Here is a 60,948-nt window from a genome sequence, read left to right on the forward strand (position 1 = left end):
ATTGTGATAAGCTGCTGTTGTTATCTTTGAAATATGGGAGTTTGTTAAAATGATAAATCATTAAATAACACTAACTTTATTTCACATACACACACATAGACACACCCACACAGAGAGACACTTTGACACAGACACACACACACAGAGACAGACATACATAGGTAGACCGCAGGTTTTACATGTATTTTCTGAATTGTGATAAGTGCTGCTGTGTTTATCTTTGAAATATCGGAGCTTGTTAAAATGATAAATCATTGAATAACATTATAACTTTATTTCCCCTTTTTAATAAATACTTTTGTAATTAAAGTATCTGTAGTCTGTGATTATTTGTGCATAAGTGTGTGATTGCAGCTGGATTATGATTGCCTGTGCTCGAACTTAGAAGCCTTCACTGTTTATTAAGTAATCGTTAATATTAAAATATTGACATTATTAATTTGACATTTATCATTATGAGACTGATAATTATAGCTTGACATCGTTGGTCCCTGGAAACCAGGGTGGTGCCCCCCTTTCTCAATTATTAATATAGATAGTATTATTCTTAAATTGATAATTTTATTGTTTTTGACTAATTATTTTCATTATTCTTGGTTGATAACCTTATCATTGTTAATTGATAGCTTGTACTTTCTAGTTGATAATTCCTATTTTCTCATTAGTGGTTTTATTGTTATTTGATTACTGATCATCTTCAATTAATAATTTAATTATTTTTGATAGATAATTTTTATTATTTTAATAATCATATTTCATGATTATTAATAATTAGCCAACGTCAAGTCTACTCCTATTGCACAACACAGTATAGATATTCTTGGAGATTGATGGAGAAATTGGAGCAAATGAAGAAAAAGTAACAAGAAAAGTCCACATGAAGCTTCTCCAGCTGAACCACTTCTCTGCCATTTTTTAATGGCCTTACTGGCTGCATGGCTCTACAGATGGTCATATCTGTGGGCTCGGCCACCATGTTGGTGTACACTGAATTGATCTCAAGAACTATGTGATGAAGAGCCATGTCACCTAGTACATCCATTTAATGGTGTATCACAATAGATATCCTTGAACTCCTACAGTGCTGTCAAGTAAAATATAAAAAAGAAAATTCAATTTCCTTATTATTAGAAAATATTGACATGCTAATATCTTAATCTAAGATGGTGGCCGTGGTATACATTTTACCTGCTTGGAATCACCCTGTTAACATTAAGTTGGAAGAGCCACAGTGTATGAAAACAGCCACTGTATGTAAACCTTTGAGTCAACACTATGCTAGCTCTCAAACATAAAAGCTGCAGCATCTGAATAATCTGAGATAACTGGTTATGACAAAAGAGATTTTACTTTGTGCTGGACCAGAAGAAGGGATGACTCAAGCACTCTTCCACTCTGGGTCTGTTCTTTGGTTCTTTATCGATCATCCTCTCGATGAGATCCTTTGCCACCACATCTCGAACGTGGTCCAACTTATACTTCCCCTTTTTAATTTTTGACATAAGCTTATAGCGATCACCTCCAAAAGGATGGTGTCCACCAGAGAGGATGAAATAAATCAGCATTCCTGCCACCTGAAAAGTCAGCAATGCAGTTTAATCAACAAAATATTTAGTTTTTACTGAATCATAAAGATAATACATGCAACACAAATACTAACCTGTATATCTGTGCTCGATTTGTAACGTATGTCACCATCTTCCTCTAAAGTCTCAGTGGCCATCCAGCCTTCTGTTCCTGCACTGCGTGTGTGATACGTACTTTGGTCTTTGGGCAAACGTCTGCTTATGCCAAAATCAGCTAATCTTGCCGTTCCATTGACATCTGTGAGATAAATGAAGTAGATTGATGCAGTGAAAATAAATCTGTTGTACCACATGAATTCAAATATGTAGTAAATTTAGTTTTTTATGCTGCGTTGGCACATTGATGATGTTTTTAACACATGATGGATGGTGGCATAGACATAGAAGGTCCTGAAGAAGATGTCAACATGGAAAGACAAGATCCAATTAGCTTTTGACCGTGAGGGCCGACGCCGGTGTCTCTAAATAAAAGCAGGCGGTTTACGCAGTTGAATTTATACATTATGTTCTACATCCTGATGCTCTATCCTGATGCCAACCATCACCTGACTGCTACGGACATTTTTCTTTTGTTTGACCTGATGTCAGAATAATCTCCTGTCTGTGTGTGAAAGGCAAAGTCTGTAGAGTGTCAGGACTCAGTTGTGGTGACATTGTCCAGAGTTCATGTTTGAAAACAGCTTCAGTGAATTACATTGTTCAAGATATTTTTTTCTTTACTTACCGATCAAAACATTTTGTGGTTTGAGATCTCGGTGGAGAATTTGTGGCTCTTTACAATGAAGTGCCATTAAACTGTCAAGGACGTCTTTGACAAGATCCAAAGTTCTCATCTTCTGCAAAGTCAACATATCTCACAACACAGCTATTGTACAGTTTTGGATGTCGCAAAAGTACTTCCTCATTCTTCAGCACTTGGTAGTTGGTTTTAGACATTCTCTTAATTGCAATTTCATGGCCATCACTTTCTCTCAGTCCCAAGAAGACTTCAGTTCCATCGCTTCCTTTCGCTATGCGAAAGTCAACATCATTGATGTAAGCAATGCTTCCAATTCTGATGACTTTACTTTCATCAGTCTTTAAGCAGTGTACAAGCCTCTCTAATTTTTCCCTCCACCTCTTGCTAATTGGTAGCCATTTGTGTTTTCCTGATGCTTCAGCTGGAACTGCTGGATCAGTTGAAGCAATGCAAACTTCATCAGTTGGGTCTTGGGTCTTTTCTGGCTTCTTCTTTTTCTTTTTCTTCTTCTTTTTCCTTGCCCCTTCACACTCCTCGTTGAGTTTGCTCAAATGATCTTTCAGTCGTCTGAGCACTTCTTTCAGCTTGTCATTCATTTTCATATCTGCAGATGCCAGTATGTCCTCTGGCACTGACGTTATCCCAGCTGATGTAAAGATGCTAAAGGCATGTTCAACAGACAGCAAGTTTCCAACTATGCCATATGTGTAGACTCGGATGTCAAAGGAGTATTGATCGTTGACAAAAGGAGCAACTGTCCTGCACAACTTCTCAATAAAACTGTGATGACAGCCATTTTTGACTTGTGTTTTCTGTGTTATCACATATAGTGTTGACTGAACAGCTTCTAACAGCTTAATATCATGTCTCTCTTTGTAGCCAAGTCTTTCCAATAGTTGTGGGATGATAACCAATGCTTGCTCAACTGGTATCTGCTCCATTGTGCAAAAAACTGCATGTAAACTCTTTATCGAACAATGTACATATTCCTGAGGAATTTTTGGAAGGCGACTCACTGCCCCTGTAATGAAGGAGTTCAAATTTCCAGTTTCTTTCAGCCATTTGATGCTTTCTCTGCGGTATTTGTCTTCATCTTTCCCAGTAACAGTAAAGAGAATTTCAATTATGGTCAGATGAGTCTGAGGATCAACCCTTAGCATACGACTGTCAAAAGTTCTAAACACTTCTTCTGGTTCTTGTTCGTCTTGCACAGCAAAATCCAGTTCCAAAAAATCCCTTAACTTGGAGCATAGTTCATCTCCACTGGAAGCCAACCTGAAAATTGTCTGAGCTATTTTATTATTAAAAGAATGATATTCAGGTTTAGTCACAGGTATCAAGTCTACCAGTGCACCAGCAGAGAGGAGCTCTTTCATGACATCATCCCTTTCAAAAATGCTGGCTATTTGCACAGGTGTGAATGGCTGTAGAGACTGTCCGTCTGGATCGGCGCCTGCATCAAGTAACATCCTTGCATAAATTGCCGGTGCGTTGTACAGTCCAACGTAATGCAAAGGTGTCAAGAACTTTTGGGAAAGGGCATTTGGATCACCCTTCTCCTTTAGAAGGTAAATGCCAATATCCCTCTTTTGATATACAACAGCAGCAATCAGTGGGGTTATAAAATCTTCCAACTCAGTGCAGGGGAACTGTCCATTGATGTCATAGTCCCTCAGTAATTTTTTTAGACTCTTGAGGTCGTCTTGAATTACACACTGTATTACAGGATGTGTCGATGTTGGAGAGAATAGCAGTTTAATCTCTGGTAGAAAATCCATTCCTCTGCTTCAGATTACCTGTGGGCAGACAGACATCAATATTATGTGATGCCTTTGTAAACTTTTGAGTTAAGCAGCCAAAAGGCTACTCTGGATATTTTAGCACAGTGTCTACATGAGTATTTCAAATTGAATCCACAACAAAGTGGAATGAACACTACATTACTTATTTTCATCGGCATAATTTTCAGTGCTTCTGAACACTTAAATCAAGTTTCCATTTCCCACCACTGTATTAAGATGGATTACCTCCCCAAGGAGGATATGTTTTCGTTACTGGGTTAGTTGGTCAGCAGGATTATGCACAAACTACTTAGCGGTTTTTCACGACATTTGGTGGAAAACCAAAAAAACAATTAAACTCAGGCACAGATTTCTTTAACATTGCACGACATAAGTTTTTTGACATTTTCACCAATTTCCCAGGATCTTGATGAAAAACCGAATCCGGTCTAGTTCGGGGACTGATATCAAGGACCGTGTGCAGCTCGGTGCAGTTTGACTGAATTTAAGGAGACAGTTTGGCCTTGGCTTAGGTACACATTATATTGAGAGACATTATAGTTCAAAACTGAGAACAAATACATCAGAAAGTGGCTACATGGATACTTGGATGCAAGCCGTTCCGTCAGTTTAACAAACCACTCAATACATGTAAACATATGTAGTACGATTTTGATACTACATAAATCAATAGGTTTTGTTCTTCATCTTAATATATAGTCTATGTTTTACCTGAAACCTAGGGGTGTGTGATATATATCGTCTAGGATAATGTCTTAATTGTTGTTTGAACGATGTGCGAGCTCACGTTATCGAGATAATGATGATGATCCAGGCTCTAGATCAGAGGTTCACAAAGTGTGGTGGTGCGCGAGCTGCCTCTAGGGGGAGCGCGAGAGGAAAATGTCTCTCTCTCTCTCTCTCTCTCTCTCTCTCTCTCTCTCTCTCTCTCTCTCTCTCTCTCTCTCTCTCTCTCTCTCTCTCTCTCTCTCTCTCTCTCTCTCTCTCTCTCTCTCTCTCTCTCTCTCAAACATACACATACTCACAAACAAACATTGTGATATTAAATTGAGGGAACAGATTATTAAACTGAGGGAACGGACCTTTTTTTGATTCCTTTTTGTATGTATTTATTGTGAATCAGGAAGTTACAGATAATAGTGAGCTCCGTACATGTGTTCAAACGGGGCTTTGCTTGTTATCGACAGAACGGAAGTTCCACGTCATCATACCGAGTCCTGGTGTTTAGTTTATAATCCGACTTGTATTGGAGGAAATGCAGTTGATCTACCAGCAGAGGAATGGAGGGGAAGTTTACTCACTGTGATGAAGTGAAGTGTCTCCTGAAGAAAGAAGTATCGAAATTTAACAAACTGTGTGTTTCCTGTATTCCTGTCTCTCTTTCTCTGTCTCATTCATGCTCCTCCGATTTATAGAAACAATCCAAGTGACAACCTACATGGACTTCACCCACTCTTTTATAGTTTTACTGTGTTGGTTTTCGTTGAAGTCACTCTGCACCTTGATCTCTGAGTGTCCTGTCACTGAAGTCTGAATGAAGGAATGATGAAAATGTTGATAAGCTTATTGAAGTGCAGACCCAGACATGAGTTTAACAAGCAGCAAGCTTTACTGCCCTTAGTTCTGTATTTCAGGTTACACACAGGTTGCAGCGTGTAGAATTTAGTGACATAAAGTGGTGAAGTCTCATCCTCCCCTTCCAAACATGAAACACAACCTGTGGTCACCTTCAGTTTTCATACAAACTCAAAGGGTGTTTAGTTTGTCCATTCTGAGCCACTACAAGAATCATGGCCGCCCCCTGATGTAAATATACATTATTTCAATATAAAGGGCAAATTCTAAGGTAAATGAAACAACAACTGGTATAATTTAGAAGAAACACACTTGTGAAAACATAACTAGGATTATTTTATTTATTTTTTATTACAAGGTTAGCAATCCAACAACTGGTGCTATTTTTTACAAACTTGTAAGTAGGTGGACTTTTCCTGACATCCCATAAACACAAAACTTTGCCACTTTAAGTACCTCTGAGCTAAAATTGTATCTAACTGGGGATTTTTTATTCATATACATGTGTCTAAGAAAGCATTAAACTATATCCGGTCCTGAATAATTCACCCCAAAAACCGCTTATTTTTCTAACTGTATGCAATATCATCTCTAGCACCCAGTAACCTTTACCACTAAACAACACTCTAACAACTGTGATCTCAGCTATGATAATTAAAGGTTTGTGCTTTCATTACATTCCCTGTGTGAAAAAAGCAAAGGGGTGTGATACTGTATCTTGGCCAGCGGGAGGCACTGTGGGTCCATGAAACCCAGAAGGCACATCCTGTACATTACCATTGGAACATGAAGTAGGTGGCAACCAAACCTGTTCCATCCTCAAATGTCCCAAATAGGAATAAAACAATATTTGTAACATGATCTTTCTCTGAGGTTCTGTTTATTTCTTTATGGGTATAAAACCATTAACAAAGGGGATTGTACAAATCTATACATCCAAATGGATACATTTTCTACCCTCATGAATGTCAACTGGATTTTCAGGTGGAGCTGCTTTCTACATTTACCAACCCCTCTTCTCCTTTTAAAACCTCAGATCTCTGAAAGTCTAAATGAATATAAAATACAGTGCAGTCCGAATGGCACATGGTCAAACACACACTTCTGCAAAAGGCCCAACAGTCCCATTCAATTCAGCACTAAATATGTCATGTTTGCTTGTAAAAAGGTCTAAAACAATAGGATAGATGAATACAAACAGCTGTTTTCCTAAACCGACATTCAAATTCAACTCGAAACAATGTAATTTACACAGTGTAAAAACTTCCTCAAAATCATAGACAAAATACAAAAGTGAAAATAAAGTCCCTTGAAATCAATTTACTTTACTTAACTCATCCTATTGTTTAAAACTTCATGTATAAAACTCAACGTGTAAGAATGTAATTCAAGGAGTCTGCATTATATAGTGAAATAGTATCACTACTCTCAAACTACAGTAATAAAAAAATAATTTGAATAATAATATCAAAAAATATATTGTCCTGTATTATACATTATAAAGTACTGAATCAGAGGAAAACAGCACCATGTGAATTTTGGAGTTTAATACAAAGCTCAGGACCTTGGTACCCAGCACAGGATTGTTGTATTAACTGTTAATACAATTTTTTTAAGGAATAAAGGAGGCAGTGATTAACGTTTATTTAAACTGCCTGTTCAAATAGTCTCTATGAATGGTGCAGTTTCATCATCAATGCAGAGTCTACCCTGGTTAGTTCTACTGGACTAGATACGGCTGATGTTGCTTTTGGCATCTGCAGTTGGCTCAGTGAAAGTGTTTCCAGATTCTTGAACTGCAAGGCCAACGTGCTCTTCATCGGTTACAGGTTCCACTTCATGTCTGTTGGCGCCTACTGTCTTTTCTGGTTTGAACATTTCCTTCAGGGGATTCTCTAAATTCCACCCTTGCCTTATGGTGAATTTATAAACACATCCAAAGAGATGAGGAAACAGTGATATCAGATCAACGTTGGCTGCATCATCGGGACTGCAAACAGAGAAGTGGAATAATATTACCAAGAAAATCCTGAATGTACAGTAGACCAGTAACTTCTGAACCTTTGGCTTGTGGACTCTTAAAAAGTATCACTTTTGCACAATTTCACAAACTTCCCAGGGAATATGAAAACAATCGGTCATATTGAGGGGACTGATGGGCCCGTACACAAAATAATCCAGTAACTACAAAACAAAAGAGATAAGAAGATATTTGTAGGTAATTATTTCTCGCAATAATTCATATAACAGTAGCAACAAACCAATATATGTGCAGACATATAGTCAACAACTACGTGCAATGTTAAAGTTAAAGTTAGGTCAACTAATACCAAGAAATTAATAAAAACAGTGGGAAAAAAATCATTGAAAAAAATCCCGTCAATAAAAACTTTTTTCCTTGAGCTTAAATGTATCACTGAATAAATACTTGTTTGGAAGCTTGAAATCCTAAAATGTTTCCAATTACATATTTGTCAAAATCATAATCTCATGAACATATTTTACTCCTTTGTAAATTCACCTTAAAAGTGGAGGTGAATGGAGTTGTGCTGCTCAGGGAGGGGACTGGCAACTTGTTAGAAATCTCAATATCACTGTTTTGAGTTTATTCCTCTGTTTAACTTACTAGTGCTCCTGGAGGTTTCGCATGAAGCGGAGTAATCCCAGTATGTTTTCTGGGTATGGTTTCTTCTTGTCATCCATCTTTTGCACCAAGTCGGGTGAAAACTACAGTGGCAAACAATTAATATTCACAGTTATAAAAGGTGACAAAGAGACTTTGTTAGAACAAAGTGGTGGGGTTTCAAAAGATGGATTTTAAAGTTGCAAACACCTCAGTTTTCCACTCATTGTAGAGAACACCCTCAGCACATTCATCCAGCATCGAAATCAACTCCTGGTTAACAGTATGTCGGATTGCCACCTCCTTCTTGTTTCCAACCTCCTTCAAGTATTGCACTTTCCTGAGAAAAAAAAGAAGATTGCACATTAAGGCTGCATGCTTTAAAGTTTACACAATACTACAAAGCATAAACCTTTACATTGCATGACATTGATTAAAAATGGTAGTATAGATATCCGTGGAGATTGACGGAGAAATTGGAGCAAATGAAGAAAAAGTAACAACAAAAGTCCACAGCAGCTTCTCCAGGTGAACCACTTCACTGACATTTTTTAATGGCCTTACTGGCTGCATGGCTCCACAGATGGTAATATCTGTAGGCTCGTCCACCATGTTGGTGTAGACTGAATTGATCTCAAAAACGATATGATGAACAGCCATGTCACTCAGTACATACATTAAATGGGGTATCCCAATAAATATCCTTGAACTCCGACAGTGATGTCAAGTCAAATATTATATTTTCAATATTCTGATTTAGCCTATGGCCAAACAAGTTGGTCAAAGACATTCACATAATTTTCAGGAAAGATGATGTATTCAATTACCTTATTATTAGCTTATATCTTAAACTAAGATTTCGACCATGCTAGAGATTTTACCTGCTTGGAATCACCATGTTTACATTAAGCTGGAAGAGCCAGTGTCTGAAAACAGCCACTGTATGTAAACCTCAATAGTCAATAGAGTCAATACTATGCTAGCTTTCAAACATAAAAGCTGCAGCTTCTGAATAATCTGACAAAACTGGCTATGACAAAAGACATTTTACTTTTTGCTGGTCCAGAAGAAGGGATGACTCAAGCACTCTTCCACTCTGGGTCTGTTCTTTGGTTCTTTATCGATCATCTTCTCAATGAGATCCTTTGCCACCACATCTTGAACGTGGTCCAACTTATACTTCCCCTTTTTAATGTTTGACATAAGCTTATAGCGATCACCACCAAAAGGATGGTGTCCACCGGAGAGGATGAAATAAGTCAGCATTCCTGCCACCTGAAAAGTCAGCAATGCAGTTTAATCAACAAAATATTTAGTTTTCACTGAATCATAAAGATAAAAAACTGCAACACAAATACTAACCTGTATATCTGTGCTCGATTTGTATCGTATGTCACCATCTTCTTTTAAAGTCTCTGTGGCCATCCAGCTTTCTGTTCCTGCACTGCGTGTGTGATAAGTAGTTTGGTCTTTGGGCAAACGTCTGCTTATGCCAAAATCAGCTAATCTTGCCTTTCCGTTCACATCTGTGAGATAAGTGGAGTAGATTGATGCAGTGAAAATAAATCTGTTGTACCACATGAATTCAAATATTCAGTAAATTTAGTTTTTTATGCTGCGTTGGCACATTGATGATGTTTTTAACACATGATGGATGGTGGCATTAGACATAGAAGGTCCTGAAGAAGATGTCAACATGGAAAGACAAGATCCAATTAGCTTTTGACCGTGAGGGCCGACGCCGGTGTCTCTAAATAAAGCAGGCGATTTACGCAGTTGAATTTATACATTATGTTCTACATCCTGACGCTCTATCCTGATGCCAACCATCAACTGACTGCTACGGACAATTTCCTTTTGTCTGACCTGATGTCAGAATAATCTCCTGTCTGTGTGTGAAAGGCAAAGTCTGTAGAGTGTCAGGACTAAGTTGTGGTGACATTGTCCAGAGTTCATGTTTGAAAACAGCTTCAGTTAATTACACTGTTCTATATATTTTTTTCTTTACTTACCGATCAAAACATTTTGTGGTTTGAGATCTCGGTGGAGAATTTGTGGCTCTTTACAATGAAGTGCCCTTAGACTGTCAAGGACGTCTTTGACAAGATCCTCTGGGCGAAGACTTCCATCCTTGCTTCTGATATATTCTTCCAGGGTGTATTCACAAAGTTGAAGACAAAGATATCCAAAGTTCTCATCTTCTGCAAAGTCAACATATCTCACAACACAGCTATTGTACAGTTTTGGATGTCGCAGAAGTACTTCCTCATTCTTCAGCACTTGGTAGTTGGTTTTAGACATTCTCTTAATTGCAATTTCATGGCCGTCACTTTCTCTCAGTCCCAAGAAGACTTCAGTTCCATCGCTTCCTTTCGCTATGCGAAACTCAACATTATTGATGTAAGCGATGCTTCCAATTCTGATGACTTTACTTTCATCAGTCTTTAAGCAGTGTACAAGCCTCTCTAATTTTTCCCTCCACCTCTTGCTAATTTGTAACCAGTTGTGTGTTCCCGATGCTTTAGCTGAAACTGCTGGATCAGTGGAAGCAATGCAAACTCCATCATTTGGGTCTTGGGTCTTTTCTAGCTTCTTCTTTTTCTTTTTCTTTTTCTTCTTCTTTTTCCTTTCCCCTTCACACTCCCCGTTTAGTTTGCTCAAATGATCTTTCAGTCGTCTGAGCACTTCTTTCAGCTTGTCATTCATTTTCATATCTGCAGATTCCAGTACGTCCTCTGGCACTGACGTGATCCCCGCTGATGTAAAGATGCTAACGGCATGTTCAACAGACAGCAAGTTTCCAACTATGCCATATGTGTAGACTCGGATGTCAGAGGAGTATTGATCCTTGACAAAAGGAGCAACTGTTTCGCACAAATTTTCAATAAAAGGTGGATGCCAGACATTTGTGACTTGTGTTTTCTGTGTTATCACATATAGTGTTGACTGAACAGCTTCTAACAGCTTAATATCAGGTCTCTCTTTGTAGCAAAGTCTTTCCAATAGTTCAGGGATGATAACCAGTGCTTGCTTAACTGGTATCTGCTCCATTGTGCAAAAGATTGCATGTAAACTCTTTATCGAGCAATGTACATATTCGTGATGAATTTTTGGAAGGCGACTCACTGCCCCTGTAATGAAGGAGTTCAAATTTCCAGTTTCTTTCAGCCATTTTATGCTTCCTCTGCGGTATTTGTCTTCATTTTTCCCAGTAACAGTAAAGAGAACTTCAATCATGGTCAGATGAGTCTGAGGATCAACCAATAGCATACGACTGTCAAAAGTTCTAAACACTTCTTCTGGTTTTTGTCCACCTAGCAGAGCAATTTCCAGTTCCACAAAATCCCTTAATTTGATGCATAGTTCATCTCCACTGGAAGCCAACCTAAAAATAGTCTGAGCTATTTTATGGTTTAAAGAATCATCTTCAGGTTGAGTCGCAGGTATCAATTCTACCAGTGCACCAGCAGAGAGGAGCTCTTTCATGACATCATCCCTGTCCAAAAAGCCGGCTGTTTGCAGAGGTGTGAATTGCTGTGGAAACAGTCCTTTTGGATCGGCGCCTGCATCAAGTAACATCCTTGCAAAAATTGCCGGTGCATTGTGCCATCCAACGTAATGCAAAGGTGTCAAGAACTTTTGGGAACAAGCATTTGGATCGGCATTCTCCTTTAGAAGGTAAATGCCAATATCCCTCTTTTGATATACAACAGCGCCAATCAGTGGTGTTATAAAATCACCCAACTCAGTGCAGGGGAACTGTTCATTAATGTCCTTGTCCCTCAGTAATGTTTGGAGATTCTTGAGGTCGTCTTGAATTACACACTGTATTACAGGATGTTTTGACGTTGGAGGGAATTGCAGTTTAATCTCTGGTAGACCATCCATTTCTCTGCTTCAGATTACCTGTGGGCAGACAAACATCATCATTATTAATACATGTGATGCCTTTGTAAACTTATGAGTTGAGCAGTCAAGAGGCTACTCTGGATATTTTAGCACAGTGGCTACGTGAGTATTTCAAATTGATTCCACAGCAAAGTGGAATGAACACTACTTTACCAATTTTCATCTGCATCATTTTCAGTGCTTTTGGACATTTAAATTAAGTTTTCCGTTTCCCACCAATGTATTAAGGGATTAGTTCCCCAAAAAAGGTTATGATTTGGTTGCTGGGTCAGTTGATCAGTAGGATTATGCAAAATATAGTTAACGGTTTCCCACGAAATTTGGTGGTAAAGAAAAAAAAATGTTTTTACCTGAAATGTAGGGGTGTGTGATTTATACATTGTCTAAGATAATGTCTTAATGGTTTTTTTAACGACGTGCGAGCTCACGTTATCGAGATAATGATGATCCATGCGCCAAGCGTTCACGCTCTGCATGTACAATATATTTGGCAGATCAGATGGAGCCCTGCTGCTCTAGATGATAAATGAAAGACATTCAGATCATTGACGGGTTTTTCCGTCAGTGAACATTGTATGAAGAAGATAATAAGAAAGTAGAGAAAAAAGTTACAGTTACAGTTTGAAGTTGATTTGTTTGTCGCCTGTTATCAACACTGATCATCACATAATAATCGATCCTTTTATTAATGAGTTAAATCTTTATTCAGAGCTGTGCATTTATAAGCCGCTCGCTCTTTTCCTCTCTCTCTTTCTCTCTCTCTCACACACACACACCTACACACATACTAACAAACAAAAAGTGTGATTGAGCACATGAATAAACTCAGTCTGGTGTCGCAGTTAAGGACTTCATTAGCTAAACCGAGGCCACAGATTATTAAACTGAGGGAACAGACTTTTTTTTCTTCACCTGATAGCAGTGGGGCTCTGTATATTTGTTATATTTGGAAGATACACATTATCATACCGAGTCCTGGTGTTTACTTTATAATCCGAGTTGTAATGAAGGAAATGCAGTTGATCTACCAGCAGAGGAATGGAGGGGAAGTTTACTCACAGTGATGAAGTGAAGTGTCTCCTGTAGAAAGAAGAATCGAGACTTAACACGTTGTGCGTTTCCTGTCTTCCTGTTCCTCTTTCTTGCTCCTCCCAAACAATCCAAGAGACAACCTACCTGGACGTCACCCATTGGTTTGGGATCAACCGTCATGAAGCCGAGAGTTTCGAATTTGTTTTTTATGTAAAGTCTATGCAACAGTCTTGATGATGGGACTGGGAGATTCCGCCCACTCTTTTAAAGTTTGACTGTGTTGGTTTTCGATGAAGTCACTCCACACCTTGATCTCTGAGTTTCCTGTCACTGAAGTCTGAATGAAGGAATGATGAAAATGCTGATAAGCTTATTTGAGTGAAGATCCAGTCATGAGTTTAACAAAAAGCAATCTTTACTGCCCTCAGTTCTGTATTTCAGGTAACACACAGGTTGCAGTGTGTAGAATTTAGTGACATAAAGTGGTGAAGTGTCATGTTGCAGCTGAATACCCCTCACTTCATCCTCCCCTTCCAAACATGAACCACAACCTGTGGTAACCTTCAGTTTTCATAAAAACTCAAAGGGTGTTTAGTTTGTCCATTCTGGGCTACTACAAGAAACATGGCGGCCGATCCCCCCCCCACGCCCCCGATGTAAATAGAAAGTATTTCAATATAAAGGGCACATTCTAGGATAAAATACAACAACAATTTGTATAATTAAGAAGAAACACACTCGTTAAAACATCACTACGATTATTTTATATCAAATTGCTGTCATCAGATCCCTTTCACCTAAATCTTACACACTGTACCTTTAATCAGTAGCTGTTGAGGCTTGTATGTAGCCTGACAGGTTGCCCTACCTTAATCGGTAGCTGTTGAGGCCTGTATGTGTCTGCCTCACCCACACTTTCGACAGAGCTTTGTCTATCACACACCATTGATACACCGTCTAACTCTCTCTACCACCTCAGCCAAAGTTGAAAGAAACCTTTGCCCTAAAACACATCTGTTTCTTTGGGTTGCTGCATATTAGCTGATTAAAAGTGTTAAATACTTCCCTGCAAGTGCTGATCAATGCGCGAAAGAACACACCCCACAATCATATATTTACACATTTATTTTCATACACAACTGATAAACTTCCAGTATATTTTGAGAATAACATTCAATATTTTTAAAACTAAATAATAAAAAACGAAACTGCATGTTGTAAAGCCTGCATATTCCCCAATGTAAATTGCAATATCATTCACTTAATAAGGAGATGTACTCTTTGAATTCTGATTTTGTTAGGTTCATCTTAAAAGAATTTGGCAAACACCCTTTTTTGAATGTCATGCTCTTGCAAGCTGTGGTAACATTTCATTTTGTTTTCTTTAAAGTAAGTGCAAAGATCTGTTGGGATTTCTGGCTGACAGACAGGTAGTGGCATTGCTGTCCTTGTTTATGTACATTTCGTTGCTTGTGAGTCAACATTTTCAAAGAACAGAAAGACGGACAGAAAAAGTCTCCCAACTCAAGTGGATATATTTACATAGATTTAGTTTTCTTTCATTTTTGGACAATTATTTGTCCTCTTCTGAATGTATTTATTTGTTTGAGTCCACTGACTTCAGCAATGTGGAGTATTTTATTAGTGATTGCCCAAAACAAAGGTTACAAAGTTAGCAGTCCAACAACTGGTGCTATTTTTACAAACTTGTAAGTAGGTGGAATTTCCCTGACATCACCTAAACACATCTCATGTCTACTTTGCAACTTTAAGTACCTCTGAGCTAAAATTCTATCTAACTGGGGATTTTCTATTCATATATGTGTGCATTTTAACTTCTGGGGTATCATTCTACTGGACCACTTGGATTCAGGCAAAGTATCTTCTTTAATAAGCTTCTCTGCTAGACTACTATTGTATCTGCTGTCTTAGATTAACTAGATTGATATTTTGAACTGTTTTGGTCTTACCTTGAATGGTATGAGATTGGAGCTTGTTTGTTTATTGATTGTTTGTCTATTGATTTTTGCTTACTGTTTTCAGTGTCACTCAAGTGACTGAGAGCTAAGACAACACCAGCTAAGGGTAAAGTGCTTGATTTCTATTCCTATTCTGTGAAAAGAGGAAGTGATTTTGATTTTTATTCCTATTCTGTTAAAAGAGGGACTTTTAAACTTTAGCTGTAAACACACTTGGTCCAGAAACAGTTTCTGGCAAAACTGTCACTGATTAAAAGCACAGGTTCCTATTGTGTTTGAGATTGCCCTATTAGCAACAGGTGGCTGAGATTGTCTCCTGAGCAGGGGGAGTGATCAGCACAGCTGTAGCCACTCATCGTCAACTCTGGTTTAAACCAGCAAATGTTTGGAGCGTCAGCGAAAAGACTCATCGTATGAAGACTCGGAGGATAAAGACAAAGGAGTCTTTCGTTGGAGTCACAGGGGGAGGCTGAGTATAAAACTGCATTTTTATTTTGAATATGTGTAAACTTTCCGTGCGAATTTCTACTCGTAGATACTATAGGCCTTGCACTCGGTCACACAGACACCGTAACCTTTCCTCTCTTATCTATCCCACCCGTTCCACACATACCCAACACCTTGTCACCGGGGGCCTGTGGAACTGCCAGTCAGCTACCCGCAAGGCAGACTTCATCTCGGGCTTTGCTACACAGCAATCGCTTGACTTCCTTGCTCTCACTGAGACTTGGATCACACCGGACAACACCTCCACCCCAGCTGCTCTCTCCTCTGCCTTCTCCTTCACCCACACACCCAGACCCACTGGTAGGGGTGGTGGCACAGGTTTACTCATTTCCCGCAAATGGACCTCTTCTCTCTACTCGCTTCCACTTTTTACCCCAACGTCTTTTGAATTTCATGCTGTGACAGTTACTCATCCGGTACAATTAACTATTGTTGTTCTCTACCGTCCACCAGGTTCTTTGGGAGATTTCTTGGAGGAATTAGACATTCTCCTTTCAAACTTCCCAGAAAACGGCCCTGCACTTATCCTCCTGGGTGACTTTAACATCCAGACAGACAAGTCATCTGATCTTTTTCTTTTACTTTTAATGTCTTCTTTTGCTCTCTCACTCAGTCCTTCCCCTCCTACTCACAAAGCCGGTAACCACCTTGACTATATCTTCACCAGGAAATGCTCAACATCTAACCTCACTGTAACTCCACTTCAGGTCTCCGACCACTTCTTTATCTCCTACTCTCTCCCACTGTCTCAAAACAACAACCCTACCACATCAACAGAGTCTGTACCTGTCCGTCGCAACATTCGTTCCCTCTCTCCTGCCTCTCTAGCATCCTGTGTTTTGTCAGCTCTCCCTTCCACTGACTCCTTCTCACTCATGCATCCTAACTCTGCCACAGACATTCTCCTTTCTACTCTGTCCTCCTCTCTTGACTCTCTCTGCCCTCTTATGTCACGACAGGTCCGCCAGTCCTCCCCAGCTCTGTGGTTGACTGACTTGGTGCGTGCTGACAGTGCCACTATGCGAGCATCAGAAAGGAAATGGCGGAAATCTAAACACCTGGACGACCTGCTCGCCTATCAGTCTCTTCTCTCCTCTTTTTCTGCCTCTATCTCCACAGCCAAAAGTACTTTCTACCAAACTACTATTCAATCCTCATTTTCTAACCCCAAAAAACTCTTCTCCATCTTTTCCAACCTCCTCGACCCCCCCAGTCCCCCTCCTCCCTCCTCCCTTCTACCAAGCCACTTTGTCAACTACTTTTCAAAAAAGATTGATGACATACGATCTTCTTTTTCTGATCCTCCTTCTAGAACCACACTTCCATCAACTTCATCTTCATCCCCTTCGCTCTCCTCTTTCACCCCTCTGTCTCCCAATCAAGTTCTGACCTTAGTAACCTCTGCCCGCCCGACCACCTGCCCCCTTGACCCCATCCCTTCTCACATTCTCCAGTCTATTGCTCTTGACCTTCTTCCTTTTCTTACTCATCTTATCAACACTTCCCTCTCAAATGGCTGTTTCCCTAATTCTCTGAAGGAGGAAAGAGTAAATCCTCTCCTGAAGAAACCCACCCTCGACCCGTCTGCAGTAAATAACTACAGACCTGTCTCTCTTCTTCCCTTTGTTTCCAAAACTCTCGAGCGAGCGATCTTTAATCAACTCTCCTCCTATCTGAACCACAATAATCTTCTTGACCCTCGCCAGTCTGGTTTCATGGCAGGTCACTCAACTGAGACTGCCCTCCTTGCTGTCTCTGAGCAGCTTCACACTGCTAGAGCAGATTCTCTCTCCTCTGTCCTTATCCTTCTAGACCTCTCTGCTGCATTTGACACAGTGAACCACCAGATCCTGATCTCATCCCTTCAGGACCTGGGTATCTCAGGCTCTGCTCTCTCCCTGCTCTCTTCCTACCTCAATGAACGCACTTATCGGGTAACTTGGAGAGGATCTGTTTCTGAACCTTGTCCTCTCACTACTGGGGTCCCTCAAGGTTCGGTCCTGGGTCCTCTCCTCTTTTCTTTGTACACCAACACTCTCGGCTCTGTCATTCACTCACATGGCTTTTCCTACCATAGCTATGCTGATGACACCCAACTAATCCTGTCTTTTCCCCAATCAGAAACACAGGTAGCAGCACGAATCTCTGCCTGTCTGACTGACATCTCTCAGTGGATGACCGCTCACCACCTGAAGATTAACCTTGACAAGACTGAACTACTTTTCCTTCCAGGGACAAACTCTCCCACCCATGACCTGACTATTAACTTTGACAACTCCGTGCTGACCCCCAATCTGACTGCTAGGAACCTGGGTGTGACACTCGACTGCCAACTCTCCCTTTCTGCCAACATTACTGCAACAACGCGGTCCTGTAGATTCATGCTTTACAACATCCGGAGAATACGCCCCCTTCTCACTCAGAAGGCGGTGCAGGTTCTGGTCCAGGCCCTGGTCATCTCACGCCTCGACTACTGTAACTCCCTCCTGGCAGGTCTACCTGCTACTGCCATCCGACCTTTGCAGCTCATCCAGAATGCAGCAGCTCGACTGGTTTTTAACCAACCTAAATTCACTCGCACTACTCCGCTCCTCCGCTCCCTACACTGGCTACCAGTGGCTGCCCGCATCCGGTTCAAAACACTAGTACTCGCATACCATGCTGTAAACAGATCAGGTCCAGTTTACATCCAGGACATGGTCAAACACTACACACCAGCACGTTCACTCCGCTCTGCTTCAGCTAAACGACTCGTTGCTCCTTCACTGCGAGCTAAACACTCATCAAAATCACGACTGTTTGCTGTCCTAGCTCCTAAATGGTGGAATGAGCTCCCACTCGACATCCGGACATCTGAAAGTTTACACATCTTTCGCCGAAAACTAAAAACACACCTCTTCCGACTGTACCTTGAATAAAAAAAAAAAAAAACACTAACCACTTTTGAAACTAACACTTTGGTAGCACTAAAATGGCACTTACTTATAGCACTTTGTAGTTTTGCTTTATTTCGAAGAAATTTTACTGTCTTGATTCTTGTTGTTCTTGGTTTGTACCCTCAGGGTTGAATGCACTTATTGTAAGTCGCTTTGGATAAAAGCGTCAGCTAAATGAAATGTAATAATGTAATAATATACATTTGTCTAAGAAGGCATTAAACTATATCCAGTCCTGAATAATTCACCCCCAAAACACCACTTATTTATCTTACTGTTTGCAATATCATCTCTAGCACCCAGTTACATTTCCACTTAACTACACTCTAACAACTGTGATCTCAGCTATGATAATTAAAGGTCTGTGCTTTCATAACATTCCCTATATGAAAAAAGCAAAGGGGTGTGATACTTAATTACAGCCAGCGGGAGGCGCTGTGGGTCCATGAAACTCAGAAGGCAACATCCTGTCCATTACCACTGGAACATGAGGTAGGTGGCAACCAAACCTGTTCCATCCTCAAATGTCCCAAATGGGAATAAAACAATATTTATAACATGATATCTCTATGAGGTTCTGGTTCTTTCTTTATGGTTATAAAACCATTAACACAGGGTATTGCACAAATCTATACATCCAAATGGATACATTTTCTACCCTCAGGAATGTCAGCTGAATTTTCAGTGGGAGCTGCTTTTAACATTCACCAACCCCTCTTCTCTTTTTAAAAACTCAGATCTCTGAACGTCTGAATGAAAATAAAATACGGTGCAGTCCCAATGGCACATGGTCAAGCACATACTTCTGCAAAAGGCCCAACAGTCCCATTCAATTCAGCACTAAATATGTCAGGTTTTTTTGTATTAAGGTCTAAAACAATAGGATCGATAAATACAAACAGCTCTTACCCTAAACCGACATTTAAATTCAACTCGAAACAACGTCATTTTTTTTTAGCCTAAATGTCCTCTGTTATCCTCTTCAGGAGCCGAGTTCCCCTTTGCACTCACACAAGCTCTCTCACAAGGGTCCACGCAGGGTGGGCAGTAGCATCACATGAACACATCAAAACAAGATAAAACATTTCTCACTATCATATTTTTACATGTTTGATATATCAAGTTTAACATTTCAAGCTAAAAGGACTCAAAACATATTTGAAATGTATATTTTTCAAGGTTTTTTTCAAGAAATATAGATTTAGTACTCTATGACAAATTATTGTTGATTGTTCTGATCACATTACTTCGCTATAATCCTCAACTTTGTAAAATAAGAATTGACTGTGGCCAGAAAAAATTGAATAGTTCCTTTTAAGTCTCAAGGTCAAGTGTAAAAACTTCATCAAAATCATAGACAAAATACAAAAGTGAAAAGAAAGTCCCTTTAAATCAATTTACTTTACTTAACTCATCCTATTGATTAAAACTTGATGTATATAACTCAACGTGTATGAATGCAATTCAAGGAGTCTGCAGTCTTTAGTAAAATATTATCAATACTCTCATACTACAGTAATAAAAAAATAATTTGTATAATAATATCAAATCAATATATTGTCCTATATTATACATTATAAAGTACTCAATCATCATAATATAGTGAAAGAGGAATATTTTGATGACCAGCCTTGGACTTCTGAATCTGAGGAAAACAGCCCCATGTTACTTTTGGAATTTAATACAAAGCCCGGGACCTAGGTACCCAGCACAGGATTGTTGTATAAACTGTTATCACAAATCTATTAACAAATATAGGACGCAGTGATGAATATAGTTTTAGCCATTTTTTACTTGACTGGATTTGTTTGAGTGCTTTAATTAAACTCAAATTAAAATGCAGCCAAAAGAAATTAACATTTATTTAAACGACCTGTTCAAATAGTCTCTATGAATGGTGCGGTTTCATCATCAATGCAGAGTCTACTCAGGTTAGTTCTACTGGACTAGATACGGCTGATGCTGCTTTTGGCATCTGCAGTTGGCTCAGTGAAAGTGTGTCCAGATTCTTGAACTGCAAGGCCAACGTGTTCTTCATCGTTTACGGGTTCCACTTCATGTCTGCTGGCGCCTACTGTCTTTTCTGGTTCGAACATTTCCTTCAGGGGATTCTCTAAATTCCACCCTTTCCTTTCGGCGAGTTTATAAACGCATCCAAAGAGATGAGGAAACAGTGATGTCAGATCAACGCTGGCTGCATCATCGGGACTGCAAACAGAGAAGTGGAATAATATAACCATGAAAATCCTGAATGTACAGTAGACCAGTAACTTCTGAACCTTTTGCTTGTGGCCTCTTAAAAAGTATAACTTTTGCACAATTTCACAAACTTCCCAGGGAATATGACAACAATCTGTCATATTGAGGGGACTGATGGGACTGAACTCAAAATGATCCAGTAACTCAAAAAAATAAGATATACGAAGATATTTGGGGATAATTATTTCTCGTAATACTTCATATAACAGTGGCAACAAACCAATATTTGTGCAGACATAAAGTCAACAACTACTTGCACTGTAAAGTTCAAGTTAGTTCAACTTCTACCAATAAATAAATAAAACAGTGGAGAATTTGTTTTGAGTAAATGTAGTCAATTAAAAATATTTTTCCATTAACTTAAATGTATCACTGAATATATACCTGTTTGGATGATTGAAATCCTAGAATGTTTCCAAAAGTTAATTTGTCAAAATCAGAATCTCATGTACATATTTTCTCTTAAAAGTAGGGATGGGTATCGTTTGGTTTTTATCCGATACCGGTTCCTAACCGATACTTTTAAAACGATACCGGTGCCTAAACGGTGCCTGAACCGATACTTTTTTCAAAAAAGTGCACAAAACGATGACTAAGAAAGGCTTTTTTTATTGCCAAATATATTAACTGTTTAAAGTAGATTATAAATATAAATAAATACAAAACCCTTTTTAACTTAAAACTATGAATAACATACGAACTGTTAACAAAAGTTTACACTATACTTAAATAAATAAAAATAAATACAAAACACACACACTCTGACTCGTGACTCTGACTTCGGTGCCTGAGCCAAATGAAGACTGAGGGTCGCTTTTCCATCACTCGGAGACCCCCCCCCCCCCCCGTGTCTCCGCGGCGGGGGCTGTCGCAGGCAGGCTTCGGCCCCCCGCCTTCGTGCCCCTAACATGCGGTCGCTTTTATGAAACATTTCTCGGCGTGGTCTTCGTTCCTCCCGCCCCGAGCCTTTCCAAGCCGACCCGGAGCAGGTCACGACGCAACGCCACGGAGGAAATGCGCCCGGCGGGGGGGGCAGCCAGCGCCGGGGAGAGGTCTCACGAGGAGCCCCCCCCCCCCCCACACACACACACCTGCACGGAAGCCCTGACGCACGCGGGGCGCGGGCAGCGCGGACACAAGAGTTTTTCCACCGGGGGCCCGACGGGAGCCGCCGCTTCCCGTGAAGGAAGGAGCGGAAGTGTGAGGAGGCGGGACGAGCGGAGACCTCAGGCTTCGATTGGCTCAGGCACCGAAATGAGGCACCGAAATCTCCGTTGCATTTTGGTCCGGGTAGGTACCGGTTGTATTGGAACTGGTTCCATATTGGAACCGGTTCTCGGTACCCAACCCTACTTAAAAGTGGAGGTGAATGGAGTTGTGGTGTTCAGGGACAGGACAGAAAACTTGTAAGAAATCTCAATATCACTGTTTTGAGTTTATTCCTTTTAACTTACTAGTGCTCCTGGAGGTTTCGCATGAAGCGGAGTAATCCCAGTATGTTTTCAGGGTATGGTTTCTTTTTGTCATCCACCTTCTGCACCAAGTCGGGGGAAAACTACAGTGGCAAACAATTAATATTCACAGTTATACAAGGGGACGAAGAGACTTTATCAGAACAAAAGTGGGGTTTCAAAATAGGCATTTTTAAGTTTGCAATCACCTTAGTTTTCCACTGATTATAGAGAACACCCTCAGCACATTCGTCCAGCATCGAAATCAACTCCTGGTTAACATTTTGTCGGCTTGCCACCTCCTTCTTGTTTCCAACCTCCTTCAAGTATTGTACTTTCCTGAGAAAAAAACAGAAGATTGCACATAAAGGCTACATGCTTTAAAGTTTACACAATACTACAAAGCATAAACCTTTTCATTGCATGACATTGATTACAAATGGTAGTATAGATATCCATGGAGATTGACGGAGAAATTGGAGAAAATAAAGAAAAAGTAACAACAAAAGTCCACAGCAGCTTCTCCAGGTGAACCACTTCACTGACATTTTTTAATGGCCTTACTGGCTGCATGGCTCCACAGATGGCAATACCTGTGGGCTCGGCCACCATGTTGGTGTAGACTGAATTGATCTAAAGAACTATGTGATGAAGAGCCATGTCACTTAGTTCATACATTAAATGTTGTATTGTGGCGTGCACTCATGGGTGTGTCCTCTCACCCAGTGGGTCGATGGGAAATGTAAAGGTTGAAGCTATATATACTTCCCGTATGGGGAACATGTGCCTGTTCTTCCTGACTACTGAATAAACAACAGTAAGCAGTACCTGCGTCTCTGCCTTTCCTTGTCCTGCCACATTGGTGACCCCGTTTTTTGAACATGTTCAAGGTGAAGGAGGATAGTGTCCCTTCCTCATCGGGGGAAGACGTTTTTTCTTCCCCGGCTCCCGTGGACCGTGTCTCCACGACGACCATGGCGCAGCAGCTTCCAGGATCGACCAGCTCCGCGGAGCACGTTAAACTGCCGGAGTTTTGGCAGAACGACCCCGCGCCGTGGTTTCAGCACATCGAGGCTCTCTTCCATCTGCGAGGAGTAACGGCAGACGACTCCAGGTATTTTTTGGTGGTCGCGGCTTTGGACCAGCAATCCATCCGGCGCGTGATGCAGCTCCTGCGAGCCCCGCCGCTGCGGGGAAAGTACGCCGCCATCAAGCAGCTTCTCCTCCGGCGCTACAGCTTGTCAGCCGCGGAGAGAGCGGACAAGCTACTGTCGCTTCCCGGTTTGGGTGATGGTTCGGCAGTGGACCGGATGGATGAGATGCTGTCGTTGCTGGGCTCCGAGGATGAGGGTTTCCTGTTCCCGCACATCTTTCTGCGCCAGCTCCCGCTGCAGGTGCGCGCAGCCCTCGCCAACTCTTCCTGTTTGGCGGCCGGCGACTTCCGTGGATTGGCTGAGGAGGCGGACCGGATCCTGCTGTCTTCGAGGAACGTCTCCGTGCAGAGTGTGGCCGTGGAGTCCTCGCAGTCGACGTTGGAGAACGAGGTTCCGGCAGTGACGGCTGCAGTCTCCACCCGCACACAGCACGGCCAGCTGTGTTTCTTCCATCAGCGCTTCGGCAGCAAGGCGCGCCGCTGCGTTCCTCCGTGCGCGTTCCAGGCACCGGGAAACGGAAGAGCCGGCGCTCGGTAGCAGCCGTGGGCGCTGGTGATCAAGAGGAGCTGCTGTTCGTTCATGACTCCATATCAGGTAATCAGTTCCTGGTGGACTCCGGCTCGCATAAGAGCCTTCTCCCTCCTGCAGCTACGGACCGCTACGGCCCGTGGCAGCGGCTAACGGCTCGGCTATAGAGACGTTTGGTACCAAGTCTGTGACTGTGTGTTTCAATGGACGCAAATTTCTGTGTGATTTTGTTGTAGCCTCCATTACGGTTCCTATTATCGGAGCAGATTTTCTGTGCACTAATGGGTTGTTAGTGGATGTAACTAATTGCAGGCTCATTGATGCTGTGTCTTTTGCGTCTTTTCCGTGTCAGTCAGGGGGACCCGGGCCGTTAACACACGCTAATTTCGCGGCGTCAAAGGATGTCTTCCAGCGCTTACTGGCGGAATTTCCTTCGCTGACAACGCCCGCATTTTCTGCCGCAGTTACTAAACACGGCGTGGAACATTTCATTCCCACTGCGGGTACGCCCGTTTTCGCACGTTCGCGTCGCCTCGACACTGTGAAGTTAGCCACCGCGAAGGAGGAGTTTGCTACCATGGAGCGTTTGGGGATCGTTAGGCGGTCCAACAGCCCGTGGGCTTCACCGCTCCACATGGTGCCCAAGGCGGACGGTTCTTGGCGGCCGTGCGGCGACTTCCGCCGTTTAAATAACATTACGGCCCATGACCGTTACCCAATTCCGCATGTTCAGGATTTTTCGATTCGTCTGGCGGGCATGACAATTTTTTCTAAAATCGATTTGGTGCGAGGTTATCATCAGGTGCCTGTGCGGGCAGAGGACGTGCCCAAGACTGCTGTCATTACGCCGTTTGGGCTTTTCGAGTTCCTGCGGATGCCGTTCGGCCTTAAAGGCGCAGCGCAGACGTTTCAGCGATTGATGGACTCGGTGCTACGTGACCTCGCGTTTGTTTTCGTCTATTTGGACGACATCTTGGTGGCCAGCCCGTCGGCTGATGAACATTTGTCGCACCTTAGGCAGGTTTTCCAGCGCCTTGATGGGCATGGTCTCATTGTCAACACAGCCAAGTGCCAGTTTGGGCTGTCTGTCATAGACTTTTTGGGCCATCGCATTTCGTCGCAGGGTGCGGTTCCTTTGCCCTCGAAGGTGCATGCAGTTGCGGATTTTCCCCGTCCGGTCTCGGTCAGGTCGCTACAGGAGTTTTTGGGCATGGTAAACTTTTACAATCGTTTCTTGCCTCGTGCGGCCCAACTCCTGCAGCCATTGTATGGTGCTTTGAAGCTTAAGAAAGCCAAGGACCAGGTTGATTGGACCCCTGTGAGGATCCAGGCTTTTGAGGGGGCTAAGGCTGCCCTGGCTAACGCGGCGCTTCTGGCGCACCCCGAGTCTCGGGCGCCCATCGCCCTCACGACCGATGCTTCAGATGTGGCTGTTGGTGCAGTTGTTGAACAGCGTGTTGCGGGTGCGTGGCAGCCCCTTGCATTTTTTAGCCGCGGTTTGCGAGACAGTGAGCGAAAATACAGTGTGTTTGACCGGGAACTGTTAGCGTTGTACCTGGCTACGCGTCATTTCCGTTTCCTGCTGGAAGGCCGCCCTTTCACAGCCTATGTTGACCACAAATCATTGATGTTTGCTATGGCAAAGGTGACAGAGCCATGGTCTGCTCGCCAGCAGCGCCATCTAGCGGCGATCTCCGAATTCACAACGGACATCCAACATGTGGCGGGTAAGGCGAACCCGGTTGCAGACTGCCTGTCGCGGGTGCTGGTGTGCCCTGTGCATCTTGGGGTTGATTTTTCCGCACTGGCTGCCGATCAACCTGGGGACCCGGGTATCGTTGCACTGAGAGCTGCGAGTACCGGTCTGGAGCTGGAGGAGGCAGTTGTGCAAAATGGTGGGCCTGCCCTCCTTTGCGACGTCTCCACGGGCCGCCCCCGCCCGGTGGTGCCGGTTGCTTGGCGCCGTCGGGTCTTTGATATGGTGCACTCTCTTTCTCATCCGGGTGTCCGGGCGTCGGTGAAGTTGGTGTCTTCGAAGTTTGTGTGGCCTGGCCTTCGCAAAGAGGTCAAGGAGTGGGCGGCCACATGTGTGGCGTGTCAGCGAGCTAAAGTTCACCAGCACACTAGGGCGCCCCTCGAGCCATTTTTGATTCCAGCCAGGCGTTTTGATCATGTGCATATCGACCTTGTGGGGCCTCTTCCCCCTTCCCAGGGTTTTACACATCTCCTTACCATGGTAGATCGGACCACTAGGTGGCCAGAGGCGGTTCCTCTGTCTTCCACGACATCTGCGGACGTGGCACGCGCTTTTCTTTCAGCTTGGGTCTCACGTTTTGGTGCACCGTCTGATATCACCTCTGACAGAGGCCCGCAGTTCATTTCGGAGCTCTGGTCAGCGCTAGCAAAGTCTTTGGGCACACAGGTTCACCGTACCACTGCCTACCACCCCCAGACTAACGGTTTGTGTGAACGTTTTCACCGGTCGCTTAAGGCGTCATTGCGGGCTGCGCTCTCAGATGCAAACTGGTTGGATCGGTTGCCGTGGGTGATGCTCGGGTTGCGCTCGGCTCCTAAGGCTGACCTGGATGCCTCGCCTGCAGAGTTGGTGCTCGGTCAGCCGCTCCGCTTCCCAGGAGAGTTTCTGCCTCAGAGCTCGGCCCCCTTTCCGCGTCCTGCGTCACAGTCCGCTTGTGCACCGGTGCCCGTGCATCATTTTTCTCCTCGGTCTTTCGTGCCAACGGATCTCGCGACCGCTCGGTTTGTTTTCGTGCGTCACGATGCTCACCGGTTTCCCCTCCAGCCCCCGTATGACGGCCCGTTTAGGGTGTTAGAGGCGGGTTCTAAAAGTTTCATTCTGGACGTGGGCGGGCGCAGGGAGCGTGTTTCGTTAGACAGACTTAAGCCAGCTCATCTGTTGGCCGGCGAAGAGGTGCTACCGGCCCGGGTTCCCCGTCGTGGTCGCCCCCCTTCTAAGACCCCTGTGTTGTTTTCTCCAGTTGTGCCTCCTGATCCTGTGTCTGTTGTAAATGATGTCCCTTCTGCTTGTTTCACCCCTGCGTTTGCGGACGGGGATCGGCGTAGCCGTTATGGTCGCCTCGTTAAACCCCCTGAGAGGTACTGACTTTTGTCCCATTTTGTATTTTTCCCTCTGGGTGTTCGGGGGGGGGGCTGTGTGGCGTGCACTCATGGGTGTGTCCTCTCACCCAGTGGGTCGATGGGAAATGTAAAGGTTGAAGCTATATATACTTCCCGTATGGGGAACATGTGCCTGTTCTTCCTGACTACTGAATAAACAACAGTAAGCAGTACCTGCGTCTCTGCCTTTCCTTGTCCTGCCACAGTATCAGAATAAATATCGACAGTGCTGTCAGTCAAATAATACATTTGTCCAATACTCTGATTTAGCCTATGGCCAAACATGTCGGTCATAGACATTCACATAATTTTTGGAAGATAGTTTGTATTCAATTTCCTTATTATTAGAAGATATTGACATGCTCATATCTTAATCTAAAATGGCGTCCATGGTTAAGATTTTACCTGCTTGGAATCACCATGTTAACATTAAGCTGGAAGAGTCACAGTGTCTGAAAACAGCCACTGTATGTAAACCTTTGAGTCAACACTATGCTAGCTCTCAAACATAAAGCTGCAGCATCTGAATGAATCTGAGCAACTAGCTATGACAAAAGAGAATTACTTCTTGCTGGACCAGAAGAAGGGATGACTCAAGCACTCTTCCACTCTGGGTCTGTTCTTTGGTTCTTTATCGATCATCCTCTTGATGAGATCCTTTGCCACCACATCTTGAACGTGGTCCAACTTATACTTCCCCTTTTTAATGTTTGACATGAGCTTATAGCGATCATCACCAAAAGGATGGTGTCCACCGGAGAGGATGAAATAAATCAGCATTCCTGCCACCTGAAAAGTCAGCAACGCAGTTTTGTCAACAAAATATTTCGTTTTCACTTAATCCTGAAGTGAATACATGCATCACAAAACACTAACCTGTATATCTGTGCTCCATTTGTATCGTATGTCACCATCTTCTAAAGTCTCTGTGGCCTTCCAGCCTTCTGTTCCTGCACTGCGTGTGTGACAAGTAGTTTGGTTTTTTGGCAAACGTCTGCTTATGCCAAAATCAGCTAATCTAGCCCTTCCGGTCACATCTGTGAGATGAATGGAGTAGATTGATGCAGTGAAAATGAATCTGTTGTACCACAAAAATTCAAATATTTCAGTAAATGTTTGAAAACAGCTTCAGTGAATTACATTGATATATATTTTTTTCTTTACTTACCGATCAAAACATTTTGTGGTTTGAGATCACGGTGGAGAATTTGTGGCTCTTTACAATGAAGTGCCTTTAAACTGTCAAGGACGTCATAGACAAGTTTCTCTGGGCACAGACTGACATCATTGTTTCTGATATATTCTTCCAGGGTGTATTCACAAAGTTGAAGACAAAGATATCCAAAGTTCTCATCTTCTGCAAAGTCAATATATTTCACAACACAGCTATCGTACAGCTTTGGATGTCGCAGAAGTACTTCCTCATTCTTCAGCACTTGGTAGTTGGTTTGAGACATTCTCTTAATTGCAATTTCTTGGCCGTCACTTTCTCTCAGCCCCAAGAAGACTTCAGTTCCATCGCTCCCATTCGCTATGCGAAACTCAACATTATTGATGTAAGCAATGCTTCCAATTCTGGTGACTTTACTTTCATCAGTCGTTAAGCAGTGTACAAGCCTCTCTAATTTTTCACTCCACCTCTTGCTAATTGGTATCCAGTTGTGTGTTCCTGATGCTTTAGCTGGAACTGCTGGATCAGTTGAAGCAATGCAAACTTCATCATTTGGGTCTTGGGTCTTTTCTGGCTTCTTCTTTTTCTTTTTCTTCTTCTTTTTCCTTGCTTCTTCACACTCCTCGTTTGGTTTGCTCAAATGATCTTTCAGTCGTCTGAGCACTTCTTTCAGCTCGGCATTCATTGTCATATCTGCAGATGCCAGTATCTCCTCTGGCACTGACGTTATCCCAGCTGATGTAAAGATGCTAACGGCATTTTCAACAGACAGCAAGTTTCCAACTATGCCATATGTGTAGACTCGGGTGTCAGAGGAGTATTGCTCGTTGACAAAAGGAGCAACAGTTCCGCACAACTTCTCAATAAAACAGGGATGCCAGCCATTTGTGACTTGTGTTTTCTGTGTTATCACATATAGTGTTGACTGAACAGCTTCTAACAGCTTAACATCAGGTCTCTCTTTGGAGCCAAGTCTTTCCAATAGTTGTGGGATGATAACCAGTGCTGGCTTAACTGGGATCTGCTCCATTGTGCAAAAGACTGCGTGTAAACTCTTTATCGAACAATGTACATGTTTGTGATGCATTTTTGGAAGGCGATTCACTGCCTCTGTAATGAAGGAGTTCAAATTTTCAGTTTCTTTCAGCCATTTGATGCTTTCTCTGCGGCATTTGTCTTCACCTTTCCCAGTAACCATAAAGAGCTTTTCAATTATGGTCAGATGAGTTTGAGGATCAACCAATAGCATACGGCTCTCAAAAGTTCTAAACACTTCTTCTGGTTCTTGTCCGTCTAGCACAGCAATGTCCAGTTCCACAAAATCCCTTAAGTTGGAGTATCGTTCATCTCCACTGGAAGACAACTTAAAAATTGTCTCAGCTATTTTAAGGTTGAAAGAATGATCTTCAGGTTTAGTCGCATGTATCAAGTCTACCACTGTACCAGCAGAGAGGAGCTCTTTCATGACCTCATCACTGCCAAAAATGCCAGCTATTTGCAGAGGTGTGAATGGCTGTAGAAACTGTCCGTTTCGTTCAGCGCCTGCATCAAGTAACATCCTTGCAAAAATTGCCGGTGCCTTGTGCCATCCAACGTAATGCAAAGGTGTCAACAACTTTTTGGAACAAGCATTTGGATGGCCCTTCTCCTTTAGAAGGTAAATGAAAATATCCCTCTTTTGATATACAACAGCAGCAATCAGTGGTGTTATAAAATCTTCCAACTCAGTGCAGGGAAACTGTCCATTAATGTCATTGTCCCTCAGTAATTTTTTGAGACTCTTGAGGTCGTCTTGAATTACACACTGTATTACAGGATGTGTTGACGTTGGAGGGATGTGCAGTCTAAAATTTATTGGACCATCCATTTCTCTGCTTCAGATTACCTGTGGGCCGACAAACATCATCATTATTAAATACATGTGAAGCCTTTGTAAACTTTTGTTTAGGTTCAAATTGAATCCACAACAAAGTGGAATGAACACTACTTTACCAATTTTTTCCAAGGTTTTCCACAAAGTTTGATGTAAGGATGTGACCGGTCAAGAAAAAAAGAATTAAAATTAGGCACAGATTTCTTTAACATTGCAAGATAGAGTTTTGACATTTTCACCAATTTCCCAGGATCTTGATGAAAAACTAAAGCGATCTAGTTCAGGGACTGATATCAAGGACCATGTGCAACTCGGTGCAGTTTGACTGAATTTAAAGAGACAGATTGGCCTTGGCTTAGGTACACGTTCTATTGAGAGACATTTTAGTTCAAAACTGAGAACAATTACATCAGAAAGTGGCTACATGGATATATGGATGCAAGACGTTCCCTCAGTTTAACAAACCATTTGATGCATGTGGGCATATATAGTATGATTATGATACTACATAAATCAATAGGTTTTGTTCTTCATCTTTATTAACAGTCTATGTTTTTACCTGAAACCTAGGGGTGTGTGATATATATCGTCTAGGATAATGTCTTAATTGTCTTTTGAAGGATGTGTGAGCTCACGTTATCGAGATAATGATGATCCATGCGTCAAACATTCACACTTTGCATGTACAATATATTTGGCCTCTCTTTCTTTCTCTCTCACACACACAGACACACACATTCACTCACAAACAAACAGTGTGATCGGGCACATGAATAAACTCATTCTGGAGTTGCAGTTGAGGACTTCATTAGGTAAACCGAGGCCACAGATTATTAAACTGAGGGAACAGACTTTTTTTTCTTTTTCTTCATCTGATACCAGGGTGCTCCGTACATTTGTACTATTTGGAAGATACACAGCATCACAGAGTCCTGGTGTTTAGTTTATAAACCGACTCGTATTGAAGGAAATGCAGTTGATCTGCCAGCAGAGGAATGGAGGAGAAGTTTACTCACAGTTACGAAGTGAAGAGTCTCCTGTAGAAAGAAGAATCGAGACTTAACACGTTGTGCGTTTCCTGTCTTCCTGTTCCTCTTTCTTGCTCCTCCCAAACAATCCAAGTGACAACCTACCTGGACGTCACCCATTGGTTTGTGAACTGCCGTCATGAAGCGGAGAGTATCGAATTACTTTTTTATGTACAGTCTATGCAACAGTCTTGACTATGGGACTGGGAGATCCCGCCCAAACTTTTATAGTTTCACTGTGTTGGTTTTCGATGAAGTCTCTCCACACCGTGATCTCTTAGTTTCCTGTCACTGAAGTCTGAATGAAGGAATGATAAAAATGCTGATAAGCTTATTTGAGTGCAGAACCAGTCATGATGTAAATAGTAGTAAAGTATTTCGATATAAAGGGCACATTCTAGGATAAAATACAACAACAATTTGTATAATTCAGAAGAAACACACTCGTTAAAACATCACTAGGATTATTTTATATCAAATTGCTGTCATTATATCCCTTTCACCTAAATCTTACACACTGGATCTTTAATCAGTAGCTGTTGAGGCTTGTATGTAGCCTGACAGGTTGCCCTACCTTAATCGGTAGCTGTTGAGGCCTGTATGTGTCTGCCTCCCCCACACTTTCATACAGAGCTTTGTCTATCACACACCATTGATACACCTTCGAACTCTCTCTACCACCTCAGCCAAAGTTGAAAGAAACCTTTGCCCTAAAACACATCTGTTTCTTTCTGTTGCTGCGTATTAGCTGATTAAAAGTGTTAAATACTTCCCTGCAAGTGCTGATCAATGCGCGATAGAACACACCCCACAATCATATATTTACACATTTATTTTCATACACAACTTCCAGTATATTTTGAAAATAACATTCAATATTTTTTAAACTAAATAATAAAAAACGAAACTGCATGTTGTAAAGCCTGTATATTCCCCAATGTAAATTGCAATATCATTCACTTAATAAGGAGATGTACTCTTTGAATTCTGATTTTGTTAGGTTCATCTTAAAAGAATTTGGCAAACACCCTTTTTTGAATGTCATGCTCTTGCAAGCTGTGGTAACATTTCATTTTGTTTTCTTTGAAGTAAGTGCAAAGATCTGTTGGGATTTCTGGCTGACAGACAGGTAGTGGCATTGCTGTCCTTGTTTTATGTACATTTCGTTGCTTGTGAGTCAACATTTTCAAAGAACAGAAAGATGGACAAAAAAGTCTCCCAACTCAAGTAGATATATTTACATAGATTTAGTTTTCTTCAATTTTCGGCACACATTTGTCCTCCGATGAATGTATTTATTTGTTTGAGTCCGCTGACTTCAGCAATGTGGAGTATTTTCTTAGCGATAGCCCAAAACAAAGGTTATAAAGTTAGCAGTCCAACAACTGGTGCTATTTTTACAAACTTGTAAGTAGGTGGAATTTCCCTGACATCACCTAAACACACACCATGTCTACTTTGCCACTTTAAGTACCTCTGAGCTAAATTTCTATCTAACTGGGGATTTTCTATTCATATACATTTGTCTAAGAAGGCATTAAACTATATCCAGTCCTGAATAATTCACCCCCAAAACACCACTTATTTTTCTTACTGTTTGCAATATCATCTCTAGCACCCAGTTACATTTCCACTAAACTACACTCTAACAACTGTGATCTTAGCTATGATAATTAAAGGTCTGTGCTTTCATAACATTCCCTGTATGAAAAAAGCAAAGGGGTGTGATACTTAATTACAGCCAGCAGGAGGCACTGTGGGTCCATGAAACTCAGAAGGCAACATCCTGTACATTACCACCGGAACATGAGGTAGGTGGCAACCAAACCTGTACCATCCTAAAATGTCCCAAATGGGAATAAATCAATATTTGTAATCCTATTTTTCTCTGAGGTTCTGGTTCTTTCTTTATGGGTATAAAACCATGAACAAAGGGGATTGTACATATCTACTATACATCCAAAGGGATACATTTTCTACCCTCAGGAATGTCAGCTGAATTTTAAGTGGGAGCTGCTTTTTACATTCACCAACCCCTCTTCTACTTTTAAAACCTCAGATCTCTGAAAGTCTGAATGAATATAAAATACACAAGCTCTCGCACAAGGGTACACACAGGGTGGGCAGTAGCATCACATGAACACATCAAAACAAGAAAAAACATTTCTCACAATCATATTTTTACATGTTTGGATAGATCAAGTATTTTTAAGTATAATATTAAAAAAGAGAAATGTTTTAAGAACATTACAAAATCTCAAGAAGCTAAAATGACCAAACAAATGTTCTTATATATATTTTTCCTTTGACTGGTTTAATCAGTCAACTTAAATTGCAGCGTAAAAATATACATTTGTTTTACAACTGCCAGTTCAAATAGTCTCTATTAATGGTGCAGTTTCATCATCCATTCAGGTCTGTTCAGGTTGGTTCTACTGAACTAGATATCGCTAGTTGGCTCAGTAAGTGTTCAGATTCTTGAACTGCAAGGCCGACGTGCTCTTCATCGGTTACAGGTTCCACTTCATGTCTGTTGGCGCCCACTGTCTTTTCGGGTGTGAACATTCCCTTCAGGGGATTCTCTAAATTCCACCCTTGCCTTATGGTGAATTTATAAACGCATCCAAAGAGATGAGGAAACAGTGATGTCAGATCAACGCTGGCTGCATCATCGTGACTGCAAACAGGGAAGTGGAATAATATTAGGAAGAAAATCCTGAACGTAAAGTACACCAGTAACTTCTGAACCTTTGGTTTGTGGCCTCTTAAAAAGTATCACTGTTTATTAGCACTGCCTTATCATCAGTTGCATGATGCCAACTGGTTACCTCTGCCAAGGAGCTTATGATTTTTGTCCCTGGCCATTTGCTTGTATGTTGGTTGGTTTATGTGTTTGTCAGCAGGATAACACAAAATTGACTGAACAGATTTCCTTGAGACTTGACGGAAGGATGGGACATGGGTGAATAGAGAACCCATTCAATGTTGGTGCAGATCTAGATAAAGGGGTGGATCCATTTACTTTTCTCCCCTTTCTATAACATTGTGTTTTTTGCACAATTTTACAAACTTCCAAGGGAATATGACAAAAATCTGTCATATTGAGGGGACTGATGGGCCTGCACACAAAATTATCCAGTAACTACAAAACAAAAGAGATACGAAGTTATTTTGGGATAATTATTTCTCGTAATAATTCATAGAACAGTTGCAACGAACCGATATATCTGAAGATATATATTCAGCAACTACGTGCAATGTTAAGGTTAATGTTATTTCAACTAATACTTGTAATAATTGTAGTTTGGCTTTCTTGAAGAAATTGTACTTTCTTGATTCTTGTTGTTCTGGGTTTGTTGCCTCACGGTTAATTGCACTAATTGTAAGTCTCTTTGAATAAAAGTGTCAGCTAAATGTAATGTAATAATACCAATAATTTAAAAAACAGTGGAGAAAAAAATATTGAATAAATGCAGTCAATAGAAACATTTTTCCATAAAATTAATTTGATCAAAAAAGAAATCCTTGTTTGGACGCTTGAAATCCTAAAATGTTTCCAAATACTTATTTGTTAAAATCACAATTTTAGGAACATATTTTACTCCTTTGTAAATTCACCTTAAAAGTGGAGGTGAATGGAGTAGTGGTGCTCAGGGACGGGAAGGAAAACATGTTCTCAATATCACTGTTTTGAGTTTATTCATCCTTTTAACTTACTAGTGCACCCGGAGGGTTCGAATGAAGCGGAGTAATCCCATTATGTTTTCAGGGTATGGTTTCTTCTTGTCATCCACCCTCAGCAACAAGTCGGTTGAAAACTACAGTGGCAAACAATTAATATTCAGTTATAAAAGGTGACAAAGTGACTTTGTTAAAACAAAAGTGGGGTTTCCAAAGATTAATTTTTAAGTTGCAAACACCTTAGTTTTCCACTGATTGTAGTCAACACCCTCAGCACATTCATCCAGCATCGAAATCAACTCCTGGTTAACATTTTGTCGGCTTGCCACCTCCTTCTTGTTTCCAACCTCCTCCAAGTATTGTACTTTCCTGAGAAAAAAAAGAAGATTGCACATTTAGGTGTCATGCTCTACAAAATACAAAAAAACATAAACCTTTTCATTGCATGACATTGATTAAAAATGGTAGTATAGATATTCGTGGAGATTGACGGAGAAATTGGAGCAAATGAAGAAAAAGTAACAACAAAAGTCCACAGCAGCCACAGGTGGCAATATTTGTGTGCTTGTCCACCATGTTGGTGTAGACTGAATTGATCTCAAAAACTATATGATGAACAGCCAGGTAACTTAGTACATACATTAACTGGTGTATCCTAATAAATATCCTTGAACTCCGACAGTCCTATCTAATCAAATATTAAATATTTCCAATACTCTGATTTGACCGACAAACATGTCGGTCAAAGACATTCACATAATTTTCGGGAGATAGTTTGTATTGAATTTCCTTATTATTAGAAGATATTGACATGCTTATATCTTAATCTAAGATGGTGGCCATGGTAAAGATTTTACCTGCTAGGAATCACCATGTTAACATTAAGCTGGAAGAGCCACTGTATGTAAACCTTTGAGTTAACACTATGCTAGCTCTCAAATCTAAAGCTGCAGCATCTGAATAATCTGAGATAACTGGCTATGACAAAAGAGATTTTACTTTGTGTTGGTCCAGAAGAAGGGATGACTCAAGCACTCTTCCACTCTGGGTCTGTTCTTTGGATCTTTATCGATCATCTTCTCGATGAGGTCCTTTGCCACCACATCTTGAACGTGGTCCAACTTATACTTCCCCTTTTGAATGTTTGACAGGAGCTCATAGCGATTACCAGCAAAAGGATGGTGTCCACCAGACAGGATGAAATAAATCAGCATTCCTGCCACCTGAAAAGTCAGCAACGCAGTTAAATCAACAAAATATTTTGTTTTCAATTAATCATCAAGTGAATACCTGCTACACAAATACTAACCTGTATATCTGTGCTCGATTTGTATCGTATGTCACCATCTTCTAAAGTCTCTGTGGCCATCCAGCCTACTGTTCCTGCACTGCGTGTGTGACAAGTAGTTTGGTCTTGGGGCAAACGTCTGCTTATGCCAAAATCAGCTAATCTTGCCCTTCCGTTCACATCTGTGAGATAAATGGATAGAATTATGCAGTGAAAGTAAATCTGTTGAACCATATCAATTCTAATATTTAGTAAAATGTTACAAAACGACTTCAGTGAATAACATTGTTCTATATATTTTTTTCACTTCTTACCGATCAAAACATTTTGTGGTTTGAGATCTCGGTGGAGAATTTGTGGCTCTTTACAATGAAGTGCCCTTAGACTTTCAAGGACGTCATAGACAAGTTTTTCTTTCTCTCGCAGACTGACATCGTTGCTTCTGATATATTCTTCCAGGGTGTATTCACAAAGTTCAAGAAAGAGATATCCAAATTTCTCATGTTCTGCAAAGTCAATATATTTCACAACAAAGATATTGTACAGTTTTGGAAGTCGCAGAAGTTCCATCTCATGCTTCAGTACTTGATAGTTGGTTTGAGACATTCTCTTAATTGCAATTTCATGGCCATCACTTTCTCTCAGTCCCAAGAAGACTTCAGTTCCATCGCTCCCATTCGCTATGCGAAACTCAACATCACTGATGTAAGCAATGTTTCCAATTCTGGTGACTTTACTTTCATCAGTCTTTAAGCAGTCTACAAGCCTCTCTAATTTTTCCCTCCACCTCTTGCTAATTGGTAGCCAGTTGTGTTTTCCCGATGCTTCAGCTGGATCTGCTGGATCAGTTGAAGCACTGCAAACTTCATTAGTTGGGTCTTGGGTCTTTTCTGGCTTCTTCTTCTTCTTTTTCGTCTTCTTTTTCCTTGCCCCTTCACACTCCTCGTTGAGTTTGCTCAAATGATCTTTCAGTAGTCTGAGCACTTCTTTCAGCTTGTCATTCATTTTCATTTCTGCAGATGCCAGTATGTCCTCTGGCACTGACGTTATCCCTGCTGATGTAAAGTTTCTAGCGGCATCTTCCACAGACCGCAGGTTTCCAACTATGCCATATGCGTAGATCCGGATGTCAGAGGAGTATTGCTCGTTGACAAAAGGAGCAACTGTCCTGCACAACTTCTCAATAAAACTGGGATGCCAGCCATTTGTGACTTGTGTTTTCTGTGTTATCAAATATAGTGTTGACTGAACAGCTTCTAACAGCTTAATATCAGGTGTCTCTTTGGAGCCAAGTCTTTCCAATAGTCTGGGGATGATAACCAGTGCTTGCTTAACTGGGATCTGCTCCATTGTGCAAAAGATTGCATGTAAACTGTTTATCGAACAATGTACTAATGCCTGATGAATTTTTGGAAGGCGACTCACTGCCCCTGTAATGAAGGAGTTCAAATTTCCAGTTTCTTTAAGCCATTTGATGCTTTCTCTGCGGTAGTTGTCCTCATTTTCTCCAGGAGCATTAAAGAGCATTTCAATCATGGTCAGATGAGTCTGAGGATCAACCAGTAGCATACGACTGTCAAAAGTTCTAAATACTTCTTCTGGATTTTGACCGTGTAGCACAGCAATTTTCAGTTCCACATAATCCATTAATTTGGAGCATCGTTCATCTCCCCTGGAAGCCAACCTAGAAATTGTCTGAGCTATTTTACGATTAAAAGTATGATCTTCAGGTTTAGTTGCAGGTATCAAGTCTACCAGTGCACCAGCAGAGAGGAGCTCTTTCATGACACCATCCCTGTCAAAAATGCCGGCTATTTGCAGAGGTGTGAATGGCTGTGGTGACACACCGTTTGGATTGGCGCCTTCATCAAGTAACATCCTTGCAAAAATTGCCTGTGTATTGTACCATCCAACGTAATGCAAAGGTGTCAAGAGCTTTTTGGAACAAGCATTTGGATCGGCCTTCTCCTTTAGAAGGTAATTGAGAATATCCCTCTTTTGATATACAACAGCAGCAATCAGTGGTGTTATATAATCACCCAACTCATTGCAGGGCAACAGTTCATTAATGTCATTGTCCCTCAGTAATATTTTGAGAGTCTTGAGGTCGCCCTGACCTACACACAGAATTAGAGAATGTGTTGACGTTGGAGGGATTTTCAGTTTAAGCTGTGGTAGACAATCCATTTGTCTGCTTCAGATCACCTGTGGGCAGACAAACATCATTATTAATACATGTGATGCCTTTGTAAACTAATGAGTTGAGCAGCCAAAAGGCTACTCTGGATATTTTAGCACACTGGCTACGTGAAATGAACACACCACTGTATTAAGATTGATTACCTCCCCCAAGGATGTTATGATTTGGTTGCTGTGTTAGTTGGTCAGCAGGATTATGCACAAACTACTTAGCGGTTTTCCACGACATTTGGTGGGGAAAAACTATTAAACTTAGGCACAGATTTCTTTAACATTGCAAGAAGTTTTTTGACATTTTCACCAATTTTCCAGGATCTTGATGAAAAACTTGATCCAGTCTAGTTCAGGGACTGATATCAAGGACCTTGTGCAACTCGGTGCAGTTTGACTGAATTTAAGGAGACAGATTAGCCTTGGCTTAGGTACACGTTCTATTGAGACATTCTAGGTCAAAACTGAGAACAGTTACATCAGAAAGTGGCTAGATGGATATGTGGATGCATGTTGTTCCCTCGATTTAACAAACCACATGACACATGTAAGCGTATGTAGTACTATGATTATGATATTATATACAGTCTATGTTTTACCTGAAACCTCGGGGGCGGGGGGGTGATATATCGTCTACGATAATGTCTTAATTGTTGTTTTAACGATGTGCAAGCTCACGTTATCGAGATAATGATGATCTATGCGTCAAGCAGGCTCTAGATCAGAGATTCCCAAAGTGTGGTGGTGCGCGAGAGGGAAAATGTAATGTTGCTCTCTCCACCTCCCTCCCTCTCTCTCTTTCTGCAGGAAGCGAAAGCCCCGCGCCGCGCCAATCTCAAATTTGGACACCGGACGCTCGCTCTTATCGCTCTCTCTCTCTCTCTCTCTCTCACACACACACCTACACACATACTCACACAAATACAGTGTGATCGGGCACATGTATGAACTCAGTCTGAGTAAAAACAACAGACTTTACAAACTTATTAAAAGTACGTGGAGCTGGAGGAGGTGGCGCGGAGCGCTCCATCTGGTTTGACGCAGTTGAGGACTTCCTGAACTAAACCGAGGAAACAGATTATTAAACTGAGGAAACAGACTTTTTTTCATTCCTTCACCTGATACCAGTGAGCTCCGTACATTTGTTCTAACGGGGCTTTGATTGTTATCAACAGACCGGAAGTTCCACGTTATCATAACGAGTCCTGGTGTTTAGTTCATAAACCTACTCGTATTGAAGGAAATGCAGTTGATCTACCAGCAGAGGAAAGGAGAGGAAGTTTACTCACAGTGATGAAGTGAAGTGTCTCCTGTAGAAAGAAGAATCGAGACTTAACACGTTGTGTGTTTCCTGTATTCCTGTTCCTCTTTCTTGCTCCTCCCAAACAATCCAAGTGACAACCTACCTGGACGTCACCCAGAGAGTATCGAATTACTTTTTTATGTACAGTCTATGCAACAGTCTTGATGATGGGACTGGGAGAACCCGCCCAAACTTTTAAAGTTTTACTGTGTGGGTTTTCGATGAAGTCACTCCACACCTTGATCGCTTAGTTTCCTGTCACTGAAGTCTGAATGAAGGAATGATAAAAATGCTGATAAGCTTATTTGAGTGCACACCCAGTCATGATGTAAATAGTAGTAAAGTAATTCAATATAAAGGACACATTCTAGGATAAAATACAACAACAATTTGAATAATTTAGAAGAAACACACTCGTTAAAACATCACTAGGATTATTTTATATCAAATTGCTGTCATCAGATCCCTTTCACCTAAATCTTACACACTGGACCTTTATCGTTAGCTGTTGAGGCCTGTACGTATGTGTCTGCCTCCCCCAAACTTTCATACAGAGCTTTGTCTATCACACAACATTGACACACCGTCGAACTCTCTCTACCACCTCAGAGAAAGTTGAAAGAAACCTTTGCCCTAAAACACATCTGCTACTTTCGGTTGCTGCGTATAAGCTGATTAAAAGTGTTAAATACTTCCCTGCAAGTGCTGATCAATGCGCGATAGAACACACCTCACAATCATATATTTACACATTTATTTTCATACACAACTGATTAAACTTCCAGTACATTTTGAGAATAACATTCAATATTTTTTAAACTAAATAATAAAAAACGAAACTGCATGTTGTAAAGCCTGCATATTCCCCAATGCTAATTGCAATATCATTCACTTAATAAGGAGATGTACTTTTTGGATTTCTGGCTGACAGACAGGCAGTGGCATTGCTGTCCTTGTTTTATGTACATTGTTTGTTGCTTGTGAGTCAACATTTCAAAGGACAGAAAGACGGACAGAAAAAGTCTCCCAACTGAAGTGGATATATTTACATAGATTTAGTTTTCTTTAATTTTCGGACACACATTTGTCCTCGGATAAATGTATTTATTTGTTTGAGTCCACTGAGTTCAGCAATGTGGAGCCTTCTCTTAGTGATAGCCCCAGAAAAAGGTTACAAAGTTAGCAGTCCAACAACTGGTGCTATTTTTACAAACTTGTAAGTAGGTGGAATTTCCCTGACATCACCTAAACACACATCATGTCTACTTTGACACTTTAAGTACCTCTGAGCTAAAATTGTATCTAAATGGGGATTTTCTATTCATCAACATTTGTCTAAGAAAGCATTAAACTATATCCAGTCCTGAATAATTCGTCCAAAAAAACACTTATTTTTGCTCTCTAGCACCCAGTAACCTTTTTCACTAAACTACACTCTAACAACCGTGATCTCATCTATGATAATTAAAGGTTTGTGCTTTCATTACATTCCCTGTGTGAAAAAGCAAAGGGGTGTGATACTTAATCACGGCCAGCGGGAGGCACTTTGGGTCCATGAAACCCAAAAGGCAACATCCTGTATATTACCACCGGAACATGAGGTAGGTGGCAACCAAACCTGTTCCATCCTCAAATGTCCGAAATGGGAATAAAACAATATTTGTAACATGATATATCTCTGAGGTTCTTATCATTTCTGTATTGGTATAAAACCATTAGCAAATGGGATAGTAAACACAAATCCATACATCCAAATGGATACATTTTCTACCCTCAGGAATGTCAGCTGGATTTTCAGGGGGAGCTGCATTTTGCATTTACCAACCCCTCTTCTTTTCCTAAACACTCAGATCTCTGAGAGACTGAGAGATCACAAGGACAAGCCATTGATAAATAGTAGAGACACCTTTAGGAACTCAACTAATTCCAAACACTACTTGACCCAGCTCAGAAAACCCTCTTGTCCCTCCACAACTATATCTTTGTCGTGGAAGACGTTTGATTGCGGGAGGGGCAATAAGGCACAGGCCCTTCACAAGCTCAAGTCAATGATGATGTGCTCAAAGATCTGTGTGTTTCCCTTAAAGCTAGAGGCAAAGATGAAGTCCCTGCGGTCAGTGGGAACCACAGTGAAGGAGCGCGGTGCCTGGATGTACACCTCCTTGAAGCGGTCAAAGAGGTTCTCTTCATCATCCCACAGGTAGATCTGTGAGAAGGTGTAGTCACTTCCCAGGGCCAGGTAGATGCGTTCTTTGAAAGAGAACGGCTGCAGAATCATGGAGCCTCGTGAGGGTAAAGCCTGGATCTCTGCAAACTGTTTGGCACCCCAGCGTAGAACTTTGGAGTCTCCAATGTAGCGGGTCAAAGCCAGGTAGAGTTCCCCCTTGATCTGAAAGTGCTTCACGGCTACAACATCCTCCATGTTGGGGATCTCGCCCTGCAGGACAAACTTCTGGTTGCTCCGGCTCCACTGGTAGATCACAGGCACCTGCGAGCGGCTTGCCAAAATAAGGTGGGCCTTCCCATCCAGGTCCAAGAACTCTGCATCCGTGTCACGGTACCACTCATGCAGCGACTGGTATGAATAAAAGCCCTTATTGTTCCATTTGTAGAGGGTGGACAGGCCCGCTTTGGAGCTGTCAGCGATCACAAAGAACCAGTCAGGGCCTATCTGGAAGGCCTCAATGTCATTGGGCTTAGAGATCTTTGACACCTCAATGTCCTGGAACTTGCTGAACCTGCTTTGGTCCTCATCAAACCTGTAGATGTGGGAACCTCCAAAGAGCTGAGCCACGATGACAAACACCTGGTCCTCGATGACAACTGACTTGCAACCCACAATGGACTGACCTGAAAGGCAGGATGAGGAAACGAATAAGCTGATGGCGTTAGCGTCAAAGTCCACCAGGGTACTGTTGTTGTCTTTGTCATACCTGTGATGTTATCATAGGTCCTGAAATTCATCTCTATGTGGTCCCATTGCAAAACCATGCAACTCTCGATGCTGGGAGCAGCAATGGTCACGTAGACATCGTTCTTATAACTGAATGTGTCAACAGACAGAGATTCAGACGTCACAGATTGATGGAGGACAAAATCTGTAACAAAGACAAGAAGATTCCTGAATTCAAATGTACACAAAGGAACTGTCTACTGTTTGCTATGTCAGACTGGGGCAAGATGGTTGATATTGATGCCAGCTGGCTCCAGTGTTTCTCACCCGTTGAGATGCACTCGTTGTGCAGGCTGGCCATGTCATTGAGGCGCTTGTCCTTCATTTCCTCCGGTCCGGCACACACGACATCGGACACCGTGGCGTTGGTGTTCTTCAGCCACGTCATCAGCCACTTGGCACGGCAGTCACACTCGAAAGCGTTGCCCCGCAGATCCCTGCCGAAGGGGAAAACCGATTGGCATAGCCGAGAAACAACGTAGTCAAGCCAGAAGCTCAGTGGGGGAATAAAGTTATGAAGATATGTATTGTACACATGATAGATTCGTACAACAACAGGGGGCATTATTCGGTGCTATGTGACATACTTACAGCTCTATTAGTGATTCCAGGTCAATAAAGATGTCCCTGGGCAAGGAGTTAATTTTATTGTTTGACAAAGACCTAGAAAGAGCATCAATAAATCAATAAGAAAATCAATAATTCAAAGATATACAACATGAGAAAATCTTAATTACTTTTCAAGTAAATGGGCAAAGACAACGTTTGACATTAATATTCAAATCTAGATAATTAATAATAGTAATAATAACAATCATTCTAAATATCTCTGTAAACATTCAACATTGTTATCAGTTTACTATTTAGCATCACTTCTAGTGTTACAGTTATTCTATATTAAAAATGACTTCAAGCAGATATATATTACACTTAATCAATTAACATTCGTTGCAACATACAAGTGAGTCAAGTCCCTGAGTCCTCTGAAGGCATATTTGGATGCGGTCTCTATCTTATTACTCTCGATGAACCTGTGGAAGATAAAAAAAAGGGAAAATACTGTGAATTGTGTGATAAATCAAGAATATGTCACCACTGCACCTTACTCAGCGTGTGTAACTGATAATGCAAATCAAGCATTTTTGTTTCGAACACATTCAGCCTCAGTTTCTGTCAACAGGGTTCTCCTCTCTGTTCCAGTGGCATTCAAGTCCCACAAAGAATCATTTGGATTCTGGCTGTTTTAGTTTTAGACATGAAGTAACAATGACTTCTGCATCAGTCGGGCAGATACTGACTTCATTTGCTGTACGGCAACACTGGAAGTACGTGGATTTGTTGACAGGCAGTGGAACTTCGGGTGCATCACTTTTAATAGGTTGAGTGGCTCAGTTATTAAAGATAAAATAATTTTGTCAGGATGTGCACAGACACTCTAGTGATGAAAACATTATATACGCTTTTTAAATAAAATAAAAACTGTAAAATGACACTTAAAGCTGTGTGATAAACTGTAATAAATGCATTAGTCTCTACTTGTAATTATGTTTGGAATCCCAACAATAGATTTGTAATCTGTTATCTAGAAATTGGTTGTTGCCAAAAGATTGAAGATTTTTATTTTTTACCAGGGTAAGAAACTAAATTCCACCAGAGGGCGTGCGGTGCACACTTTCTCATTCACTCTGAAAAACCAACATCCAACCACATAACCTCATCATACCCATAACAACACTCCCGTTAGATGGTTTTGGTGTGCTATATTAAAGTGTGCAACGAGAGAGGAACTCACAGGTACTCCAGATGTGAGAGGCCCGTGAACGCATCATCCCTTATAGTTGTTAGAGAGTTGGAATTTAAAAGCCTGCAATGAAGAATAAAACACACATGTTAATAGGTGCAGACTTTATGCATGGTTATATGCTTCACGTCAGAAAAAAAGAGCAGATGGAAAAACACTTCATGCAAAAACACGGTGACTACACCACATGACCGAGGTTTTCTGATCCTCTTTAAACGCACATACACGACAACTTGTAAATCACATCAGTTTGTTTAAGTGCTTTATATCTGCCACGCCTTTGTTTATGCTGACATCACAGCCATCTCTGGTGGAGTCACTATGCAGATTGATGGCCCCTGCTTAAGTAGTCTACAATACGGCCTGGGACGGCACCGAGGGCTCCACACTTCACTCCCATTATTCATCTGCAGGTGTCCAACGGCAGCTCCCTGCTAACAGCTTTAACATGCGCTAAACAGATGCATCACTGTGCATGCATCTGCAGTGAGTCAGCCACAGGAATACATAAGCCTTAATTGATGTATGCTATGTTAAGAATGGGTTTGGTCATATGCAATGCAGCTTTACACGGTCAGATTCCATGCTCCACTGCTCCACTGGGGTGCATTTAAGCTCCGGAAATTCCAAGGGAGTTTGGAAATCTGCATGTTCACAGGAGCCCTATGGCTTCAGGTTCAGGGGGGAGAAATGGAAGGTGTTCTTACAGCAGCTGGAGGGACGGCATGTGAGCAAACATCGCTTCTCTGAGCTCGGAGAAAGTCCCATTCACGATGCTCCTGCAGGGGGAGGAAAAGCAGAGCATGAAGAGGAGAGGAGATGCTGAAAAGTGATGAGGTGCAGGAGGCAGTGAGGACTGCATTGCCTCCCAGATTTCGTCAAACGGTAAAAAACCAGGGTTAACTGGAATAAAACTCCTCATTTAAATATCTCAGCACTTACGGTTTAGTAAAAATACAAAATAAACGATCACATGGCGGGGAGGCTACTCACAGAGAATTGATCTCGTTGGGGGAGATCCTCGGGACATAAGAGGACCCGACGCACATGATCGACTCCTTGGAGCAGCTGCATGATGAAGGGCATCGGAAAGCCTTCTTGAAAAGAGCCGGCTGAGACAGGCAGCACAGCGACACGGTGAGCAAAGCCCACATCTTGGCAGCTGGCATCATCTCGCCTGGCGGGCTCGCATGTGTGGAGGCAGCAGCAGCAGCAGATGATGATGATGATGATGGTGGTGGTGGTGGTGGTGGTACAGTGGCACCGCGCGTTTCCACCCTGCACCATGAAAATGCTGCACTGGCTCCCTGACATCAGCAAATCAGCTGCAGCTCGCTCCCCTCCGTCCACTTTAATTATTTATCACGCCACCACGGCTGCAGCCCGGGGAACTGCTGGTTAAACAACCACGCACCACGGAGGGACATAGGAAGCTGGGCATCTGGTAACCTGTGCGTTGTTTAAAATCACACTTAAAAATAAGGAGGTTATCTTTTATTTAATGTAGTTTCAATACTTGCGCAAATGCAATGTTTCAAAAAAGGACCTCAGGCGTTTTCTTTTTATTTGACAAATCCGATATCTGCTTGTGTTGTTTCTGGACATGGTTGGACAAGCAAATACATCCCATTAAAGTCCTAACTGGGCATAATACGTTGATGGGTTAATACACAGGACATGTTCTTTACAAACACACCAGTGGACCCCTCCACCAGCCACACGCTCCCAGGGGCGCAGAACTGCAGCACCATGGACAGTTCCTCTTAGCGTTTCAAACGAGAAAAGCTTTATTGATACTCGACCAGTGCCTCTTCTCTTGGTCTGTGTCAATGCTCTGAGTCTACTTCAGATGTATCCCTCTTCATTAGGGAGTCCTCCTTAAACAGTTCCACCATGTACTGTTACTTTTTTATAGTTCATGTGCTGTACATTGTGTGCAGAGCTGTACATTGTCTGTGGTGCAGAGTGAGGTTCATCCTACCTGGTTTATCTGCAATGAAGATTTTACAGTCATGGTTTTTCAGAAAAAGAAACTGAATTTGCTTTGGACTGTTCATGTGTGCGACTGATATACCAATTTAAATGTAAATGCAATTAAATAACCAAACTGATGAGATGTTTGTGGAATTAGTCGGTGGGTAACACAACAACCATGGAAGTTGTAACCACTAAACTATGTGGAAAGTGCAAAGCAAAACAAAGACACAAGTAAATAAGTAGGAGTAAAATTAAAATAATAAGTGAATATATGGTAAATCAGATTTTGGAGCACCTCTAATGTGATTGGGTTATAATATTCCTGTCGCTTTTCAAACTGCACAGAGCCTATCTAAGTGCTGTGTAGTCCATACATACTGTAAGCATAGCTTATACATGTTCAGAGACACTGTGTTTAGCAAACTGCTCCAAGACGCTTTTTAGAATTATGTGATAATTCCTTGGACAGTGCGACAAGGAATGAAGGAAGGTAGAAAGGAAGGAGGAAAGGAAACAGAGGAAGAATGAATGAAAGAAAGAGTCACTTAAGAAACAAACAAGGAAAGACAAAGAAAGAAAGACACAGACATAAAGACCGACAGACAGAAAGAAATACAGACTTTACAGAGAATTTAGAAGAAAGATAAACTCAAAATAAAAACATAAACATAACATCAAGACATACAGACCATAATGATCTACAACAACAAATTTCACAAACTCACTATTCCATCAGGAACCAATCCTGCTTTTAACTGTGTGTACACCAGGATGTTTTAGAGCTTTGTCAAACATTTCCATTCACTTGAAACCATTACAGTACTCGTGAGTGTATCATACAAAAGAAACATGGGACTCACATTTTAAAATCACTATGTTCACAATATTTGTTTACCTCGTGAATATTTCTGGATTTGCCAAAGGCCACTGGCTCTACATCATTACTGAACTTCCACCTGGCAGCTGCTGGAGGCCAGGAGTGAAGGAGCAGCAGCGTCCCTGGGTTACTCAAGACCTGAGTGATGTGTTTTTACAGGCAGCCTATTTTTGGTGAGGAAGGGTGAACAATCACATAAGGGAAACCGGAGGCGACGAGAATCTATAGCCTGTTAAACACAAAAAAAAAAGTCAACGTATTGCTCTGTGTGAGTTCCAATGAGGTTACCATTTTCTGATTTACACACTGCAGCAGACTTGATCAATAGAGGAGTCGTTTAAAACTGTCCCTGACAACCTATTCCCACAGCGTCTCTGCAGCATCAGCAAAAGACGTGGGAACAAGGGACGGAGAGAGAAGAGTGAGGACAGAAAAGGCACGTCGTGGTGTCTGAGCTGTAGCACATACAGCGGATGAGGAGCCTATTTTGCTTTTCAGGGCACTGCACTGTACAGCTCAGTGTTTTCCCACTATATTCTGTTAATGGTTCAGTCCAGTGTAGGAGCAGAGAAAGTGTGCTGACACAGCACCTTGTATTCATTGGATTCCAGCCCACCTTCCCCCGATTACGAATGTGTGTGAGAAACCAACATGTTCACTGCTCAACCTGGGAACAGCGTGGATGCAGCAGCCGTGGCGGTCCGCACCTCCACTTCCCAAGATTTTCTTAGAGCAATCAACCTTGACGATCAGCAGCAGAGGATGGGGAGAGCACGGGAAGAATTTGGACAAAGCAATATAGATTCGTAGTCAGTCAGAGAGGCTTTAGTGGGAGTCTGTGTGTGGTGCCTGAGGGGCCAATCTGTCCCAATGACGGAGAGTGGAGAGTCCCGGGGAAATCGGCAGAGGACGCAAGAAATGTGAAAATATAGAACTCAACTCCACCTGCATGGTGAGGTTCTGTGCTGTTAAACAGTATAAAGTAGATTGTATGCCTCCAACAACCAGTGCAGTTTTTGAGCTTTTACCACTGAAACCACATCATCTTTGAGTCCGAGTGACAACTGGTTAAAATTTGCAGGAATTCCCCAGAGGTAGACTTTAAATATCCTGTTCAAGATGCCAATAAAATGATTTAAGAGGTCACCATGACCTTTGACTTCCCAAATCAAATTCCCTCAGGGTTGTTCTTGAGATACCATGTTCACAAAAATGAAATGGATAGACGTACCAGACCTAATGCCTCTGGCCATTAGTTGTAGCCGGCACAGAGCAGAACCAATAATACAACAAACAGTACAAAAGGCTGTTTTTTTCCTACTTTGGTTCATTTCATTTAGCCTCGCATTCGAGGACTGACACAGGGATGTCTATGCTTAGATTCTTTTTCTAGATTTCCGTAATGCATATCAATAGTTCAAGAAAACATGGTCAAATAATCCACTTCTGAGTCTTAAATGGTCAATGTCACATACTTTGCGTAACAGTGCACATTTCCTACTCTACATCACATACAGGAGAGATCAATGTTTGCTGTACTTCATTGATTAGCTGCTACTTGAGAGCCTGAAAATAAATGAGCTAATCCAATATACAGGCTTCAGACGGAGTTAATGTTTCAGCGGCACTCGCATCGCATTACAATACACAGCAGAAGACCGAGTGCAACATACTACAGTTTAAATCTGTTTGGTTTTAGATGTCAGTGAGTGCAAAAGCTAAACGCATTCCCAGTACAGAAGAGTGGATAAAGTATGACGTAAACAGAGGGCCACAGTTCAAAATAGTTTATTGAATATTAGATTCAATATAGAATGATTGACACACAATTTTGGAGTTGTTTTGACATCTTTGCAGACGTTTATTTCTAAATTTGGATCGGGGGCATGACTCTGCTTCTGCGTCAAGCATTTGGATGCAGATCATGTCCTTACAACAGCTGACTAGTCCACCTACAGCAGAACAGGGAATTATTCAGCATCATCAACTTGTGTTGTTTTTTTACCAGCACCTGCACAGTCTCATCGCTGCTGAGCTCATATCTTTGACCTTCTTACAGTGTCTCACGCACGCAGAGTTAGCACAGGCACAAGATGTTCACACTAAGCAGAAAGCCCTCAAGATGCTTTCAGCAAGCAATGAGCTATGCGGACATTTTCCGCAGAGCTCCGCTGCACATGAGAACAAAAATGTCAGATTGAGAGCCTCCGGACTTTCTGCGGCCAGACCCCCAAGCAAAATCTCCCACGGAGAAGATCGCAAAGATGTCAAAAGAGCTGTCGATGTGCGATAAACCAAAACATGAGATGTCTGTAGCAGAATTTATATCTTTCATCCTGCCTCTGCCTGCTGCGCCACAACTCGCCTGAACGCTCCCGAGATTCCTTTGCTGTTGTGGACATGTCTGAGAATGTCCTGCTGCGTAGTTCATGTTTGAAAGGCAGGACCCAATACTCCATCATGTCTAAAAATGTTTTTTGTGTAAGTGTGGAAATGTTGCCGTTTTCGCTGGGTCATTCTCCCGGTGTGTCGTCGCAGCTGGATGGGGGCGCAACGGAGCTGCTCTTGGCCACATTGGACTCTTTCCTCAGGGTCTTCAGGCACTTGTCGAGCCGTTTGATGCACAGCGTCACATCTTCTCGCGTGATGCCCACAGCAGAGGCGGCGTTGAGGTAGGGGCAGGGGTACGCGTCCGAGTGCGACATGAAGCCGTGGAACGTGTGGCCGCTTATGGTCTGCTCCTTGCCCAGCGGTATCACCCTAGAAACATGGAAGAAAACAAGGATGATGTAGGACAGCGATGATTATTTGAAACAACAGGAACCAATGACTTTATCACAACCCGACAAACATTACTAACTTAAGTCCAGTCAAGTTTATTCATAAAGCAAATTTAAAACAACCAGAGTTTTGAGCAATAACTACAAAAAAGAAAATATAGGAATAAAATACAATATGGTAAAATATTTAAGATAAAAGGCTATCAAAAGAGTAATAAATTACAACAAAGGAAAAAGCCTGAGAACCTATTGTTTCACCATTGTTTCTACCCGTTTGCGCTGAAAGCAATTGACCAATCACACCAGTGCTGGGCGAGTTGGCCAATCAGATCAGACTAGGCTTTATCGGAAAGGGAGGAGTTAAAACCAGGCGTTTCAGACTAAGGCTGAAAAGAGGAGCTGCAGCAATGGACAGTTTGAGGAAAGTGATCCGTTTTCTGAATATTAAAGTATGTAAACATTTTCACGTAATAAAACCAAATTTAAATTATGAACCTGGATATGAGCAGGAGGGAAGGAAAGAAGTAAAAGCTTCAGACAGCAAGGATGAGACAATGTCATCAAGCAGAGATGAAAGAGCTGAAGTTTGTACACTGTTAAACTGCAGCTCCAAATGTATCAAACTCAAACCGACGCCTCTGAAATCTGGCAGCGTGTCACCACTGTCAGCACAGTTCAAACTCACTTTAATGTGAAATCCATTACTGGCCCGCTATTAGGACTGTGTGCACGGCAGAGACTATAATGGTTGAGGGATGCATTGTAAGAAGATGAAGAGCTGTGTTAATCGTTTTTTTCTGGATGAGAGACCAACTTAGAGCTGATGTGGAAAAAGCCAGCTCCCTCCGACGGTGTCCACGATTCGCATGAGCGTATCTCACTTAAGAGTTATGACAAACTCCTACAAATTAAATATCTAGATTAATATGAGTCATTAAGGCATGGACTCTGGAAGTCGATGCCTGTCATTTAGTATGCTACTGAGATACAAGGACAAAATACTTAAGTAGATTGTTATGCTCTGACCTTGGAAAATTATCATTTGGAAGAGAGGATGAGAGGACGTGGGAAGCGTGGAGGCTTTTGCTTTGCTGTTATTATAATGAAATTGAGCCGTGATGTATTCAAATCTGAACATGAAACAGACACAACAGAATAACTCCTAATAAATCATCTCTTCCTGATATTTACAATATTTAGAATTATTGCCTTGTGTTTGTCTGTTTCCCTGGCGACCAACTACAGTTTAAAGCTTCAGAATGTAGTGACGTCGAGTGGTGAAGTTGCATATTGCAGCTGAATACCCCTCACCTCACCCTCCCTTTCAAATCATGAAAGGGCACATGTTGTCGCATTCAGTTGTCATAAAAACTGTGTTGTTTTTTTTGTCCAGTTTGGACGACTGTAAAGAAACATGGCGGCCGCCGTAGATAGGACCCGCTCCTGATGTAAATATAAAGTATTTTAATATAAAAGGGCCCATTTTAGGGTAAATAAAACAACAATTTGTAAAAATGTTGATGAAACACACTGGTGAAATCATCTTAAATCACTAGGATTATTTTATATTCAGCTTCTGCCAATGGATCCCTTTCACCTAAATCTGAATAATAATCAATATACTTTTTATTTGCAGACTCATATGAGGTCACTGTGACCTTTGACCATTTAAATAGAATCAGTTAATCTCTGAGTCAAGGAGACAACTGGTCAAAATTTGACTAAATTCCCAACTGTCCTCTGGACACTGGCGGGCCATTGGCTGTTGCCGGCGTGGAGGCATAAACACAGTGACCCCAAAAGTAAAACTTGGTATTTACGCAGCCATTAGTGACTGAGGATGAAAGCAAACCAGGAGAATTGACAGTCCGGAGAACAAGCTGCAGAGTTTGTGCCTGTTGGAGCAACAACACTGCAAAAGAAACATCCTAATCAATTAGGAGGCAGCCCTGATAAGATTGGCTGTCTAATCATCTCATGTAGTTTCCGCTCCACTGTATTTCGTGGATCTGTCTGCCCGATTGCCAGTTATGGTTTGCCAACACTTATCTCGCCCATGCACCCTTGTCTTCCCCTCCCATGTTTCCCATGATCGTAGCATTGCCCTTGACAAGTTTTCATACCTGGCTCCGGACACTTGCCGGGTGAACAACATGGAGCCCAGCTGAGTCACTGCTTTGTCGCTGTCGGCCTGGAGACCATCCAAAGACATGGCTGAAGGACAGACAAGCCACATACACACAATTATTCCATTAGTTCAAGAAATGTAGGGTCAGAAATATAGAACACTCTCCACAACGATACAGGCTTTGGTCTGTGGCCGGAACATTGAGCTTACCCAGTGAAATGGGGTTATGTGGGGTGTGAAGCAATCTCTCCCCGTGTGCAGAGGCCAGACTCTTCAGCTCCTGGGCCAGGAGCAAATAAATCTCCTGCAGGCCGTGCAGACACAGAGAAAACATGAAGCGACAGAACAAAAGCGGGCCAGGGCCACACAACAGAACTATAAATAGCAGCACAATGCTTCTTTCCCACACTGCCACCGCCTTATTTTAGCAGCAGCAGCAGACGCCTTAGTTTTTTGCTAATCAAGCGGATCTACCCAAACGTCTATGTCCCTTCCTCCCCCTTTCTCTCTCTCTCTCTCTCCTGCCTGCCTGAGTGCCTCCCCCCCAAAGCTTCAGCACAAGCAGTTTGTCATCTACCTCTCCATCTCTGGCCACGAAATCCATTCACATCTAATGTCCACCTCCGGGATCAATTAGAGCGGCAGGGGAGGATAACACATGCTTTTAACCGAAGATTTTAGCATCCACACATTTTAAAATACGCTGACAAAGTGTGTTTGGCTCAGAGTATCAATGCAGTGTGTGTTTGTGTGTGTGTGTGTGGGATTGAAAGGCTGAAAAAAGAATGGTGGGAGTTTTCAACGCAGATGTTATGAGACCGGGCACAAACAACACCTCGCAGTGTTTTTGTTGCGTTTGTTCCCCAGTGAAGCGTCGCACGTCAACGGACCGGCTCATCTGCAACAACGGGTGTGTGTGCGCTGACTCATGCTTTCCTAATTTGAAAGCATCGGGGAGGAGAAATATTTTCTCTGTCATGAATTTAAACAAAAACAAGCCTTTCAACAATGTCAAGTGTCTCCAAGTGTCCCTTGTTCTCAACTAACAATGGACGACTTTATGGTCCCAAGAAGAGGGGGCGCTGGGGGTGGTGAGTGTGTGCTTGGCTACGACTCTGCAGACAATAAGTGTGTGTGTGTGATGACAAAAAAAAGAAAAACACAACATCTGCTGGTTCTTTTCAACATCTAGACATTTTCTAAAATGGTTACTTGAGGCTGTAAATGAAATCTCGAAAAGTTTGAATAATTGAAAGCTTTCTGACCCTGAGAAGGATGTAAGGAAATCACTCTACACAACATGGAGAACAGGTCTGGTGCATTAATAATGCATCATGTGGACCGAGGGGAATCGATAAGCCTTGATGGCGTCGGAGAGTCATGTGAGAGGCTGGAGGAATTTCCTCGATATATATTTCTGCTACGGGGTGAATTTTTTACGCTAATGGCAAATAGCAAAACCTGGAAGAGTGTTGTTTTTAGATATGAGCACTTCGGGTAGTGTCTCCTACTCATTTTAGAAAAACAAATCTCTTTCCCGTGCTTCCGACAAAAGAGTCTCTTATTTCTGAGTCTCCCCTGAGGTCTGTGCATCAAGAGAAACAGATATAGTCCAGGAAGGTTTAACAGTACATTTTCAGTCCTGCCGTTTGGAGGTGTGAGAATGGTGCAGTGCCTACTGTTTAAAGAGAGGAATTGCTGCATTGTGAGCAAATCTGCTTTAAAGCAGGGAGCCACCAGGGGATGTTTTCGAAAAACTTTCTGGATACATTTGATCTCGCTAGAGCAGAACCTTCCCTCGACAAAGCTCGCTGCTTGTTCAAGCTGAAAGTCTCGTCCTCGGGCAGATGCAGGTAAGGCAAAGATACCTACACACACACACACACACACACATTCATAACATGTGATCCACTGCAATTCAATACGACTTATGTAAGCTGTTCTTCAGGGGAAAGATGTCGACACAGCACACAGAGACGGATATTCAGAAGAACAGTGATGCACAGTTGACATTGCGGCAGTGTTTTTAATCTCCAGAATGCTGATCCACTCTTACCATCTGAGGGCATCCAGATCCAACACACAAGTCAAACTATATTTGGCCTGATGAAGTGACCCGTGCCTGCTCTCACCTTTCTTTCTGACAGGAGTTTCTTGTAGCCGCTGGCTCCCAGAGTCAGAAGGGTGATGAGGACGTCAAGGGAGGGCGAGGCCGACGCTCGACCTGGACACCAAAGGACAAGAAGCAACATTGTGAGGCACAACAGACAGATATTCTGTTGTTAACAATGACGAAAATAAAGACTTTGGCAATCTGTATCTTTACATAGTGCAGTGCACATTCTAAATTCCTGCATCTTTGGACTGGGCTGTTTGCTTGGCCTGTGGTGATGCTGGATACAGCTTTCTTTGTGAAACTGTAACAGTGATGACTCCTAGATGCTGCTGCTACAGAGCACTGGTCGTCTCTTTATTAAAAATGTATTAATATAGTATATCGTGGGTCCAAATCACACCAATGTAAAATTGCACTTCCTTGGGCCCTGAACAATACACCAAAGGGTGAAGCTGATAATATGAACACTTCTTGAGATATGTGAGCCACAGACAGACAGAGATTTCTGGAATTATTCTATGTGTCAAAAGAAAAATAGATAAATAATGATGGATTACTAATAATTGATACATCATGACTGTGGTCACACCCCCTAATTTATCATATTTCACTGGTTCGAGATATTTAATTGTTTCATAAAGAGGAAAACAAACGATGTGCATTTCATATATTGAAGAAACACAACAGGAAATAAGGGATACAAATCTTTAAAAACAAGCAGATGCAAAAGACGTATGCGCATTAATACCGGCCACTCACCTGGGTACATCTGACTTATCTCCTGTACAAAGGACTCATCGAAACCTGCTATTATGGCGCCACCTACTGGTACCATGAAGTTCTTGTCCAAGCTCTGTACAAAGGCATCGATTCTCCCAACACGAGCCCCCTTGAAAGACAAGACGTGAAACATTTCACTAACCAGTGAGCAAAGAACATATGACAAGCAATTTTTTAGAATACTCGGTAGTTGTAAGAATGGGGGTGACAAACATAACAATAAGTGCTATTTAAATAAGAATAATTTGTCCTCGTTTAAGGCGCTTGCATCATGTACCTGTGGTTCTTATATTGAAGGAGAAATGACAGAGACATGTAAACAACATTTTTGTATTCAGTTGTGGGCTCCACTTTAAACTGCTCTACAAGCACTACTTCAACCACACAAATGAGAGATGCACTGGGGATGAGGTGGTACCTACCTGTTGTATAAGGTGCATGCATTTGGACGACTGTACGCCATACGCATTGTTAACTATGTGGGGGATGTTGTATTTGGCACACATCGTGGCCAGCTCCTCCAGCCTGCAACACAACACAACACAAACATGAAGAGCTGATATTGTCTTTACTTGAAACAAAATGACATCTGGGAAAATATAATCTTTCATATTTTGACACTTTGGAGGTTGTGAAAGTGGCTGATGATCCCCTGCTTCCATTTCATTCCATTGACATTCCAGTCTCCAGCCTTTAGAGCCCGGTCAGACACACAAGGTTGCATGTTAATAACATCTAACACATCTACACATCTAACCAATCAGAATGGATTTTTGTTGACAGTCCCATGTTGAAGCAGTAAGTAGGAACTTCCTCCTCTATTCAGGTCGATACAAAGTTTATTTGTCGATTTATTTAATATATTTGTCTTTATTGTGTATCATTGCTCACAGTAATTTTTGTCTTTAAAAGAATGTGTAACTGACCTGAAGATAGGATCAATCAACAGGCAACACAACTCCAGTTGTAGAAAATCAATGAACAAAATGTGCACAGCTAGGACTGTTCACAAATTAATGTGTCTTCTGTCAAACTAAATACTCAAGAAAAAAAACTATGATCTAGATGCCGTCAAACTGTCTGACGGACATTGTGAAATATGTCCTGAAGCAGATATGGTAAATATGAATCAGTGAAACTCACCAAGTTCTCCTCTAGTCTTCAATATTGTACCCAGATAAAAAGTGTTGCTTGCTGTTGATTCCATCTTTTCCCATGACACGTCAAAAATTTGCTGCCTAATTATTGGCTGTTTCAAGCTGCTTATTTGCAAAGGGAGTAAGAGTATAAATGAGAGCTTGTATCACCTGTCAGGGACTCGTGGGGCAAAGCAAGACGTTGTCGAATGGACACACAGGATGTTGTCGGCGCCAAGCTCCTCGACCTTCCGCTCAACTGCTTCCAAGTCGGTGCGCAACTCGTCGCCTTCAAGAACGTTCTCCACCACCACCGGTTCAAAACCTGACGGAACAAGCATTTTGAATGAAATTCTCCAGCACTACTGAGGCTCTAGCTGCCTCCATGTATCAAACAACACTGTGGTGCAAGCAGGACGTACGGCTGACATGACACCGGCCATTAAAGTCGTGTTCTCACCTGCTGTGATCATGGCTTTGAAACAGGACTTCTGGTCGATGCGAGGCCAAATTATGTAGCGAGCCTTGGGCCTCCGATGACGAAGGGTCAGGAAGCACAGGGTCAAGCTCATACCTGTTGCCATGGGGACGACAAAGCAGCTTGCCACACTGCGCACACCTGTTATCAAGAAACACAAGGCTTACTGTTGTTTTCAAGTATTAACAGTCAGTCTGGGAAATCATCAGTATTATGGCTTCTCTGAAACAAATAACCAGGATTATATCGAGGGAATGTTTAATGCTAATTCTAATTTACAACATGGAGATGTGACGTTTGAATGAAGTAGGCATTTAGAAAACCAAGAGGGTCCCAACTGTTGTGTCTCAATTCAGGGGCTGCATTCTTTGGAGGACAACAGACCGCAAAGGCCGAACCGAAATGAGACAGTCTGGACTACAGAGGATTTCCAGGATCAGCGTCACCAGCTTGTCCTGCTCTTACTGTTGTTGCTTAGCAACAGAGCAGAAGTTGGACAGGACGAGGGAGTTTGAATGTGCTTTGGTTTTTTAACACGTGCGTCGTTAGCCGGAGCCGTTACCTCTATAAAATACAGGGGCATTTGGAGGAACCTTCAAAATCTGACAGCCTAGTTGCACAGCTGTGACGCAATCTGCCTTCAAATGTTTTTGTCTGTTTTGAACCCCTCAAATTTCTGTAACTACAACATTTATCTTTCCATCTGCTACTCAAAACTAATTGTTCTTAGACATTTCATTGGTTAAAAGTCATCATATAATGAGAAAATAAAGAAGAAAAACATAAAATAAATATATATATATATGCTCCACATACCCAATTCGTTAGTTTCAAAGACATTTCATTGGTTAAAAAGTCATAGAATTATGAGACAAAAATGTGTGTAGGTGCGTACTGCATCGACTTGCACAAGCAACGCACCCTATGCAAGTCAGCCACAAAAATGTGACGACACATAGGATTAGTCAACTACTTTTCAACAACAACAGCAGCACCCCCTGCTGCATATCAGCTGTAGATGCATTGCCACTGCCACTGCTGTATTACTGCACCGTTTAAGAAGATTTTTCTCATCTTTAACTGGCCCTAATATTCAAAAAATCGAATATTCGTTCGCAAAAATATAAATTGTTCTGGCACAGGATGACATTCCTTGTTTGACTGATCAGGTTTACACACCTGTGAGCTTTAAGATGTCCAACACAACTGAGTTGGTCAGCTTGTTCAGCAGACTGGATCCTGCCGCTTTGGGCTGAATGGCGGCGATGTCCCCCGACCGACCGATGCCGTGGATCAACCTACATGAAACAGCTGAATGTCACAACAGGACCCGTTAAACATCTTCCTAAACTTTTTGAAGTGTGCAAATCTGAATACAAACTTCTGAACAGCGTTTATATCAGTGAGCAAATGTAACGTCTGAAGTGAATCTGTGAGACTTTCCTATGCCGAATGTAATCACTCAAAAGGAAATCTTTACACAAAGTCCACTAGTTTTTTCGGGAGATTTCAGTAGAGTCATTTTCAGACATGAACTACAACTAATCTAACCAAGATGATCTCAAACTCGTACCTGTAATGTCGTCTCGCCACAAGGCTGGACGCCACCCGGCCTTCCCTCTCCCCCACTCCACAGTTTCCCAGGAAGTTGTTGCTGTCCATCACAGCCAGCTCGTTCAGGAAGAGCTCCACCGTGCTCTCGCTCCATCCCTCCTCCGGACACTTGCCCTGCAACACGCACAACGTGAAATGACAACGTGTTTGAGTCGAGATCGTGACGACACCCGACCTCAGCGGTTGGCTTTACCTGCTCCAGCAAGTGTCTGATGAGCTGCTCGTGGCCGCGTCGCGCCTGAGAGCCCTGTCGAACGTAGGAGGCCGACACGATCTTCTCACTGAGGGTGAAGTTTTCGCTGTTCATCTCTGCCAAACACACAGAGCGTCAGGTTAACGTTAGCAGACGACTGACAGACACTTTAAGACACATCTTCTATTGGCTACTTCCAGCGGGAAAACGCTAAACATCAACACGGATCAGAGTCCAGGACAAGAAGACCTGACGCTGTTTTGAGAGTAAAAAAATGGTGTCGGGTGTAAAGGTGTGCTATATAATAATTCCCTTTTTCATGTAGTTATTCTAGTACATTTCATGAATGTTAAATTCCATTTTCCCACATCGTGAGTAGTTTGTCTCTGTTTTGTGTTTTATGTTTTTGTTGTTATTGACAAATTAGGACTGGTCTTTGGTTCCCCACGAACTCTACTGGTCCAACAAGGTTAGTGTTTATGCTGGAAAAGATGCTAAAGAGGTAACACACACACTTTACACTGCATTTATTCTTTCTATTCAATTGATATCATTTAATATTTCCTCGCATTTATAAGAGTTGCATCTTTACTTTAATGATGTGTATTTTTTTACCTAATTGTTGCTGCTGTAACACTGAAAATTGACATGATTGACATTGACACAGCGTGTTTGGTTCAGACTAAAGAGGAATTTGAAGCACTTTTGTTTCATCTCAGTTTGTGCCTAACTCTGTGAATCGGACGCCAAATTGCAGTGAACTAATACACAAATCCTGCACTACTTCTTCGGTTAGACAGACATCAGGATGTACTGTGATATGATCATTATTGTTGGCCCTGTATCGTCATGCATCGTGAGTTACCGTGCGATTCCCACCACTAGTGAAGACATGTGTGCTGATACATGTTGAAGGTTCAGTGTGTACAACCTAGTGGTGAGTTTTCATATTGCAGCTGAATAGCCCTCAGCTCCAAACATGACAGAGAACCTGTAGTAGCTTTCAGTTGTCATAAAAACTCAAAAAGGTGTTTAGTTTGTTGGGCCTATTCTAGAGTAAAGACAAACAACACTTCTTACAATTTAGGTGATTACAAACTAGTGTAAACATCACTAGGATTATTTTATATTCAATTCCTGCCAATAGATCCCTTATACACACACTGGACCTTTAATTGTTGCTTTACCTTGCACATAACAGCTTTTTCTTACATGTATATAAAGTCATACAGAGTGTTGCATGTTTCAGATTGTGTGTATGAAGCCTGCAGCAGACAGCGGAGGTCAAAGGTCAAAGCAGTGTCAACACATGCAGCCTGGGCTCTGTCTGTCTGGTGCTGTTCACTGTGGGAAGAGGCCACTAGTTCAGCGATGCTAATGCTAATGCTAATGTCTCCACAACGAGACGGTTTCAGATCACGTTCCTGTTTCTTACCTTCCACGCCTCGTGTTTCTGTCCGGGAGCTGAGCGACAGTCCGCAGCGGTGGAGGCAACCCGGAAGTAGCGTCCCCTGCGTCACACTGTCATTTGACCACGCAAGCAGGTCATGTGACCGACGCTGCGTTCAGGCTCGTCGAGCCGGTCGATTTAAAAATTCGAAATCCCGGTGACTTTTTTAATTTTTTATTAAAGACCTGACATCCTGACAAATAATAACAACTAACAAAGCACAATATGCACAAATGATATTACATAAATTCATAATTATTTAAATAATAACAAATGAATGAATAAATAAAATTAAAATAAGTTCTCGTTTAGTTCCACTAGAGGTCCTCATATATCTTCACGAGCTTTGAGAAGAGACTTCAGATGTTTCCCCTCCATTAGAGGTGACTGTCCATCCCTTCTCACCGAAGAACATGGGTTTCATTTTCCTCCATTTAGATATGTGGATGACAAATGTTTACGGGAGTAACAGCTTGTTCATGGTCAGGTCAATCTTATTGCCCCTTTAGTTAATACCAAACACAATGTTTTCCCGCAAATTAAATACAATCGATCAGTAGTTTCAATCCCAGTGTCACGAAAGCTGCGGAAATCCAGGTGAACTTGTTCTGATCAAAATAATCCAGTTGGAGGACAGATCAGCAGAGTTTGGGAAAAGTAACTTCATCGTCATCATTTTATTTCTGACTGTCAGTTTTACAGAATATTTATCTCTTTTAATACATTGTATTTTAAACAATATGATATGTTATACTTTTATTACATTGCTGGAAACTAACTGACAGACTAACAAGCTAATTCCTGTTTTAATTTAATCTGATCTATTTTATTAATTTTCTGCTCATGTCATAATTTGTCTGTTTTTTGTTGTTCACTCTGTAACATTGTTAAGAAAAGTGCAGTATAAATAAAGTCT

The 60,948-nt window shown here is 41.9% G+C and overlaps 3 protein-coding genes across 4 annotated transcripts; all 3 read right to left on the minus strand.

Annotated features, from left to right (window-relative positions):
* Positions 1-35,951: 35,951 nt before the first annotated feature.
* Positions 35,952-37,031, minus strand: LOC133028667 (serine/threonine-protein kinase/endoribonuclease IRE1-like). Its single transcript, XM_061095627.1, has 3 exons — positions 36,571-37,031; positions 36,278-36,438; positions 35,952-36,191 (listed from the first exon to the last, which is right to left on the minus strand). Exons 1-3 carry the CDS (start codon positions 36,860-36,862, stop codon positions 35,964-35,966), a joined length of 681 nt encoding a protein of 226 aa, XP_060951610.1. The 5' UTR covers positions 36,863-37,031; the 3' UTR covers positions 35,952-35,963.
* Positions 37,032-41,781: 4,750 nt separating this feature from the next.
* Positions 41,782-45,675, minus strand: lgi2a (leucine-rich repeat LGI family, member 2a). Its single transcript, XM_061066421.1, has 8 exons — positions 45,497-45,675; positions 45,211-45,282; positions 44,495-44,566; positions 43,662-43,733; positions 43,294-43,365; positions 42,970-43,139; positions 42,683-42,847; positions 41,782-42,599 (listed from the first exon to the last, which is right to left on the minus strand). The coding sequence occupies exons 1-8, from the start codon at positions 45,673-45,675 to the stop codon at positions 41,782-41,784; spliced, it is 1,620 nt and encodes a 539-aa protein (XP_060922404.1).
* Positions 45,676-49,194: 3,519 nt separating this feature from the next.
* Positions 49,195-60,078, minus strand: sepsecs (Sep (O-phosphoserine) tRNA:Sec (selenocysteine) tRNA synthase). 2 transcript variants are annotated; one of them, XM_061066048.1, is made up of 12 exons: positions 60,018-60,078; positions 58,583-58,698; positions 58,349-58,503; positions 57,955-58,073; positions 56,758-56,916; positions 56,469-56,622; positions 55,584-55,686; positions 55,141-55,270; positions 54,398-54,489; positions 52,476-52,569; positions 52,261-52,351; positions 49,195-50,117 (listed from the first exon to the last, which is right to left on the minus strand). In XM_061066048.1, exons 2-12 carry the CDS (start codon positions 58,694-58,696, stop codon positions 49,871-49,873), a joined length of 1,458 nt encoding a protein of 485 aa, XP_060922031.1. In that variant the 5' UTR covers positions 58,697-58,698; positions 60,018-60,078; the 3' UTR covers positions 49,195-49,870. The 2 variants fall into 2 exon arrangements, with proteins under 2 accessions (XP_060922031.1, XP_060922032.1); XM_061066049.1 differs by lacking the exons at positions 49,195-50,117; positions 52,261-52,351; positions 52,476-52,569 and adding an exon at positions 52,581-54,133.
* Between the last annotated feature and the right edge of the window lie 870 nt (positions 60,079-60,948).

The sequence above is a fragment of the Limanda limanda genome, chromosome 22, assembly GCF_963576545.1.
Source record: "Limanda limanda chromosome 22, fLimLim1.1, whole genome shotgun sequence".
NCBI lineage: Eukaryota > Metazoa > Chordata > Actinopteri > Pleuronectiformes > Pleuronectidae > Limanda > Limanda limanda.

Bases quoted from the DNA above. Each gene is read 5' to 3' on its own strand.
- LOC133028667 (XM_061095627.1), bottom strand. From the start codon at position 36,862: ATGTCTCAAACCAACTATCAAGTACTGAAGCATGAGATGGAACTTCTG. The intron at 36,439-36,570 runs GTAAGAAGTGAA...TTTATCTCACAG, and splicing joins ACCACAAAATGTTTTGATCG to ATGTGAACGGAAGGGCAAGA. The intron at 36,192-36,277 runs GTTAGTATTTGT...CTGACTTTTCAG, and splicing joins AATCGAGCACAGATATACAG to GTGGCAGGAATGCTGATTTA.
- lgi2a (XM_061066421.1), bottom strand. From the start codon at position 45,675: ATGATGCCAGCTGCCAAGATGTGGGCTTTGCTCACCGTGTCGCTGTGC. The intron at 42,848-42,969 runs GTGAGAAACACT...TCTTTGTTACAG, and splicing joins CAACGAGTGCATCTCAACGG to ATTTTGTCCTCCATCAATCT. The intron at 42,600-42,682 runs GTATGACAAAGA...CCTGCCTTTCAG, and splicing joins GACCTATGATAACATCACAG to GTCAGTCCATTGTGGGTTGC.
- sepsecs (XM_061066048.1), bottom strand. From the start codon at position 58,696: ATGAACAGCGAAAACTTCACCCTCAGTGAGAAGATCGTGTCGGCCTCC. The intron at 58,504-58,582 runs GTAAAGCCAACC...TGCGTGTTGCAG, and splicing joins TCAGACACTTGCTGGAGCAG to GGCAAGTGTCCGGAGGAGGG. The intron at 54,490-55,140 runs GTGAGTGGCCGG...TTTGGTGTCCAG, and splicing joins GATAAGTCAGATGTACCCAG to GTCGAGCGTCGGCCTCGCCC.